The sequence below is a fragment of the Ambystoma mexicanum genome, chromosome 7p (assembly GCF_040938575.1).
Source record: "Ambystoma mexicanum isolate Mex_15411 chromosome 7p, UKY_AmexF1_1, whole genome shotgun sequence".
NCBI classification, from domain to species: Eukaryota; Metazoa; Chordata; class Amphibia; order Caudata; family Ambystomatidae; genus Ambystoma; species Ambystoma mexicanum.
In genome coordinates, this window is record NC_090939.1 from 71,387,387 (window position 1) to 71,459,475 (window position 72,089).

Genomic DNA, 72,089 nt, shown 5'->3' on the forward strand with positions numbered 1-72,089 from the left:
GTAGGTACATCAGGCCCTCTGTATTAAGAGACTTGGGCACAGAAGGCCCTGATGTCGGTAATGGAACTGTGTCTTCGTGCCGAAGAAGCCCAAGAGTGTGCTTGAGTGAACCGCCTTGTCCCGTGCTGAAAACGCAGGGAAGGGAGGTCAACGGCCTGAACATCCTGACTTATCATTTTGTGAACACTTCTTTCTTTTTCATGAATATTTTCCCACACTATTTGTAAATTAGCGGTAAGGATTGGCAATAGATTTTTTTTTAGTATAGGCCATTTTATTTTGACAAGACTTCACTAGGACTGCGTTATTATTATTTGATGGTTGTAGCTTACTCCCATCTTTAGATTTAGGTTTAGATAGGCGTTTTTCACACCTTTGATAAAGTCCAATAAACACCCTTGAACTGTGGTCACTTGTGTCTGTCTTACTTTGATACCATGCCTTCCTTACATTAGCTTGGGGCATAATTATAGCAAATGGTTGAAACTCTGGGGATATTTCAAGGCATTTAGAATAGATTCTAATGTTAAGGGCACCCCATTTATTTATTTATTTAGTGATTTATATAGCGCACCCAACCGAGAGGCTTTTGGCGCTGCAATCTAAAACATTAGATTATGTTTTATGTCTTATACTCTTTTTTTTTATTATTATTAAGTGCATTTGGCTACACAATAAGCTTTTGCACTAGATAGTCAAAAAGAGAAAATGTTCAAATAGACATCAACACTAATATTACAACAAATAAGATCAGTGCAATTCCCCAATACCTCATATAAAATGTTCTTAAAAGACATAATCACACAGTCGAAAAAATGATAAAACAGTTACAATAGTCCTAATAAAAATACTCCCAATATTGAGGAGAGTGGAAAGTTGATACTGCCTGCCTAGCAGCCCATAAAGTCCTAGATAATCACTGTGTTAAAATGCTTCAAAGTCCCTACCGAAAAATAAAAAGAAGCTATCGTACTTATAAGAGACTCTGCCATATAAGTAGTCGGATCGTATATTTTCTATCAAGGTAACAATCTTTCCATATCCCTTATCAAATTGTTCTTCTAGATGGGGCCAAGTTGTCAGAATATGCCTTGCTGTTTCAATCTCACTGCAACAAAGTATAACTATGATTGTTCTTTCATAACACGCTTAATACCATCGAGTGGTTTCTATGCACGGGATCAGGCGTTGTCTTGCTTCCAAGATAATTGCGTTAACTCTGAGCTATCCTTCCTCCCCAAAAACAAAAACGGCAAAGCCTAGGTTCTTGTGGTATGCCCTTCCAAGAACCAGCATAATCCATCACAGGCAATATATTAAATCTTAAATATATAATAAAATGTCTAAGGTCAGTGCTACAGGGCTTATTGAGGTAGCTGCAGGGACGGGTGGGAAGGAAATTCTGCCGGGGAAATGATGCATACTTCTTCTTTGAGGTTAGCTTACTGATTGATTGCAAACGATCCCACACCACAGTGTTGGTCTTCAACCCACAATTGAAATTGAATGCCTCTGCCTCCGGTGGGATGATCAAATCAATGGCCTCAAAGTGTTCGATTGCAGTAGCCTGTAACTCTCTGTATGCAAGCTTCCTGGGTCTGCATTGTTCATTGTGGGCTATTAGATCCAACAGATTCAAAGCTTTATTTTCAGCCCAGGTGATTTTAATAAATAATTTAAATCGTGCAGTCTTCCAGAAGCAGATAAGAGAGGGAAGCACTAGCTCAAGTCTCGAAGCCTCCACTGGGACCCCTAGAAGAGATCTGAACAACTTACCCTTCAATTTATTGAGCCACAGGACATACTGCTCAGAAAAAGCCTCCGGGGGTTATACACTTGTGGTAAATCTCCAAGAGTCCTTCGACCGAAAATCCCCCCTTCCTGGCAAAAATAATGTTTTATTACCTGCCACTTCCTGATAGTTTTGGGGGGCCCCTCCCCATAGAAAGAGACTGACAGGTAATTCCTAACAGGCATTCCTAGGTGTGTGTGTAGCTCTTAACAATTTTAAGTTGTCCCCACAATATGCCAGGTAAAATGATTTTTCTGAGAAACTTTACTGCCAACAACCATAATGTTCACTTTGCTCTGGTTGATCTTGAGATTATTGGCTGCAGCATATACACAAAGAGCATCAATAGAGTTTTGCAGGTCCAGAGGCGTTTGATCTGAAAGCATGGTGTTGTCGGCATTTGAGAGCCATGCAATGCTCTCGCTGCCGGGTTTAGGAAGAGAATTATGACATTTAATAAACATGTTGTCCATATACGCTATGTAGGGATTGTAAAGAGAAGGACACAACACGCACCCTTGCTTAAATCCAGAGTTAGTAGCGAAAGACTTCGATATTTCACCTTCTTTCGATAGTCAGATGGTGACTGAGTTGTTGGAATATAGTTGTCTAAGAAACGACAAGAGTGACGGGTCGATCCCCCAGCACATCAGATTCTCCCATAGCCTCGGTCGTGACACGCAGTCGAATGCCGCTGAATAATCAATGCAGCACAAGTAGAGATGTTAATCCTCATCGCTATGGGTGTCCGATATAAAATACTGTAAGGTCCAAATACTATGTATTGTGCTAAGGGCCTTTCTGAATGCTGTTTGCTGGTATTTAAGTCATTTCACGCCTTCCATCCTCTTTTTAGTTGTTTTGACAGAACAGAGGAAAGTATTTTGCTACTAGAATCAAGCATATCCAATAGGAGATAGTTGCTAGGCTCAGCATGTAACTCCTTTTCAAACACAAGAATTGATATTGATTCATGCCAATTCGTGGCTATTTCCCCTTTTTCTACAATGTGTTTAACAGATCATACAGTAAATGCGCCCAATTCTTTGGGTTTGCCTTGATTACTACATTTCTAAACCAGTCAGGGTCAGGGGCTCTAGAGACTTTAAGTTTACTGGTCACTACGGCTGCCTTTTCTAAGTCAAAACAAAGGTACTCCTCCCCAACCTCTGGGCATTTTTGTAATGTTCTGTAAGGTCTAAAGGTTCCACAAAGTATAGATTTTTTATGTGATTGCCACAGGTTTCTTCTGTAATACAGTTAAATTCCTTCAGGATTTCATTAGTCATAAAATTGCACTAAAGGGGCCAACATTTATTTGAATGTGTTTTCAAAACGCCCGAATATCCTCCGGTTGGCATTACTCAGATTGTGTTTATACCCCTGTAACCAATTCTTATAATTGGTATGCAGCGCTGCTATTCATTTTACGTTGTCACACAAAGATATTATTCTCAATATTTGTCATATAGCAGATCGCAACTTTTCTTTCTCCCGGTGGATAAAACAATCGAATACGACCAAATGAGTTTTACCATTGTCCACGATGTTCGATAGTCGCAGAGAGCGGGGCCACAAAGTGTCTAACATGATTCTAATGTCCCATTGGCACTTAATCCGCAATTCATGTGGAGAGTATCCGCATTCGGTCAGAAGAGAGTTTTCTGGTTTTAATGACTTGCTTTGGGGATCATGCAATGCTTTCTTTCACTCTAAAGCTAGGGTCAACAGGGACGTCATTTAGTGGACGCCAGGGGTCGCAGTTAGGTCACACTTGGTACCTCTCTGGTCTCCCCTGCTACCCCTAAAAAAGTTTTTTACATTTTCTTTATTTTTAATTCAAGGTCCTGGGCTGTGGCCAGCGCCATGTGGTGCTTTACTTCTAAAGTGGCTGGCTTTCTTGTTCAGGCCTCTTTAAAAAATAATAATAATACAGGGGTTCCACAAGTTTAACACTTTCAGCAGTGACCCTGAATAAGAAAGAATAGGAATTCCAAAGAATTTGTCTTTCTAGAATTCTATACAATAATTGCTAGACTCATAAAAGGTTTATTTCAGGCACACTTCAGGAGGTGAGTCACTGATTTAGTCTGCTCTTAAACACCTCAACTCTGCCTTTCATCCTTCTTATGTCGATAAATGAGTACCAACACAGGTTGGCTGATATTTGTTGTACATTTGTTCTATATAAAGCGCTTAAGTGTAAGTGCTATGTAATAACACATCAGTATCATTTGGCCATGGACGTCTGCTTGCATTCACAGTAATTTGTTAATATGGGCCTATACACACTGATCTTAACGATACATATGGCGATCCATTCTTGTATGAAATGTATAGCCCATTATAGTGATATCATAACCATATTTTTAGTAGTGTAATTAGGAACAATGCTATGTGATGCCACTTCCTGTTTTGTCACGGGGTAAAAGGTCGTGTTCCATCGCTTTCTGTGATATCACTTTGGGGTGGGGTCAAATGGCATCACTTCCTGTTATGTCATCAGAGGTCAAGGGTCATGTGATGTCACTTCTGCTACCCCTAGCATTTGGGTGGAATTATGTCCCTGGGGCTCAAGTTGCTTCCTTGAGATTTTGTAGTGGACGAGGTGAATTATAATACTAGGAGCAATCACCTATACTGGTCTTTTAATAACACAAATACATTAATTCGGCACTTGAAAGAAAAGAGGTTGTAAAGACGTTTGTCTGACAGAGTTGAATTTCAATCATGACTATTTCTCAAGACATATGGCAAGGCTTGCGTGTCAATTTGCAGGGGCACGTTCTTCATTGTTTACTTTTAAGGGAGATGTCCCCCCTTTTAACCTAAAAATAGCCAAATGTAAGAAGCTGTTTAGGCAAGATTCAAGACATATTTTTAAGACAGTGTTGGTACTTATCAAAGACAGATTGGCAGGTTGTTAAAAGGAAACGTAATCTAAGGTACAAGAACTTGCTTAAAAATGATAAACTGAACAGAATGCACCAACAATGGTGATCGAGGTTGTTGATATTTGCCCAAAAAAGTGCTAGGAAGTTCTGGTCTATTTTTAATAACCAGTTTACCAGTAGGGACTTCTAAATCTGATTGTGGAAAAGACTTGGGAGACATTTATTGGATTAGCTTTTGGGTAGGGCAGTTTGTTCTGAACTGTTATGTGACATTGGCCAATTGTTGCACGTTTGCCTTGATTAAGATAAAGTTTGTGATAAAGTTGCTTAAATCATCAAGAGGTCCTGTTCCAGATGATCTTGTGAATGTCCTATTGAAAAAAGATCCTCCATAGAGGTGCAAGAATTTGTTATAACTATTTGATAATATAATGGGCTTTAACACCCTGCTGACATCTTGGACATCTACTGACCACCATTTTTGAAATGGGCCATTGATTGCCTTTCTGGATACTCCGAGTGACATGTTCGCAAAGCTACTTTTGAAGGAGTTAAAGTATAAGGGAATTCTTCCTCCAGCCCAAACTGCCTTTAGAAAAGGTATGTCTACCTATTCATGGCTTATGTTTGAATATCCTAGTAAGAAAAGCCACCTCTGCTGGACAGCCTTCCTTGTTCTTCGGCTGCATTGATTACACAGCCAAATTTGCTAGGGTCGACAGGGCCATGTTCTAGATTAAATCAACAAAATGGTGGATTGATCAGGGCTTGTTAAAGCTTTCAATATTCCTGCTTTCACTCAGGATCCTTTTGGACTCGAGTAGAGCCCTGTAATCCTCTGAGTTCTATTCCTGCACCCCTCCTTTTTTTGGTTATACTTAGCAGATTTGGTAGACTTGCCTGATCTGGCATGGCACTGGCTTTCAGCATATCCAATGTTTGGCCTTTGTGGATGACATTGTTGTAATGGACATTATCCCAGTAGGGCTGCAAAGAGGTTTGGATGCCCTTTATATGTTTTCACACAGACTTAGATTTAGAAATTGACATTAAAAAAGCCAAAATAATATACTTTTGGCCAGTTAGGGAAACAATGAACTGGAAAATCAAATTGATATCCTTGAATTAGTATTAGTTCACCTTTATGGGGATTTGTTTTCAAGTGTCTAAATCCAAAAAGAAAAGTCTACACACAGATACACAGAAAGCTACAGTCTTGATGTCTTGCCTTGGGAGCTTCAATAGGAGGTTCAGGTGTTTTTCCTTGTCATCGTTAATTGAGACCTTCAAATTAAATGTTATCCCAGTGATCTTGTAAGCACTTGAGGTTATCACACCGACTTCAGACACTAGTTGGTTAGGGTGGAAGGCAAATTGTGTCAAAGTCCTAGTTCTGGGTAGCGAGGGTCTTAGTACAACTACTACATTGTCAGTTGGGCTTAACCGTGCTGGTGACCCTTAGTAAACTTAATACTCCTACGTCCCGTCCCCTTTCCTCCATACTTATGGGACATCCCTCCGTCCTGTGGGACGGGACCAGAGCGCTTTGTAAAAGCATCCAAAAATAGAAAAAATAAATAAAAATGTTTTAGTCCTTCTTCTCTTTCTATGCAGGGCCCGGCACGCGGCCGTAACCCCACCCATCTCGGCTCCGCATCGCCCATCAGTCCTTTTCTCCGCTCGATTGGGACTGGACGCGCTTGCATCCTCAGAAGATCTTCCTTTTTCCTCCTCTCTGGCTCTCGCTAGTGATCGTTTATTAGTCTGTCTGTCGTTCAAACTAGACTTTCCAGATTGTTCATCATGTCACCGACGCTTCGCGAGGGCGGACCCCCATCCTCTTTGTTTAGAGTGTTTGGGTCCGGATCACCGTTGGGACTCCTGTTTTTATTGTGACTCCCTTTCAGTCCGGTCACTTCAACCTCATTTGGAGTGGTGGGAGGAGGTGTTTTGATGTACTCCTCCTTTGCATTTTCAGGCGTTTATCGACGAAAAGAAGAAACGCCTGGTAAGTGTTTTACTTTTCAGAGCACCCCGGCCGGGAGATACCTTTCCGGGCTCTTCCCGTGCCGGGAGGAGTGTTGCTCGCTTTGTCACTTGAGATTGCCCCTAGGTGCCTTCTGGGCCTAATAATTGTACTGGAGTTTTCTCTGAGGGTCTCCATAAGGTGCCTATGGATACAGGAGCACACTCCGCGGCCCCTCCTGTAGGGGCTACCTGTAGACCGTGTTCTACTGAATCGTGGGATACCAGAGCTCGCTCCGAGGCCTCGTTATCGGCTTCTCTCAAAAGTACCGGGGTGTGCCCCGAGGCCTCGGCTGGGCTCGGTGTTACCGAACGGATGTTTGAGGCCCACACTAGTAAGGCTGTTACCGGACCTAGGTCCGAGGTCCCTCGTGCAGAGGCTAAAGAGACCAACATTTCTGAGAGGCCTGCCAAGGCCTTATCGGTGAAGGTTGTTCCTCATCGTTCCCGCTTTTATGGCGACGCCTGAACTGTTGAGGGGGCAGGGAGTGAAAGTTCTTCCCTTACGGGCAGTGCCGAGGTACGTCCTGTGAAGGCTAGTTTGGCTATTGGTATGTCGCAGAAACATTCCAGGCCTCATAGTACCAGCTCGGCCGAGGTTCCTTATGTAAAGGCTAAGATTAAGACCCCTCATCCACCGATGGGGACTCCTGCCTCACTTCCACACGTGCCACAGTTCCCCTCAGGTGATGGCAAAATGGCGGCCGTTCCCGCCAAGACCACTGCGGCCATTTTGGGTGCTCACCCTACAACTACGCCATCGGCCTCAAGTGTAGGAGTTGGTTTCGCGGGTGAAGACAAAGTTCCTTGTACGCATCCGTTTTGTCCAGTTTATGATTGGAACGCCCGGATGCCTCCCCCGCACAATGTCTTGTTGCCTGTTGGTTCGGCACCTTTGATTTTTGTGGACACTTCGGGGGATGGGCCTATGTGGCAACCGTCCCCGCTGCGACCCTGGAATTATCCTCCTCATGAGAGGCCTTCTCCGGCAGCTCCAAAACCGTCTCCGGAGGATGACTTTTTCGGGAAATTTCAGACACTAATGAGTACCGACCCCTTGAGAGAGTATTTCAAGGGTCTTTTTCGGGAGATATGCCTGCCTGGGCCTCCGCTTCCACCAGTGTTTCCGCCGGCGCCGCCCTTGCCTACGGTGCCTCTACAGACCCTTCCGCCCTTGCCTCCATTGTCCCCCGTGGACAAGACGGTGCCTGACATGGTTCAGCAGGATCCTGACCTGTCAGATGATGCGCAGGGCAAGTAGGACAGCGAAAACCAGCCCCGCTCTATTAGAGCTTTTCACGACCGGGTACTGGACATGTGTCTATTGGATATCCCAATGCACGAGGCACTCGCTCCGCAGGAGGGTGTGCTTTCGGGGGCGTTCACCTTTTTCTCCTTCAGAGCGTACCGGCCTGTTCTTGCAGAAGGACGTTTTGGCCAAGGTGCGCAGGGTCTGGGAAAAGACACACTCTGGACTTTTCGTCAATAAGAAAATTGACCCGCGTTACAGGCTGCATTCTTCAGAAGAGGTGGCCCTGTCATCTTGCCTGCCCCCCTCCTCTACAGTGGTAGCCGCGGCCTCTTTGCAGTCCATGCCTGCAGCGTCCTCTTCTACAACGGCGACTCAGGTTCTGGGGAAAGAGGACAAACTCTTGGACTCCCTTGGGAGGAAGATTTTCGCTAACTCTGCCTTGCAGCTCCGGCAGGCCAACGCGGAACTGGTGTTAGCGGGGGCAAACACGAAGATGTGGAAAGGTCTGTCAGAGTTCGAGGAGTTCATTCCGGTCGAGAAGCTGGAAGACTTTAAGGCGGCTTTATCTGACGCCAGAGTCTTGGCTCAGGATTTGCTTGAGGCTGCGGCTCATCACGTCCACACGTCGGCTCGGGGCCTTATGCTGGGTGTTGACACCTCTCGACAGGCATGGTTTCATGCCACCAGGTTCTCTAAGGAGTTACAGGACAAGGTGTTGGACCAGCCGTTTGACGGTAAGGAGCTTTTTCATTCCACAACGGATGCGGAACTCACCAAAACGATGGACAGCACCCAGACAGCTAAGTCCTTGTCAGTCCTGGTTAAAACCCCTTTCAGGACCCAGAGACCGCTGTCGCAGAGCCGGCCCTCCTCTGGTTGCAGGGGCTTACTAGACCGGAAATCCCACAGAGTGGATACCCCTTCGGGTAATTCCTGCCAGAGGCAGCAACGGACCCGGTTTTTCTCCCACTCCTCAGCCTCCTCCTCAGGTTCAGGTGGTAACACCACTGAAAAGCCTGCCAAATGAGGGTTTTCCTCGCTTGCACAAGACCCCGGTGGGAGGACACATTGCGTCTCATTGGGAGGCATGGCAGACCATCACCGAGAAAAGGTGGGCCTTGTCAGTCGCTCAGGCGGGCTTCCGCTTACCCCTACCCCACCGTTCAACCCTCCTTTCCGGCAGTCGGGATTGCCCTCCCTAAAAGCTGAGGTTCAGAAACTGCAGGACCTCAGATCTGTGGAACCCGTTCCTCTGGGGGAGCGAGGGGAGGGCTTCTACTCCCGGCTGTTTACGGTGCCCAAACCCAACCAGGCTGGCCTGCGCACCATCCTAGACCTTTCCCAGTTCAATCTTTTCCTACCCCAAGAGAAATTCAAGATGATCACGCCCAGCCAGATATGGTCCTCCTTGCAGATGGGCGATTGGCTCAGCGTGGTGGATCTTCATGATGTGTACATGCATATTCTGATTTGGAATCCACACAGGAGGTATCTCTGTTTCTCTTTGGGAGGGGAGCACTTCCAGTTTCGAGTGCTTCCTTTTGGCCTCAGCTCGGCGGCGCGTGTCTTCACGAAGATGATGTCGGTGATTGCGGCCTATCTTTGTCTGCAAGGTATCCATGTGTATCCGTATTTGGATGACTGGCTCTTACACAGCCCTTGCCCGTTGAAAGCCGCTGCAATCTTCAGTCTCCTGTTCCATCTTGGGCTGTCGGTGAACTGGCAGAAATCTTCCATGACGGTCTCGCAGGAACTGATTTTCCTGGGTTTTCGCTGGAACATGATCGACTACAGAGTGTACCTGGCCGGGGACAGAATGGCGGATCTGTTAGCCACGTGTCAGATGTTTGTGCAGTTGGAGAGCATGTCGGCCTGGTGGTTCCAGAGGCTTCCGGGCATCATGGCCTTGAGCATGTTGGCTCTTCCTCTTGCTCGTCTCAAGATGAGGAGGACTCAGATGGCTCTTCGGAGTTCTTGGCGTCAGGCTGTGGATCCAGACTCCAAGCTGATAATGATTCCGGCTTCCATGAGAGTGGACCTGGAGTGGTGGTCGTCTCTCAGCAACCTGTCGGTGGGTGCGGGGTTTCAGGACAGAGCCCCTACAGTGATGGTCACAACGGACTCCTCCCTTCTAGGGTGGGGTGAGATGTTGGATCTTCTTCAGGTCTCGGACCTTCGGTCGCCGTTACTTCATCAAGGCGTGTGAGTGAGCTCCAGGCCTTGTCGATGGAGCATCCTTTCTTGGTCTTTAACAAGGATAAGGTGGTCCTACGGACAAATCCTGCTTTCCTACTGAAGGTGGTATCTGAGTTACATCTGAACCAGTCGATCTCCCTGCCGGTCTTTTTTCCGTACCCTGTCTCGGAGGCAGAAAGGGTTCTGCATTGTCTCGATGTCAGAAGGGCTCTTAAGTTCTATCTGGACAGAACAGCCGAGCTTAGGAGTTCTTCTCAACTGTTTGTTACCTTTGGTAGACCACAAGGTAAGCAGGCGTCAAAGGCGACCATTTCTTGGTGGATCGCCGCCTTCATTACGGAGTCTTACACCGTCCAAGGGCTGAAGCCTCCTAAAGTATTCATGGACACCTGGTGCGGGGCAAGGCAGCTGCAGTTGCCTTTCAGAAATATGTCCCCTGGGAGACCATCGCGAGAGCGGCTACTTGGGCCTCCCCATCTGCTTTTTGTAAGCATTATTGTCTAGACATGAGCTCAAGAGCTGATGCTCAGTTTGGTCAGGCTGTGCTGAAGAACCTGTTTCAGTAAGGGATATTTCCATCCACCCGTAGTTCCTGTAAGGAGTGCTTGGGAATCTCCCATAAGTATGGAGGAAAGGGGACGGGACGTAGGAGTATAACCAGGCTACTCACCGTAGTGCCCACCTTACTCCTAGTCCATAGTCCCCTTTCCTCCATAAGCCCGCCCGCCGTCCCCTCTAATAAGGTTCCTCTGTTATTGCTAAAAGGTCTTTGACCTGGCAATAGAAAAGGACTGATGGGCAATGCGCGGGGCAGAGCCGAGATGGGCGGGGTTAAGGCTGCGTGCTGGGGCCCGCGCAAGAAAGAGAGGAAGGACAACATTTTGAAAAAATGTTTTGGATGCTTTTTACAAAATGCTCCGGTCCCGTCCCACAGGACGAAGAGATGTCCTTTAAGTATGGAGGAAAGGGGACTATGGACTAGGAGTAAGGTGGTCACTACGGTGAGTAACCTGGTTATTCTGACCAATCTAGCAACACTCTAAGATTCTTGCAACTGTTTCTTAGCAGTCAAAGGTACTTAGTGAGATACAGAACAGCAATCCTTTCTTCCCCTACCCCAATCATGAAAAGGCAACTAGAGGACCCACTGTGTATTTTTCCACTTGTGAAGACTCTTCATCCTGTGTGGAACCTCAATGTAGTATTGTCTATACTGGATTACAACTCGTTCCAACCTATCTCTGCAACAGACATAACATTGATTACCTGGATACTAATGTTCCCGGTACCAGTGATTTCCAACAGAAGGATCAGTGAGTTACATGCTCTAGCCATTTCATAAGCATAAACAATCTTTCACAACGACAAAGTGGGCTTTGGGACCCATCCAGTATTTCTTCACAAAGTACACTCGATTTCTATACTAAAGAGGAAATATGTCTTCCTAATTTCTTCCCAAACCCTTCTTCAGATTGGAGAGAAGCCTAGAATCTTTATATTCTGTCTGGACAGAAGGAAAAGGAGTTGAAAGTCCACAGATAGTTTTTCACATATGGGTATGATCACCCTGGCAATCAATTAGCTAGGAATTCCTTTGTCAGATGGTTTGTTTCCTACATATGGGAAGCACACAAGATTCTGAAGCTTCCAGCTCCAATGGGTCATCACACGCATGAGGTAAGAGTTGAGACAGCCTCAGTGGCTTTACAGAGGCATGTCCTCATGGATGTAAAGCAGCAACCTTCTAGGTCAATTTTAAGGAAGCATTGTTACATGGACACCAGATCTCGGATGAATGCCCAAGTTGGGCAGGCAATCCTCTGTAATCTTATTGGCTATAATAGGTTGAGGACCAACCTCCCGTAGCTTTCATGATGTCATGAAATCTCCCAAAATATGGGGTAATGGTGTAACAAAACAATGCAGCAGTAAGTTACCATTACTCACTGCAGTAACTACAGTACTCCTAGTCCATAGTCCCCTTTCCTCTACATGACCTTGCACTCTCCGCTAACCTTAGCTATACATTAAAGCTGACTAAATCAGATGGAAAATGACTGGCAGAAAAGGGGCGAACGTTTGGGTGCAGCAATGTGTGCTTTCTTACAACCTCTTCTTAGGATAAGAGGGTTTTTATACACAGAAGTGGTTCCGGTCATGTCTCTTTGGGCAGATATCCCAAAGGTATGGCAGAAAGGTGACTATGGATAATGGTCAGTTAAGTTTTCCATCCTTTGGAACTAGGGTGTAGGGTATGCTGTCTAAAGTGCTCCCACATTTTTTTACTTTACATTTTTGGATTTTAATCTTTTTTTTAAGGTTACTAAGCATCTTTTGATGCCTCCTAGTCTTTAAAAGGGGTTTTTTTGTGAAAAAAAGTAATTTTATTTCACACTATTCTGTTTTGTACATATGGTGGTGCTTTGTGCCACCTCTGGGAAAAACTATTTCTACAAAGATGAGAAAGGAGGGAAGCCTATCATTTGGCTCACTTGGTAATCCCTTTGGCATTGACTGGCTCCTGGCTATTAGTTATTTTCTGTTTTTTTGTGATATAAACCAGTGAGGGGCGATGTTGCTAGTTTCTGCCAATCAGGAGGTCAGATGTATGTAGCTACAGCATCTGTTCCCCTGTAAAATAAATGCCTCCTTGCCTACACCCGGCACTTGCGAGCTGGACATGGAGCGTGCAAATGCTACTGGAACAGCTAATGTCTTCCCAGCTCGCTTCCCTTGTTTCTCTCATCCCCGTGACCGCCTGCTCCTTTTCTTTGATCCTCCATGAGTCAGTTGGTTTTGTGTCCTTCGCAAAACTTGCCAGTGAGGAGAAAGTCTGATTCTACGTGCTGCAGCATTCCTCCACATCTCACAAGAGTTCCCCCTTCCCCGAGAACTGTGACACTTGTTTACTTCACTGCAAAGGCATGTTAAGTCCATGTGGGAATTTTTGACTTTTTAAAACAGGTATTTGTGGTATCTTGTATAAATCTGTGATCTTTACAAGGTATGTAACTGTGTAACTAAGCCGTGATCTCCTGTAACGGCATTGCGATGCCCCCCTGCTGCCTGTGCACTTTATAAATGTAAAATAAATAAATAAGTATGCCGTTCCAGGTTCCAAGGGCTAGAAGCTGGAACCTCAAAGGCTGTGCAGTTGAAAAGTGGAGGCAGTTGTGAAGGCTGTGAGGTGTTCATGGGGTCTCCATAGTTAATAAAGTCTTACCTCTATCCTTGTGTCCCGTCACCTTCCTTCTACATTTTAGCGATGAGTGGTCCAGACCTATTCATTCATCCTCTTCGTGTCAGTTCTGATTGATTCTCTGTTGACACAGACAATCGTTATTTTATCTTCTTCGTGTCAGTTGTAGAAGATCATTATTTTATTCAACTTCATGTCCGATGTGAAAAAAAACAGGCTGGGGAAGTGGGACTTCCTTAGTACAGCTGCTGTTATTTAACAGAGGACAGTGTTATCAGACAGTGTTATTCAACATAATTGGATTCTGTAGAGTTGGAGCTGTTCATACAGGAACATACCATTGACTGTACATCCACCGCAGGCGTCCCCGCCCAATCCAGGTACATAATCCATTCCTTGGTCTGACTGGAAGCAGTATTGGTGAAACTATATGGGTGCAGTGGAACATGAGAGCATGGGACAGAGAAGAAAATGTTCTTACTGTTGCATGTGCTGGGTCCTGAAGGCCAAAAGAAGTATAGGGAAATTCCTCCGCTTACAGGCGAGCCAGGTGGCGGAGGCATGAATGTTTATGAGAAAGCTCTTAAACAACTGGGTAATTACTATGCTCCCAAAACAAACATAGCAATCAATAGATTTAACTTTCATACAAGGAAACAGGAAAGCTCTTAGACTGTGGAAGAATATGTGAGCGCCTTTGCGATTTTACAACTAGAATGGGGACTGATGAACTCATTAAGCCCCAGACAATCATCCATACCCACAACTCAGTCACTCAGGAGAGGTTGTGAATGTGTGGGAAACCTACATTGGAGGAGGCAATAGCAATTGCAAAGAAGGTGGAACACACCCAATTGTGTTCTAAAACTAGTAAGGAGAAGAAAAAGGCAGCTGAAGCTGAAGTAGGGATCGAAACTGGTCAACTGAGTGTTGTGCTTAAGAAAAACAAGAACGAAAGCGCTGATGAGGTTCGCAGGAAGGGCGATGACCACAGGAAGGGGAGCAGGTTTACAGGAGAAAGGAAGAGAACAATGATGCAGGCAGAGTATGAGAAGAGAAAGTGTTGTAGGTGTGGAAAACTAGGACACTTTTTGAAAATGTAAGTCATGCCCTGCTATCAATCAGAAGTGCTCAAATGGTGGAATTAAAGGTCATTTTTCTGCTGTGTGCTGGAGGAAAAAGAAAGTATCATGCATTCAGGAGGACGAGGATAGTTCGGATAAAGAGGCGAGATTTGTGGTAGTACGTGAGGCTGCAGAATATTACTCTGTGATGTCCACAAGGCCTCCTAGTGCCTGGGTCCTCAATAACACTCTCTTCATAAATACCTTCTACATGAGCTCTTCGCTCCTCCAACTCCAACTCCCTCAGGGTCAGTCGCTTCTCCAAGCAACAAGTTGATGGTAGATCTTTCTTCGGCTGGGGCCTCCCTCTGGAACAGCCTCTGTGCCTCTCTGAAACCTGAGGAGAACCATCTCCAGTTCTGGAAGCACCTCAAGACCTTCCTCTTTGCATCTGCCTTCTCTCTTCCTCTCCCCTGCTGATTTCCTGTCTGATATACTGCACTGGTCACCTGGCTACCCTCTGATTTCGGGCCCAGATCCCTGCCCTCCCAGTTGCACACTGGCACTGCCTCACGGCAACACTTGCACTTGGGTCTGTATCTGTAACCCTACAGTCCCCTATGTGCACTTTTGGACACCTGCTGTCTGCACTTTCACATGCACCTGCCACCTGCTGGCCGCACTTCTTGTTCTTGTTTTAATCCCATGTACAGCACTGCCCCCTCCCCTCTCCTCTGACATGTTTCCACTCCCAGCTCCCCTGCACTTGCACAATCTCAATGTCTAGTAAGATTGCTGCCTCTGTCCTCCCTCTCTTCCCCCTTCCTTGACTCGTCACGCCTTGAAACACTTGTGTATAGGCGCGTTACCAATGCAATATCATATTGTATCATATCATATGATTTGTCTCAACTGTCGCATAAGAATAGATGGTATTTCTGTCAAGGTGATTGTGGATAGCTGTTAGCCATACTCAATAGTAACGGAGAGTAGATGGAGGAAATCGCAAGAGGCTGGCTTAAAGGGAGGTTTACAGAAGTCAAACATTAAAAACTCGAGAGGTTTTGAATGGTCAAGGGTCCATATGATGGGAATGTTCAAATCGGTGGTGGAGTACAAGGCCAGGATGGCACTAATAAGCATATGTATAGTGAAGGAAGGAGTTGAAGTTTTAAGGTGGCAGGATCAAGCTGCCCTCGGGATCCGGTTGGACCCAAGACAAGAAGACCCTGTCATGTTTGTAAAGGGAAGCAGAACAGAAGAACAACTGTTTACAGAAGGATTCACTAACAAGATTAAGGCTATTCACACAAGATAATAATGTAAAAAGGCGCAGTTCCTAAAAGTCACAAGCTACAACAAATCTGATTTCATTTAAATGGGAATGTAGAAAAGGGAGTTGGAAAGGCTGGTGAAAGAAGAAGCCATTGAACACATTGAATCAGCTGAATGGGTTAGCCCGACTGTAGTGGCGAAGAAGAAAAATGGTAAAGGAATCACTAGATTGTGCATGCATGTGCATGAATATGATTTTAAGGTGGAATATGTTCCAGGAGTATAGAACAAAATTGCGGACTATCTGTCAAGGTACCATTGGAGAGTTGATGCTAACAAGGATGGCCTGGACGAAGAGGTGACTGTGTGTTTGGAGGAGAGGTTTGTTGACCAACATGCGGTTATTGGCAAAGAAGAGTGCAAAGGGGGGCGTTGATGTCAGATAGTGTTTTAAGATAAGTTATCCAGCGAACGCAAGAGGGAGGAGCGGTTATATTTTGGGGGGTGAGAGAGGAGTTGTCTGTGGAAGATGGGTTACCTATTAGAGGACATGTGTTGGTGGCTCCTGAGTGTGGTAGGGAAATGTTGGTTGAGAGAGAAGTGCATCCAGGGATAACGGGTACTAAACGGAAGTTGAGAGCGAAGTATTGGTGGGCAGGAAAAGGTATGATGGTGGAAAGGAAAGTGCGGGAGTGCTGGCAATGTCAGAATTCTGACAAAGGTATGACAGTCCATAAACAGGAATTGTTGCCTATTGCACCTTCAGAAGGTGCGTGGTGTGAGAAACCTGATGGTGTTCTCACACGTAGACCCCGGGGATCCTTTGTTCAGGTGGCCTGGGGAGGGCCACAATGCTTGGATCCCAACTTTGCGGGCGGACAAGCGAGGGAGGATCACCTGGGCAAGGGGCCCTTGGGCCTGCGGAAGGAACACCCTAAAGAAAGCAGACTGCAGCCTGCTGGTCGTGCTTGCTGCAAAGCTTGCTTCCCCTGGGCATGTGAAAGAAAGTCCAGGTGCAGGAGGGGCAGGTGGTGAGACCCTGACTTCCTACCAGATCTCTCCCTAGGGAGCTACCCACCAGCACCACGCTAACCGAGTAAGCCTCACGACGGATGAAGAGAGGAATCCGGTAAGCGTGTGGGTGAATGGAACGGGGAGGGATCTGAGCCCGGCTGAGGGGGATCCAGGGTGAAGAGTGAATCACCCGACTTGAATATTAGTAAAATAACCTTTAGTTGTGTAGGTACATCAGGCCCTCTGTATTAAGAGACTTGGGCACAGAAGGCCCTGATGTCGGTAATGGAACTGTGTCTTCGTGCCGAAGAAGCCCAAGAGTGTGCTTGAGTGAACCGCCTTGTCCCGTGCTGAAAACGCAGGGAAGGGAGGTCAACGGCCTGAACATCCTGACTTATCATTTTGTGAACACCTCTTTCTTTTTCATGAATATTTTCCCACACTATTTGTAAATTAGCGGTAAGGATTGGCAATAGATTTTTTTTAGTATAGGCCATTTTATTTTGACAAGACTTCACTAGGACTGCGTTATTATTATTTGATGGTTGTAGCTTACTCCCATCTTTAGATTTAGGTTTAGATAGGCGTTTTTCACACCTTTGATAAAGTCCAATAAACACCCTTGAATTGGTGTCACTTGTGTCTGTCTTACTTTGATACCATGCCTTCCTTACATTAGCTTGGGGCATAATTATAGCAAATGGTTGAAACTCTGGGGATATTTCAAGGCATTTAGAATAGATTCTAATGTTAAGGGCACCCCATTTATTCATTTATTTAGTGATTTATATAGCGCACCCAACCGAGAGGCATTTGGCGCTGCAATCTAAAACATTAGATTATGTTTTATGTCTTATACTCTTTTTTTATTATTATTAAGTGCATTTGGCTACACAATAAGCTTTTGCACTAGATAGTCAAAAAGAGAAAATGTTCAAATAGACATCAACACTAATATTACAACAAATAAGATCAGTGCAATTCCCCAATACCTCATATAAAATGTTCTTAAAAGACATAATCACACAGTCGAAAAAATGATAAAACAGTTACAATAGTCCTAATAAAAATACTCCCAATATTGAGGAGAGTGGAAAGTTGATACTGCCTGCCTAGCAGCCCATAAAGTCCTAGATAATCACTGTGTTAAAATGCTTCAAAGTTCCTACCGAAAAATAAAAAGAAGCTATCGTACTTATAAGAGACTCTGCCATTTAAGTAGTCGGATCGTATATTTTCTATCAAGGTAACAATCTTTCCATATCCCTTATCAAATTGTTCTTCTAGATGGGGCCAAGTTGTCAGAATATGCCTTGCTGTTTCAATCTCACTGCAACAAAGTATAACTATGATTGTTCTTTCATAACACGCTTAATACCATCGAGTGGTTTCTATGCACGGGATCAGGCGTTGTCTTGCTTCCAAGATAATTGCGTTAACTCTGAGCTATCCTTCCTCCCCAAAAACAAAAAACAAAAACGGCAAAGCCTAGGTTCTTGTGGTATGCCCTTCCAAGAACCAGCATAATCCATCACAGGCAATATATTAAATCTTAAATATATAATAAAATGTCTAAGGTCAGTGCTACAGGGCTTATTGAGGTAGCTGCAGGGACGGGTGGGAAGGAAATTCTGCCGGGGAAATGACGCATACTTCTTCTTTGAGGTTAGCTTACTGATTGATTGCAAACGATCCCACACCACAGTGTTGGTCTTCAACCCACAATTGAAATTGAATGCCTCTGCCTCCGGTGGGATGATCAAATCAATGGCCTCAAAGTGTTCGATTGCAGTAGCCTGTAACTCTCTGTATGCAAGCTTCCTGGGTCTGCATTGTTCATTGTGGGCTATTAGATCCAACAGATTCAAAGCTTTATTTTCAGCCCAGGTGATTTTAATAAATAATTTAAATCGTGCAGTCTTCCAGAAGCAGATAAGAGAGGGAAGCACTAGCTCAAGTCTCGAAGCCTCCACTGGGACCCCTAGAAGAGATCTGAACAACTTACCCTTCAATGTATTGAGCCACAGGACATACTGCTCAGAAAAAGCCTCCAGACAATACAGCACTCCGGGGGTTATACACTTGTGGTAAATCTCCAAGAGTCCTTCGACCGAAAATCCCCCCTTCCTGGCAAAAATAATGTTTTATTACCTGCCACTTCCTGATAGTTTTGGGGGGCCCCTCCCCATAGAAAGAGACTGACAGGTAATTCCTAACAGGCATTCCTAGGTGTGTGTAGCTCTTAACAATTTTAAGTTGTCCCCACAATATGCCAGGTAAAATGATTTTTCTGAGAAACTTTACTGCCAACAACCATAATGTTCACTTTGCTCTGGTTGATCTTGAGATTATTGGCTGCAGCATATACACAAAGAGCATCAATAGAGTTTTGCAGGTCCAGAGGCGTTTGATCTGAAAGCCTGGTGTTGTCGGCATTTGAGAGCCATGCAATGCTCTCGCTGCCGGGTTTAGGAAGAGAATTATGACATTTAATAAACATGTTGTCCATATACGCTATGTAGGGATTGTAAAGAGAAGGACCCAACACGCACCCTTGCTTAAATCCAGAGTTAGTAGCGAAAGACTTCGATATTTCATCTTCTTTCGATAGTCAGATGGTGACTGAGTTGTTGGAATATAGTTGTCTAAGAAACGACAAGAGCGACGGGTCGATTCCCCCAGCACATCAGATTCTCCCATAGCCTCGGTCGTGACATGCAGTCGAATGCCGCTGAATAATCAATGCAGCACAAGTAGAGATGTTAATCCTCATCGCTATGGGTGTCCGATATAAAATACTGTAAGGTCCAAATACTATGTATTGTGCTAAGGGCCTTTCTGAATGCTGTTTGCTGGTATTTAAGTCATTTCACGCCTTCCATCCTCTTTTTAGTTGTTTTGACAGAACAGAGGAAAGTATTTTGCTACTAGAATCAAGCATATCCAATAGGAGATAGTTGCTAGGCTCAGCATGTAACTCCTTTTCAAACACAAGAATTGATATTGATTCATGCCAATTCGTGGCTATTTCCCCTTTTTCTACAATGTGTTTAACAGATCATACAGTAAATGCGCCCAATTCTTTGGGTTTGCCTTGATTACTACATTTCTAAACCAGTCAGGGTCAGGGGCTCTAGAGACTTTAAGTTTACTGGTCACTACGGCTGCCTCTTCTAAGTCAAAACAAAGGTACTCCTCCCCAACCTCTGGGCATTTCTGTAATGTTCTGTAAGGTCTAAAGGTTCCACAAAGTATAGATTTTTTATGTGATTGCCACAGGTTTCTTCTGTAATACAGTTAAATTCCTTCAGGATTTCATTAGTCATAAAATTGCACTAAAGGGGCCAACATTTATTTGAATGTGTTTTCAAAACGGCCGAATATCCTCCGGTTGGCATTACTCAGATTGTGTTTATACCCCTGTAACCAATTCTTATAATTGGTATGCAGCGCTGCTATTCATTTTACGTTGTCACACAAAGATATTATTCTCAATATTTGTCATATAGCAGATCGCAACTTTTCTTTCTCCCGGTGGATAAAACAATCGAATACGACCAAATGAGTTTTACCATTGTCCACGATGTTCGATAGTCGCAGAGAGCGGGGCCACAAAGTGTCTAACATGATTCTAATGTCCCATTGGCACTTAATCCGCAATTCATGTGGAGAGTATCCGCATTCGGTCAGAAGAGAGTTTTCTGGTTTTAATTACTTGTTTTGGGGATCATGCAATGCTTTCTTTCACTCTAAAGCTAGTGTCAACAGGGACGTCATTTAGTGGACGCCAGGGGTCGCAGTTAGGTCACACTTGGTACCTCTCTGGTCTCCCCTGCTACCCCTAAAAAAGTTTTTTACATTTTTTTTATTTTTAATTCAAGGTCCTGGGCTGTGGCCAGCGCCATGTGGTGCTTTACTTCTAAAGTGGCTGGCTTTCTTGTTCAGGCCTCTTTAAAAAATAATAATAATACAGGGGTTCCACAAGTTTAACACTTTCAGCAGTGACCCTGAATAAGAAAGAATAGGAATTCCAAAGAATTTGTCTTTCTAGAATTCTATACAATAATTGCTAGACTCATAAAAGGTTTATTTCAGGCACACTTCAGGAGGTGTGTCACTGATTTAGTCTGCTCTTAAACACCTCAACTCTGCCTTTCATCCTTCTTATGTCGATAAATGAGTACCAACACAGGTTGGCTGATATTTGTTGTACATTTGTTCTATATAAAGCGCTTAAGTGTAAGTGCTATGTAATAACACATCATTATCATTTGGCCATGGACGTCTGCTTGCATTCACAGTAATCTGTTAATATGGGCCTATACACACTGATCTTAACGATACATATGGCGATCCATTCTTGTATGAAATGTATAGCCCATTATAGTGATATCATAACCATATTTTTAGTAGTGTAATTAGGAACAATGCTATGTGATGCCACTTCCTGTTTTGTCACGGGGTAAAAGGTCGTGTTCCATCGCTTTCTGTGATATCACTTTGGGGTGGGGTCAAATGACATCACTTCCTGTTATGTCATCAGAGGTCAAGGGTCATGTGATGTCACTTCTGCTACCCCTAGCATTTGGGTGGAATTATGTCCCTGGGGGTCAAGTTGCTTCCTTGAGATTTTGTTGTGGGCGAGGTGAATTATAATACTATGAGCAATCACCTATACTGGTCTTTTAATAACACAAATACATTAATTCGGCACTTGAAAGAAAAGAGGTTGTAAAGACGTTTGTCTGACAGAGTTGAATTTCAATCATGACTATTTCTCAAGACATATGGCAAGGCTTGCGTGTCAATTTGCAGGGGCACGTTCTTCATTGTTTACTTTTAAGGGAGATGTCCCCCCTTTTAACCTAAAAATAGCCAAATGTAAGAAGCTGTTTAGGCAAGATTCAAGACATATTTTTAAGACAGTGTTGGTACTTATCAAAGACAGATTGGCAGGTTGTTAAAAGGAAACGTAATCTAAGGTACAAGAACTGGCTTAAAAATGATAAACTGAACAGGATGCACCAACAATGGTGATCGAGGTTGTTGATATTTGCCCAAAAAAGTGCTAGGAAGTTCTGGTCTATTTTTAATAACCAGTTTACCAGTAGGGACTTCTAAATCTGATTGTGGAAAAGACTTGGGAGACATTTATTGGATTAGCTTTTGGGTAGGGCAGTCTGTTCTGAACTGTTATGTGACATTGGCCAATTGTTGCACGTTTGCCTTGATTAAGATAAAGTTTGTGATAAAGTTGCTTAAATCATCAAGAGGTCCTGTTCCAGATGATCTTGTGAATGTCGTATTGAAAAAAGATCCTCCATAGAGGTGCAAGAATTTGTAATACCTATTTGATAATATAATGGGCTTTAACACCCTGCTGACATCTTGGACATCTACTGACCACCATTTTTGAAATGGGCCATTGATTGCCTTTCTGGATACTCCGAGTGACGTTTTCGCAAGCTACTTTTGAAGGAGTTAAAGTATAAGGGAATTCTTCCTCCAGCCCAAACTGCCTTTAGAAAAGGTATGTCTACCTATTCATGGCTTATGTTTGAATATCCTAGTAAGAAAAGCCACCTCTGCTGGACAGCCGTCCTTGTTCTTCGGCTGCATTGATTACACAGCCAAATTTGCTAGGGTCAACAGGGCCATGTTCTAGATTAAATCAACAAAATGGTGCATTGATCAGGGCTTGTTAAAGCTTTCAATTTTCCTGCTTTCACTCAGGATCCGTTTGGACTCGAGTAGAGCCCTGTAATCCTCTGAGTTCTATTCCTGCACCCCTCCTTTTTTTGGTTATACTTAGCAGATTTGGTAGACTTGCCTGATCTGGCATGGCACTGGCTTTCAGCATATCCAATGGTTGGCCTTTGTGGATGACATTGTTGTAATGGGCATTATCCCAGTAGGGCTGCAAAGAAGTTTGGATGCCCTTTATATGTTTTTACACAGACTTAGATTTAGAAATTGACATAAAAAAGCCAAAATAATATACTTTTGGGCAGTTAGGGAAACAATGAACTGGAAAATCAAATTGATACCCTTGAATTAGTATTAGTTCACCTTTATGGGGATTTGTTTTCAAGTGTCTAAATCCAAAAAGAAAAGTCTACACACAGATACACAGAAAGCTACAGTCTTGATGTCTTGCCTTGGGAGCTTCAATAGGAGGTTCAGGTGTTTTTCCTTGTCATCGTTAATTGAGACCTTCAAATTAAATGTTATCCCAGTGATCTTGTAAGCACTTGAGGTTATCACACCGACTTCAGACACTAGTTGGTTAGGGTGGAAGGCAAATTGTGTCAAAGTCCTAGTTCTGGGTAGCGAGGGTCTTAGTACAACTACTACATTGTCAGTTGGGCTTAACCGTGCTGGTGACCCTTAGTAAACTTAATACTCCTACGTCCCGTCCCCTTTCCTCCATACTTATCGGACATCCCGCCGTCCTGTGGGACGGGACCGGAGCGCTTTGTAAAAGCATCCAAAAATAGAAAAAATAAATAAAAATGTTTTAGTCCTTCCTCTCTTTCTATGCAGGGCCCGGCACACGGCCGTAACCCCACCCATCTCGGCTCCGCATCGCCCATCAGTCCTTTTCTCCGCTCGATTGGGACTGGACGCGCTTGCATCCTCAGAAGATCTTCCTTTTTCCTCCTCTCTGGCTCTCGCTAGTGATCGTTTATTAGTCTGTCTGTCGTTCAAGCTAGACTTTCCAGATTGTTCATCATGTCACCGACGCTTCGCGAGGGCGGACCCCCATCCTCTTTGTTTAGAGTGTTTGGGTCCGGATCACCGTTGGGACTCCTGTTTTTATTGTGACTCCCTTTCAGTCCGGTCACTTCAACCTCATTTGGAGTGGTGGGAGGAGGTGTTTTGATGTACGCCACCTTTGCATTTTCAGGCGTTTATCGACGAAAAGAAGAAATGCCTGGTAAGTGTTTTACTTTTCAGAGCACCCCGGCCGGGAGATACCTTTCCGGGCTCTTCCCGTGCCGGGAGGAGTGTTGCTCGCACTGTCACTTGAGATTGCCCCTAGGTGCCTTCTGGGCCTAATAATTGTACTGGAGTTTTCTCCGAGGGTCTCCATAAGGTGCCTATGGATACAGGAGCACGCTCCGCGGCCCCTCCTGTAGGTGCTACCTGTAGACCGTGTTCTACTGAATCGTGGGATACCAGAGCTCGCTCTGAGGCCTCGTTATCGGCTTCCCTCAAAAGTACCGGGGTGCGCCCCGAGGCCTCGGCTGGGCTTGGTGTTACCGAACGGATGTTTGAGGCCCACACTAGTAAGGCTGTTACCGGACCTAGGTCCGAGGTCCCTCGTGCAGAGGCTAAAGAGACCAACATTTCTGAGAGGCCTGCCAAGGCCTTATCGGTGAAGGTTGTTCCTCATCGTTCCCGCTTTTACGGCGACGCCTGAACTGTTGAGGGGGCAGGGAGTGAAAGTTCTTCCCTTACGGGCAGTGCCGAGGTCCGTCCTGTGAAGGCTAGTTTGGCTATTGGTATGTCGCAGAAACATTCCAGGCCTCATAGTACCAGCTCGGCCGAGGTTCCTTATGTAAAGGCTAAGATTAAGACCCCTCATCCACCGATGGGGACTCCTGCCTCACTTCCACACGTGCCGCAGTTCCCCTCAGGTGATGGCAAAATGGCGGCCGTTCCCGCCAAGACCACTGCGGCCATCTTGGGTGCTCACCCTACAACTACGCCATCGTCCTCAAGTGTAGGAGTTGGTTTCGCGGGTGAAGACAAAGTTCCTTGTACGCATCCGTTTTGTCCAGTTTATGATTGGAACGCCCGGATGCCTCCCCCGCACAATGTCTTGTTGCCTGTTGGTTCAGCACCTTTGATTTTTGTGGACACTTTGGGGGATGGGCCTATGTGGCAACCGTCCCCGCTGCGACCCTGGAATTATCCTCCTCATGAGAGGCCTTCTCCGGCGGCTCCAAAACCGTCTCCGGAGGATGACTTTTTCGGGAAATTTCAGACACTAATGAGTACCGACCCCTTGAGAGAGTATTTCAAGGGTCTTTTTCGGGAGATATGCCTGTCTGTGCCTCCGCTTCCACCAGTGTTTACGCCGGCGCCGCCCTTGCCTACGGTGCCTCTACAGACCCTTCCGCCCTTGCCCTCATTGTCCCCCGTGGACAAGACGGTGCCTGACATGGTTCAGCAGGATCCTGACCTGTCGGATGATGCGCAGGGCAAGTAGGACAGCGAAAACCAGCCCCGCTCTATTAGAGCTTTTCACGACCGGGTACTGGACATGTGTCTATTGGATATCCCAATGCCCGAGGCACCCGCTCCGCAGCAGGGTGTGCTTTCGGGGGCGTTCACCTTTTTCTCCTTCAGAGCGTACCGGCCTGTTCTTGCAGAAGGACGTTTTGGCCAAGGTGCGCAGGGTCTGGGAAAAGCCACACTCTGGACTTTTCGTCAATAAGAAAATTGACCCGCGTTACAGGCTGCATTCTTCAGAAGAGGTGGCCCTGTCATCTTGCCTGCCCCCCTCCTCTACAGTGGTGGCCGCGGCCTCTTTGCAGTCCATGCCTGCAGCGTCCTCTTCTACAACGGCGACTCAGGTTCTGGGGAAAGAGGACAAACTCTTGGACTCCCTTGGGAGGAAGATTTTCGCTAACTCTGCCTTGCAGCTCCGGCAGGCCAACGCAGAACTGGTGTTAGCGGGGGCAAACATGAAGATGTGGAAAGGTCTGTCAGAGTTCGAGGAGTTCATTCCGGTCGAGAAGCTGGAAGACTTTAAGGCGGGTTTATCTGACGCCAGAGTCTTGGCTCAGGATTTGCTTGAGGCTGCGGCTCATCACGTCCACACGTCGGCTCGGGGTCTTATGCTGGGTGTTGACACCTCTCGACAGGCATGGTTTCATGCCACCAGGTTCTCTAAGGAGGTACAGGACAAGGTGTTGGACCAGCCGTTTGACGGTAAGGAGCTTTTTCATTCCACAACGGATGCGGAACTCACCAAAACGAAGGACAGCACCCAGACAGCTAAGTCCTTGTCAGTCCTGGTTAAAACCCCTTTCAGGACCCAGAGACCGCTGTCGCAGAGCCGGCCCTCCTCTGGTTGCAGGGGCTTACTAGACCGGAAATCCCGCAGAGTGGATACCCCTCCGGGTAATTCCTGCCGGAGGCAGCAACGGACCCGGTTTTTCTCCCGCTCCTCAGCCTCCTCCACAGGTTCAGCTGGTAACACCACTGAAAAGCCTGCCAAATGAGGGTTTTCCTCGCTTGCACAAGACCCCGGTAGGAGGACACATTGCGTCTCATTGGGAGGCATGGCAGACCATCACCGAGACAAGGTGGGCCTTGTCAGTCGCTCAGGCGAGCTTCCGCTTACCCCTACCTCACCGTTCAACCCTCCTTTCCGGCAGTCAGGATTGCCCTCCCTAAAAGCCGAGGTTCAGAAACTGCAGGACCTCAGATCTGTGGAACCCGTTCCTCTGGGGGAGCGAGGGGAGGGCTTCTACTCCCGGCTGTTTACGGTGCCCAAACCCAACCAGGCTGGCCTGCGCACCATCCTAGACCTTTCCCAGTTCAATCTTTTCCTACACCCGGCCAGATATGGTCTTCGCTGCAGATGGGCGAATGGCTCAGCGTGGTGGATCTTCAGGATGCCTACATGCATATCTTGATCTGAGGTCCACACAGGAGATATCTCTGTTTCTCTGTGGGAGAGGAGCATTTCCAGTTTCGAGTACTCCTTTTTGGCCTAAGTTGGGCACTGCGTGTTTTTACGAAGATGATGTCGGTGATCGCGGCCTATCTTCGTCTGCAGGGTATCCATGAATATCCGTATTTGGATGACTGGCTCTTGCGCAGCCCTTGTCCGCTGAAAGCTGCCTCCAATCTTCAGTCTCTCGTTTAGCTCCTGTTCCACCTCGGGCTGTTGGTGAACTGGTGGAAATATTCCATGACGATCTCTCAGGACTTGATCTTCCTGGGTTTTCGCTGGAACACGATCGACTGCAGAGTGTACATGACCGGGGACAGAATGGCGGATCTGTTGGCCACGTGTCAGATGTTAGCACAGTCGGAGAGCATGTCGGCCTGGTGGTTCCAGAGGCTTCTGGGCCTCATTGACTCGTGCGTTTTGGTGCTTCCTCTTGCTCGCCTCAAGATGAGGCGGACTGAGATGGCTCTTCGGAGTTCTTGGCTTCAGTCTGTGGATCCGGACTCCGAGTTGAAAACGATTCCGGCTTCCATGAGAGTGGACCTGGACTGGTGGTCGTCTCTCAGCAACCTGTCGGTGGGGGCGGGGTTTCAGGACCCAGTCCCGACGTTAACGGTCACGACGGACTCCTCCCTTCTAGGGTGGGGTACGACGTTGGATCTTCTTCAGGTCTCGGATCTTTGGTCACCTCAGGACAAGCTCCTCCACATAAATCATCTGGAGCTCCTGGCGATCTTCCTAGCGCTCAAGGCGTTCAGACCGATCATAGCCAACACGGTGGTCCGAGTTTGCACGGACAATGCGGTGTCGATGTTTTACATCAACAAGCAAGGGGTCACCAAGTCTCCCCTGCTCGTGGAACTGTCCATCTAGATTTGGGAGTGGGCGGTTCAGCATGGTGTTTGGCTACTTGCAGTACACATTCCGGGTCAGCTGAATGTCACGGCAGATGCCCTCAGTCGGCGGACGATAGTCAGCTACGAGTGGCAACTGAAGGCGGAGGTCCTCTCATGGATTTTCCTATGCTGGGGCACTCTGGAAGTGGACCTCTTCGCTACGGCGGCAAATAAGAAGCTTCCTCTGTATGCCTCCAGAAACAGACTGGGAGCCTCCTCTCTGGGGGATGCTCTCAAAATTCCATGGCACAACATGAGGGCATATGCCTTCCCGCCTCTGCCTCTAGTTCATCGGACGATTTGCAAATTGAAGAACTCGGTGAACTGTTCTCTTCTGCTCATTGCCCCGTGGTGGCCGGCCAGGTTTTGGTTCTCAGAACTTCAACACCTGTCAGTGTATCTGCCGATCAGGTTACTGGTGACCCCCGATCTTCTTCACCAGGGGGAACAACAACTGTGGCACCCCTCCCCACAATCACTCAGCTTGGCGGCGTGGTGCCTGAGTTCAAGTCTTTAGAACATCTTGGCCTGTCCTCGGTTAACATGCGCATTATCCAGGCAGCCAGAAAACCTTCGACTAGGTCCCAGTACAAAATCAAATGGCTTAGGTTCTGTCATTGGTGTTTAGACAAGCAGATGGACCCAAGGCGGGCTACAGTTGACACGGTACTGTCCTTTGTATCCCACCTAGCAGAGTCGGGAGTTCATGTGCTGTCATGTAGAACTTATCTTTCGTCAGTTTTTCGCCTACCTATCTACAGACCAATGTTCTTACTCTCTGTCTAATCCAGTGGTTAAGAGACATTTTGCAGGCTTGACGCGCCTTTATCCTCCGAATCGCAGTCCGCACCCGCCGTGGGATCTCAATGTGGTCCTGACGGCGTTGTGCCATAAGCCTTTCGAACCAATGGCCACAGTGGACCTCAAGCACCTCTCATGGAAGGTGTCCTTTTTGGTGGCCATCACTTCGGCAAGGCGCATGAGTGAACTCCAAGCTTTGTCGGTGGAACATCGCTTCTTGGTTTTTCACAAGGATAAGGTGGTCCTACGGACAAACCCCGCTTTCTTGCCGAAGGTGGTCTCTGAGTTCCTTCTAAACCAGTCTATTTCCTTGCCGGTCTTTTTCCCGAACCCCGCCTCAGAGGCAGAAAGGGTTCTACACTGTCTGGATGTCAGAAGGGCTCTTAAGTTCTATCTTGACAGAACTTTCGAACTCAGGAGCTCTTCTCAACTGTTCGTCACTTTTGGTAATCCACAAGATAAGCAGGCCTCTAAGGCGCCCATCTCCCGATGGATCGCGGCCTACATTACGGAGTCTTACACCGTTCAAGGGCTGAAGCCTCATGAAGGTATTCATGCACACCTGGTGCGGGGCAAGGCAGCCGCGGTTGCCTTTCAGAAATATGTCCCCTGGGAGACCATTGCAAAGGCAGCTACTTGGGCCTCCCAATCGGCTTTTTGTAAACATTATTGTCTACACCTGAGTTCAAGAGCTGAAGCTGTGCTGAAGAACCTGTATCAGTAAGTTTTTTTTTCCATCCACCCATAGTTCCTGTAAGGAGTGCTTGGGAATATCCCATAAGTATGGAGGAAAGGGGACAGGACGTAGGAGTATAACCAGGTTACTCACCGTAGTGACCACCTTACTACTAGTCCATAGTCCCTTTTCCTCCATACACCCGCCGGCCGTCCCCTCAAATAAGGTTCCTCTGTTATTGCTAAAAGGTCTTTGACCTGGGGATAGAAAAGGACTGATGGGCGATGCGCGGGGCAGAGCCGAGATGGGCGGGGTTACGGCTGCGTGCCGGGCCCCGCGTAGAAAGAGGAAGGACTAAAAAAATGTTTTTTTATGTTTTTGGATGCTTTTACAAAGCGCTCCGGTCCTGTCCCACAGGGAGGAGGGATGTCCCATAAGTATGGAGGAAAGGGGACTATGGGCTAGGAGTAAGGTGGTCACTACGGTGAGTAACCTGGTTAAAAGTTCACACTTTACTTAAGCATAAGAACTGGACCTGACAACACCTTAATGGCTATTTTATGGCAAGAAATGACATCGGGCCACTGTAAAGCGTAGGGTGATTTTAAACAAAGAAAGTTGTATTATTGACTTATTTGCTCCAAATAGGGACTGGGCAGCTTTCAAGTACAATATCTTAAAGGTGGTAAAAAGGAAATTGTTTATTCTTGACTGGTATTGTCATTATTAATTTTATCTAGTGAATTTGTAAAATGTTCCCTGAGCTACTCCAATCTCAACTTTACATAGGATTGTTTCCGAATAATCTGAAGAGAAGATTATTCATGCAAATGGATGGATGGATGGATGGATGGAATGGAATGGATAGATGTGATGGATGGCATGGGATGGATGGAATGGACGGACGTATAGAATGGACGGATGGAATAAATGGATGGGATGGAATGGATGGATGGATGGATGGAATGAGATGGATTTATGGATGGAATGAGAGAATGGATGGATGGAATGAGTGAATGGATGGATGAAATGGATGGAATGGATAGATGGGATGGATGGCATGGAATGGATGGATGGAATGAATGAATGAATGAATGAATGAATGGATGGAATGGATAGATGTGATGGATGGCATGGATGGATATATGGATGGAATGAATGAATAGATGGATGGAATGGATGGATGGAGGGGATTGAATGGATGAATGGAGGGGATTGAATGGATGAATGTAGAATGGATGGAATGGAAGGAATGGACAGAATGGATGGATGGATGGAATGGACAGATGGAATGGATGGAGTGGGTGGTTGGAATGGATGGAATGGAAGTGATGGCGGTGATGGAGGTGATGGAAGGGCATTGGAAGGCATTGGATGGATGGAACGAATGGATGGAACGAACAAATGGATGGAACGAACAAAGGGATGGATGGAATGAATGGATGGAGGGATGGATGGATGGATGGATGGATGGATGGATGGATGGATGGATGGATGGATGGAATGGATGGAATGAATGGATGGATGCATTGATGGAATGGATGGATGGAGTGAATGGATGAAGAAATGGATGGATGCATTGATGCAATAGATGGATGGATTGATAGAATGGAACGAATGGATGGAATGACCCTACCCTCTAGTCCCCGTTTGTGCGCACTGTACATGTGTCTCTGGGTACCCTGCTCTGCCGTTCCCCATGCTGTTGATGTATATCCCTATGTTCCCCTGCTATCGTTGTAAGCCCAGTCCCATGTCACTGTGTGTACATATGTCATTGTGTTCCCTGCAATCATGTTCCTGTGATGTTGCTATGTATCCCAATGTATTACCCAACACTCTCGCTGCCGTGTGGGCCCAACGTGCCCGTATTTCTTTCTGTACCCTGCTTTCTTATTCCCCATGCTGTTGTTATATATCCGTATTCCCCCCTCCTCTCGCTGTAAGCCCAGCCCCTGTCACTGTGTGTCTGTGTGTTGCTGTGTTCCCTGCCCTCCTGGTCTCGGGTGCTTTAAAGATGAACCATCATATCATATCACTACGCCTACTCTCTACTATACACCATCACACAACTAGAACACAGCTATACCCCTAATAAATTTGGCTTAGCTGTTCACATACGAACGCTACCCCATGAACACCTCATCACCCATATAAAACGCAGCTATCCCATGTCATTCCGGGGTAGTTGCTCACATAAGCGTTTTCAGGCCTAACGCAGACAACCCCAGTCTGGGTGTGCATCCACCAGACTGCGCACATCCAACTGATATCTTCAACAACACACCTAACGTTAGGATGCAGCTACCATCCGGCAATTGCATCAGATGCACACACAACTGGTGAACCCACGCACCCTATGACACTATCTCTCCCTACTGACCAGATCTGCAGTTCCTGAGGGCGTTCAACTGACCAGCGCTTTGAGATGATACCAATGATATATAGAGCGCTATATAAATTCCAAATAACATAACAAATGAGATTCAATAGATTGGACACGATGGAAGTGTAAAGTAATGAAGGGGAATACCCAGATATAAATGAAGTTGTAGCGTGTGTACAAATCTGGGTCAGATAGACACTTTGAAACATCTTATAATTTACTATGATGCTGTACATCTTTTAAGACAGAGCCTCTCATCAAGATTTATAATTAAGGACTCTCACTTAAATAATGAAGAATTCTGGCAATGAGGGTGACGCACTAATTTCTTAGATTTTAGCAGTGTTTTTGGGAAGGAATTGTGAAGTTATTTTTATGAATTTGTGTATTTTAGTGATAGAGTTGATATTTGATACTATGTATTGTCATGTATATACATTAAAAATTTCTTCCTTTTATATTTTGACTTACTGTGAAAGGTTGCCTGTCAACCAAACCACGATAAAGATAAAGTCAGAGTATTATATAAAACATTTAACATAGCTACATAAAGCTTAATTTCACTCTAAGATTTCGACCATCATCAACTTCAAACTAGTCCTGTGGCAATGTTTATGACAACATTACATGTAGAAATTAATTCTAAGGGTGTTTGTGAGTTTGAAGATGGTGACCACCACAATGCTTTAAAAAGTCCTTTATTAATGTTTACTAGAATTTTCCACATATAATTAGGCATCTAACATGGTGTGCTCAAAATGATGGTTGCCACTTACATGCGGTAAACATACCGCATTAATGTTGTATCACCAAATGTGAACAAATAGGTATGTCAATTTGTATTATTCGAATAAAGACTTTCATTAACATTTTAATTGAAATTTAATAAGTAGAATGTTTCAATTAGACCAATTGACTGCATGATTTTACAATTTACAGGGAAGCTATTCATTACCAACAATGGATACATAAGTACTTCAACACAAAGTCAAGAATGATTAGCGGTCCGATTACCAAACTTAGAGCACTACAAGTAAGCCACTGAAATGTTATTGCTCTAACAACATTTGTATTATTTACATAGTTAAGAGAAGGCGTACCTTCTGAATTAAATCTTATTTTATTCATACTCCTTTCAAGTTCTTCTACTTAGCGATTATGAACCATCATTGGGACACTAAGAAAAGCAAGTCTACTAAATCAATATCTAAATATATGGCTTTTCAAATAGACCGGTACTTGAAGTTGTATTTTGTGGGGGAATTGTAGATTTAGTCAATATATATGAACTACAAATATAAATAGGCGACTGATTAATTGCACTGCTTAGGCACATAGATCAATAAGAATTGTCATTGCAGCTACTCCCTAATATATTGAATGATTTGTCCATCACAGGATCAAATAGGTTATTTGTAGTTTCTTTACATAATATGTCTTCAAATATGTTTTCGAGGGTTTGTGGATATTACAAAAATTCCTGAAAAAGACATACTATTGTTTTATTTGATTTTGTCTTTTCTTTTCTTAATCACCAAATGTAATGTAAATGGTCTTGTTTACTAAAGGTTATGGGAGGCAAGTACAGAGAGAGTTTTAGAGAAAGTATTGCTTAAAATATGGCGACCACAGACACCAATTTTGCATTCTTTAGTGTGTTGGTTAGCAGGTTGACAGATGCCGCAAATCTCACTCTAACATGCTCAGGTGCTATTTTCAGTGGACTACTGGGACATTTGGCCATCAGGGGCATCACCGTTCAGAGGGAGTGCAATGTGTTTGCCAAGCGTTTGTCAGCCGGTTGGTGTAGGGTTCAGAATCCCTGTTCGTTTCTCCAAGAGATCTACCCAGCTGTATTCCACAAGGCCCAAACTCCTCTCACACGGGGCACACAGCCATGAGCCTAAAATAAATGAATGATATATGGTGTTATTGTACTGTCATGGACATTATGCTGCGAATTGGAAAAACTAGAACACAGTATTTGAGAATGGTTATACCTTATTCATATGAACCCAATTAAGAAACAGGCCATGAAAAAGCACAAACTAAAGGAACTTAGTGTGAAACACATGCTGGCTGTCTGAAGTAATTTAGATACATAACCAAGCCATTAGATTGATATCCTAGGTAGGTTTCTTAAATAGGATTTTCATTAAAATACATACCATTGTGTACAACTTAAATAAAACATGATTTTGTATCAATTTGTAAGAACATCCTTTGAGGCATATGTTGCATTGTATAAAGAGGATCTTGTAAACTGTGTAATACATATAACTCTGCCAAGTGTGGTGTTAGGACACTTGTCTTTTACCATTTCATGTTGTTATAATGACAAACAAAACCAAAACGATAACCACAGCACATTGTTGGGAAATAACTGAACACTCATGGCAAAACGTTCAGTAGCACAAATATTACACGCAAAACTAACCAACAGTGTAATCTTCCGCAGCCTCGCAGTACAGGTAGAACATCTGAACTTAGAGCATTACAAGTAAGCCAATGAAATGTTATTACTGTAACAACATTTGTGTTATTTAGGTTAAGTGCGTGTCACTGCAGTATTGGGGTCACACAGTACTCCCCCATTCATGCTAAATCTTATCAAATGTGTTGGGGCAACACCTGGATCTGTATATCTGTTCCTCCAGTGCCATGAAGTTGTCCTTATCTAACATCCACTTGGACAATCTTGGAACCTTTCTCTCCCCCCACTGCCTAGCGATATTCCTTTTGGCCACTGTCAGAGTGCTAGAAATAAGTAGGTTTTCGTAATGCAGCTTTGCTTTTTGTTTATGTTACAGATTTAAAATACCCTAACATATTTCAAGAATGTGGTTATCCAAGTACGTAACCTGACATTAGGATTAAGGACAGAGTTTCTCCACTCTAAAAATTAGTCTGCAACATAGAGTAATATATGGCAATAGAGCAGAGAAAATGTCTGATAATATTGGACTTATTTTTCTTAAAAGGACATGTTCTTTTACGAACAATGAAATAGGAGTAAGCACTGCGTCTTTCCTAGCCTCTATCCCCAAGATACCACATGAATTCAGAACTTGCACACATGATGCTTGTCCAATGATTTCAAACATGGAATTGGTGAAATGTAGCCTGAATAAATTCATCCAATGGCAGTTTATCACCTCTTGCTACCATTGTCATTGCCTAGAGATATATACTCAAGCATTTACCTAACCACCATGATTGCCCTGATTGTGTTAGACCTCCATCTTGGCATGCATCCTTACCTTCTAAAAGGCCTGGCATGCTTACCTCTGTGGCCACATATAGCACCCCTAACAACTGCGTCAAAGTCAGTTTCACTAGGAGCATTGAACGTTACATGCACCGAATGCTGCATGCTTTGCCCATAATGTGAAAATGTCTTTCACCTCCCTTGCCGTACCTTTAGTCCGATCCTCCAGATTGAAATTCCGGCAACACTGTGCACAAGCGGAAACATTCAGGTAAAATAGGCATGGAAACCGGCCACCAACCCAACTATCAGGCTTATTTTCCAAGTCCCCGGAGCATAAAAGCAAGGTGTAAATAAGCAGTTTACACCTCGTTTTATGCTCTGCAGATTTTTTTTATGTTTTGCATGCGGGGCAAGGGTACGGAACGCGGGTACCAGTTCTGCCTACTCTTTTGACTCCACCTGCAAAACCACCTGGTTTCATGCCAGCATGATATTCTCATGGTATCCACCTGTTCATTGCACCTAGTAAAACCATGTGGAGTCCATAGGAAGTCATTGTAAATGCTATCTGCCATGTATAAATGGGAGTCAGTGTTTACACTTTTTGCAGAAGGGAATGTAAAAAGAAGACAAGTCACAGGGATTTAGCCTGTTGTTACACTTCATTTGAACACTACATCTTTCAAATGTGCAAAATAATTTAATGGGGGGGACCCAAGTAAGGGCTAACGGTGGTAGCCCCCTCCGTACAATTATATGTTTAGGGATTTCTTTTAATGGTGTTAGGCAGGCTCTTCTCGATTTTGCCCATTATAGATTCTGTTGCATCGGTGTCCCTACATTTTATCTCCACCCAAAATATCGCCATACATATGGTCGTTTGTCTCGCCATAGGTGCTATTTTTGGGGGGGATAATTTGTGGGTAGCGGGGTCTGTGGGGGTGTCCCCCGCAAATTTAAAAATAATGGAGGGGTTGCAGGGGTTTCCCCCACAGGGTCCATGGCTCAATATCGGCACAAAAATATGGCGATAATTTTGCATCGCAATATTTTTGCGGGGATATTAACACAAGGAACCTTTGCATCAGAATCCAAATAATCACCAGCGAATGGGCCTTCTTCTCTGGAGGTCAGCTCATTCTCTTTCATATAGTCATCTTGTTATCAGCGGTACACTGAACAGACCCTTCTGGTTCCTGAAGGAACCACATGCAACAGAAGAGATTGCTACCTAATCAGTGCTTCCAGTGATGCCACCGCTCCTGCCCGTGCTCACCTGGCCCCTTGCACTGCTTCCTAGGGACCATCATCCCAGTAAAGCCCATTGGCCCTTGTGTTCCACCATTGCCCCTCGTCTCTCCCTGGTTACCCCCAAGGGCCACCAGTGCAACCTGTGTACCTATGACCCCTAGAGGGTTTTGAACATTAAGTGCTTCTTTGTCTTACCTGCTTTTTGACCCCGCCCACTTTGCAACTCCTACAAATGCTGCTTTGGGCTGGTTTGTGCTCCATCTGTGCTTCTTTCGTGTCCCATCAGCCCTCCTCATGCCCACCATCCATCTTTGAACAATGTCCTTACCCATCAACTCCCCACTACACTAGAGGCCGGTTGGAGGTGCCATTTATTATCATCATTTGACATTTGTTTAGCGCTTTTCACCATATGTATGGTCACAGCGTGCTGTAGGTTGAACTCCCTGGGGTGGACCAAAGTCCAAGGTACAGGAAAATCAAGGAGGGGCTTGCATGCATGTGTGCATTATAGCCACTATGAAGATAAGCATGGCTGGCCAAGTCCCTGATAGCCACCCACATCTAGATGGCATGTTGATGGATGGATGGAGGGAGGGAGGTAGTCTAGCGAGTTAGTATGGAGGCGCATATGAGAAGATTATGTGCGTAGCTACAGTTTTAATCTTTAACCGTGAAAGGTAGCTGCATGCTTATGGCAGTGGCGTTGTGCAAAGTGTCTTTCTAGTAGTCTGTGGATGCAAATGCGTGCGGTATGGTGGCTGTGCACTCGGCTTAACCTCCGTAAGCATGAAGTGCAACAGGTTTCAATACATTGGCTGTACTCTAATGAATGGCTTATTGCACGGGACACATTGCAGAATTAAGCTTGATTTAATGCACTGACTACCTTCTACCTTAACCTTGATACATATCGCTGGCTACCTTCTGTGTTCACCTAGATTCAGTGCTGTTGGAGATATTTATGCTGTAACCGTCAATGCAGGGAATTCTCCCCCCCCCCCCAATCTAAAGCGCCACACCAACATTCTGTTTTGGTTTAATTTAGTCCTGTCTGTGATTCATATAGTACCACATAGATCCCTATCTCTTTAGTAACAGGTAAATCAAGTACCAGGCCGACGCATAGAAGGAATATATATGTATTAATGAATAGGAAAATGAATATTTGTACAAAATCACAAATCACACCACCTCACTCCGTGCTTTTCTTTCCTATCAATCTCTTTTTACACAATGTGAATACACTAGTTGGTTCAGGATAATACAGATCAGAATGTTTAACCCCACAACATGTGCAGTCAAAACACTTTGCGTGAGGTTCACTTTTAATAACATGTAGCATCTTGAAGCATGACTGGATCATACACTTAGCACGACCCTTTACATGAAGTTTAATTTAAATAACATGCAACATTTTACTATTTGCAAGAACAATTTCACACATGCAGCGACCTGTATTTTTATCTCCCTGGGCGCTTAGCAATGTTTTACAGTATTGTTTAACTTACTCTCATGTAAAAGGAATCTTGACTGGAAACCTTTCTTCCTTCGCCACTATGGAATATTCCTTCTCTCAGGAGCCACTTTCTCACTTTCAGTAGAAGGTGTGCTTTTAAATCAGTGTCTCCACTCTAACTTTGGGAAGACACTTTCTGCCCCCGCACAAAAACCCAGATATTCAGTTTACATTCAGCACACCTCTTCTTTAAGGCAGAGTCTGAAAAATGGTGAACAGTTGGGAATTTCTTTTTTTATGCATCCCTCCCTTTATGGAATTTTGGAATTGGCAAAAAGAAATGGGAGCACCCAAGCACTTTAACAGACTATATTTATCCACACTGGAAACCATGTTGTTGAGCTTGAATTTCAACAAACTCACCAAGTGTTAGTTGGCTATAGGGGAATTAATACATTATTATTTGGTAGGAAAATGCTAGGGGTCTAGTTTGTCTGCCCACCCAATCAATAATGGGAAGATATTAAATCAAACAGATCCTCACAAGACTTGGTTTAGCTGGACAAGTTTACTTACATAAAATATATTTGGGTTTCTGTGCTCAGGAATGTCCCCAAGGCTTCTGGATATTCAAGGGAAACATCAGGACTTGGTTAGAGGACTCTCCAGGATCAGTCAAGAATGGCCTCCAGCATTAATCCCTTTATTTGCTTCTCATTGTATAGATCCCAGCCAGATTTTAGTCCTTCCCAGTCCTCTGCCAGAAATTTTGTCAGCAGTTCCAGCCCAGGTGATTTCAGGCAGTCTTCCTGGATGCCATTGTGCGACACTTTTTAAACCCATAATTACACCCCAAATTATTAAAGGTAGAATGTGCGGGTTTATTGGCTCTTGATCTGGATTGGACAACTGCTGTCCCTTTTAGTTATTAGGCATCATCCCTTTGAATGATAACCCCATCCGTATGAAATAGCATTTTTCCCACTTTTGTAATACCTTTAAAAAAAGTACAACCTGCCGAATATTTTAAATTTATAGTTAAGAATAGCAATATATATATTGTGAGAAATCAAAGGGTGTCCCGCTAGTTCTCAGGGACTTGTCATCCAGGTGGCCAGGACACAGCCATCCCTTTGGATCCAGTTCCTGGGGATGGACTAGTGCGGGAGGATCACCTGGGTGAAGGGTTTTCAGGAAGTGGGGCTGGGGCAATCGATGGTGGGACACATTATTCCTCTGTTTTCCCTCCACATGACCCATCCTGTTTTTTTAGGATTCTCCAGTGTCCCAAATCCGTGCCCCCCTTTCCACACAGACACTGGGACCAGGAAGATGGCGACTGAGAGTGACAACGCTAACTCTTACACATCCCATTGAACATATCCCGCTAATCGGGTCAGGCAAAGTCATGTACTTGACTCTAAGTGCATACATCTGATACCAATTAGCTCCCCTGAAACAGATAAAAGGCGGAACATAGAGCCACACTCTGAGCTAGGTGGAACATGAATAAAAGCAGAACTTCCAGGGCAAAGGCAAACCTACTGGAGCAGAGCAACGTATCAAGGGATGAGAGCCACGGGTGGAGGACCACAGGAGTTTCCTGCAGGAAGTCATTGCCTCCAAAAGGCAGTGAAAGACACATGCAGAAGGTGAAATCCCAAATAAGAAGGCAGCATTGTGTTCAGCAATATTCTCGAATGAATGGCAGAGTTGGGGAGGCGAGGCCAGGCCTGTGATACTAACCTTGATTTGTAAACTGGAAGATAGTAAAGACAAGAAAGAAAGGCACACAGCAGGTGAGCTGGCAAGCGACATGAGAGACCGGTGTCTGCTAAAGAGAGATTGAAGTGGCAACATTCTATCGCGCAATGGAAGGCTGCACAAGTGTTGGTGACACGCGAAGAAAGGTAGACCTGCAAATGTACCTTGAAGTAATGATAGCTGTAAAGTCAGTGATACTGAGTAACAGAGTGGTCCAGCGAAAGGAAGTAGCCCACTCGAAAGTCTCAGTGCAAGGTGATAAGTTTGTAGCAATCAAGTGAATGAACTATATAAGCAAGGTGATCAAACCCTGAGAAAAGGAGACAGTAAAAAGGTGAACGTTGAACATGGGTGCATAATACAGTGAACTACCCAGACCAGGAAGCACTGGGGCAAATAGCATACGAGTGTGAGTTGAAAGCTGGAAAGTCAAAGTGGTCCTGCAGAGGTCTGTAGAGAATCAGGAAACAGTCCGAGCCCGACTAAGGGAGACTGGAAGTGTAACAAGTTAGGGGAAGGGAACCCCTAAAGGAGGTGAATTAAACTTGGGGAAGGGAACACCTACATGTGTTTTGTTTTGCTTTAAAAGGTCGGAGCCCGACAGAGGGGGACCGGCGTGAACATTTTGGTGAACTGTGTTTTGGAAAGTAAAGCTTAAACGTGGAAGGCCAGACCCGTCTCGATCCACGTTTTGAACTGTCTTTGTGTTAAGTACCTGAGCCAGAGTGTGTCACCTTGCCTACAGAGACTGCTTTACTCCGTGCTTTCCAATGTGGGGAGGAGGGCTGACTCAGCCACCTTTTATTTTTTATATTTGAACACTAACTTTCCTTTGCACAATATTCTCCTTTTCCCACTTTTTGTACAAGATATTGGACAGGCATTCGGTTTTGTTACTGTAGACCATTTTGATTTTACAGACTCAACTAGGACTGTTTTATTTATAATTTGATGGTCGTGACTACTCCCATCCTAGCTATCAGGCAAAGTAGGAGTTTCTCCAACCCCATTGAAACTTCAATAAAGTTTTTCAAATTGTACCCTTTGTGTCAGTGTCACAATATATACCTGAAACGGTTTGCCCATGGTGGACCTAATGAAACATGTCTCATCGCATGATCTTGCAGGTTCGAACGAGAGTTTTTGGTGATTTATTCAAAAATGATAAAAGGTAGTGCCACAATATGTTACATACGATTAAATAATTCACTAAGCTACTGTATCTCAAAATCTCTGCTTAGTGACATTTTCTGGGGAGCTAGAAACACCTATTGGTTTGTAACTCATGTTCCCAAAGTCTAATTATTATGAGAAAAGAATCATCAGACAGACCTCTTTAAAAGCTTTACAGTGATATCTGTCCCATTATTGTGTGAATTATGAAGCCTGAGCAATGAACAAAGTGTGATCTTCTATGTAACCCTATGGCTTTGTATTAATTACATGGATATTATTATTGCAATCAACAGTGCATTTAGTTTCTCCACTTAGATGGTTGTCCATCTGTGCATTTTTTGTTGGCCCAGGCTGGTATAAATCAATTAATCGTTCTGTCGAAGTCAAATGCCTGCAGAAGTGATCTTATCACTATGGCCAGATGAATACAACTCTAACCGTGACGCATAAAGCACCTTCTGGTGTCTGTCAAATGTCATTAGCTCCAAAAGATGGACCACAAATTTGAGTTTTCAATCCATGTATTTTAGAAAGGTCAACCCATTAAGGGCTGCCTTTATTTACCCAATCGCTGGCACCTACCTACCATAAAGTCCTTCTTGGTCACTGCTGTAGCTTGGAAGATAGGGGCAGGGTCACTGTTTGCGTTTTCTGAACAGAAAATGAAGCAGATTCTCCTGCACAGAAACTGGTGATTTTAAAAGTTACAATTTCTGTTACACGAGGCCTTTTAATATCTCGCATCATGCTTTCAATGTTCACCTTTATATCCTAACATATATTCACATGACTCTGGCAGTGGAGGTTCGTTTTCCCATGTTCCCATTGTTCTAACCTGCAGCATGCACATATTTCTCCATGGCATCTTTCTTTTGGGAAAAGTGTACTTTGGGGCCTGTGAGAGACTCATGGTTTCAAAGTATGACAGACACAAGGGCTACATGTTTTTAAAGCCTTTATTTGAATATGTGGATGGGGTTGGAAAACTCATATCTAGCCCTACATCTAAGATGGGAGTAGGCTCGACCATCAAATCAAAGAAAACGCACTTCTAGTCAGTCTTTTGTCAAATAAAAGTGGCCTATACTAAAATAAAACTAATGGCTGCCCTTACTCTAAGATAATAAATGTGAAGATGGAAATGTAAATGCACAAAAGGAAAAATCAGTGTTCAAATTATACGTCAGTGTGGCTGAGCAAAGTCGCTTCCCACGTTTAACCTCATGGGGTAAGGAGGCCCACTTAGGCTCCGTGACACACTCTGGCTCCAGACACTCAAGATGCAGTTCGGACCGTAGATCGGGGCCGACCTGGCCTTCCAGGTCAAAGTTACTTGGTTTCAGTTCAATTCACCGTACAACACAGGTCTCCCTCGGCCAGCCTCGGACCTCTCCATGTGTGATCCCTTCCCCAAGTACAAATGCAGTCTAAAATAAGCACAGGTCTCCCTCAGTTGGGCTTGGACCTTTCAACCAGAATGCCGGGGTCGGAGGGAGGCTCCCTTCCCCAAGCTTTATTCACATTCCAGGTCTCCCTACATTGGGCTCGGTCCTTTGCCTAATGTCGAAGACTTTCGATTGTGCAAGGATTTTTCACAGACCTCTGCAGAACCACTTCGCCTTTCAACTTTGTTACACTTTGCTCTTCTACCCCAATTACCCCAATGACTCTTGGGTCTTGTAGTTTCATACACAAAAGTTCAACCAAATCCTTTTTCATCTAGGTTTCCCTCTGCCGGGCTCGAACCTATTAATCAAACGTATTTCAAAGAGACAGTTTTAAAGTTTGACATTACTTTGCTTTCTTGGCTGTTTTCTCGCACTGCAAGTCCCAGAATGCAGGTCCTCTTTCATTAAACGTATGCCTCCTTCTCCTGTTCCAGCCACACACACGCTTAGCGGGTTCCTCTCTTCCTCTGGTCATGAGACTCACCCAGATAGGGTGGCGCTGGTGGGCAACTCCCTGGGATTTCTGGGTTGAGGTCAGGGTCTCATCACCTGCCCCTCAAGCACCTGGGCTTCCCTTCACATGCCCAGGGGAAATGAGTATTGCAGTGGACACAGAGAGTAGGCAGCAGTCTGCCTTCTTTTTCCCTCGGGAGACATAGTTTCTCAGCTGCACTGCAGCCCCACACAGGTACTGGGTCAGCGCCTCGCCCCTCTGTTCTTCCCTGGACACTCTCCACAGCTTCCTCTGCTCTTTCCTTCTTCTGGGCTCTCCAGGTCTTCTCTGCAGTTCCAGGTCGCTCAAAATGCTGTTTTTGACTGCTGCCTCTATACTCCCAGCTAGAGTTAAGTGAAGTCAGGTGTGTCTGGCTGTGCTGGTTTGCTCAGAAGACAACATGTAATCTGATAATGTTGCTAATATGTTGTCAGATCTTGAGTAGGTCAAACACTTTCGAAACAAGACACAGAGCCTCCAATGATATTCGGCATTCAGAGACGTTAGACCCAGTTCATGATGTAGCCAAGGGCCAGGTACACATTGAGGAAGGTGTAACACACCTCTCCAATATTTTGCCTCTAATTTATGCAAGACTACAGATTGCACTATATTTTTGGTTTCTAGGCCATACAAAATTGTAGGTAGAACTTTTTGTCGCCAATAAATAATGGGCAGCCTATTCGTAAATGTACCGAATTTATGTAGTATTATCCTTGTCTGCGAGATTGCAGTCATGATTTTATGATCCAAGGTCTTTAAATGCGAGTCAATTATAGGCATATCATCAAACAAAATACCGAAATAAAGATAAGTAGGTACCACTTGCACTGTCATTTCCTTGATTCTCCAATCAAATAATGCTCTTTTGGTAAGCCTGGGAGCATAGATGACTATTTGTGTTTTATTAAAGTTGATTATCAACTCATTATCACCAGACTAACACCAGGTCGTCTGCATACCACAAGGCTTAAATAATTGTGCCATTCATCTTTGGCGAATCAGAATCAACCTGATAAAAAGCCTGTGGTACATCATGGATGAAAAAATGAAAGAGGGCAGAAGCAAGGATACATCCCTGCTTCAGCCCCCTTGATGTCGAAATCGCCGCAGATAAGGGGGCCAGTATAGACAATCGCACCATTACAGTGGTTGCCGAATGTAGAGCGTGAATAATATCACACAGGGTCTCAGGACAATTAGCTGTCTGTAATTTTTCCATCAATTTGACGCGGGAGACTGAGTCAAATGCTAAATGTAAATCAACAAATGCGAAGTAAATTGGTTGTTTTAACGATTGGGCCTGGGATTTTAAGGCATTGAGAGTCAATAGTTTGACTGTTGTTCCTAAACCTGCAACAAAGCCTGTTTGGCAGGGATCTCGTTGATTGCACACCTGCATCCATCCTGAGAAATCTCTTTGGACCAATCGAGAAAAAAAAACTTTCCCAGTGCATCCAGCAATGCTATCGGACGATAGCTTGCCGGCGACCCCCTATAAACTTTCTTAAAGATCGGTACTAGCAAGGATGACGTCCATGATGTTGGAATAGTTTTTTAAAGACAGATTTGTTGAAATACATTATTCAGTATAATGGCCCAACTGGATGAATTCTGCTTGAGCATATAATTATTTAAGCCATCCGGCCCAGCGGCACGAGAAGAGGATGATTTCTTTATGAAGTCTTCTATTATTTCTGAAGAACATTCTAAGTTCCACTTCGCTGTAGCTGAGTTTGTATATATGAACTTCTCATATTTAGCATCTGCATATAATAGCGAGAAGTGCTCAAGCCATTGTGCTTCAGTCACACCGCACAACTGTAGACTTGCTTGAGGTTGATTAGACACTTTATTAACCAAGGCCCACACTTGAGCAGAGTTTTTATTATTAGCTGAATGCAAGAAAGCTTCACTGTCCAGCTGATAAAGTTTTGCCCTTCTGGCCCGGGACCAGTTTCGATATGGACATCTAAGCCTCCTACGCGTAAGATCACGTTCGCCTGGGGGCAATCTGAGAGTTGCTCTTAGTTCTTTCCTATATACTCTTTTCGCCTGTTGGACAATCGGATCACTTTGGTGCTTGTGATTAGGCACATAAGGAAGTTTTCCCAGATTAAGGATCCAAAAGAAGGTAAGATGTCTGCATAAAAGTCATGCTTAGAATGATCTAATCCTTGTGTTGTCAAATTCAGGGCATCCAGAGAAGCATTCAACCATTTGAAGCGTGTTTTCGCAGTATTCACACATAAGACCTGGTTAGACCAGTGTTGTTTAGTCATGTTGTGATCAGAGTCTCTTTGCCAGATAAAGGTCAGCATATGATGGTCACTAGCCGATTGTGTCAGAATTTCAAATTTAACAGCCTGTGGAAGAGAGTATCTGAGACGAATAATAGTCAATGATAGAATTTGAAATTCCTCTCTCCCATGTCGACTTTGGAGGGATGTCACTCAAAATTGATCCGTTGGCCATGTGTAAGTTATGGTTTGTGACAAAGTTAAGCCATCTCGTTCTCGCAAGCCTTTGAGAAGCCTTTTTTGGACGCAGGCAATCGAGATTTAAAACTCCTAATACCAGTGTTGCGGTAATAGACCGATCACAAGAAACTACTTCCAGAAGAGTGGACAAGTCTTTGTAAAAAGTGTCATCTGCCAGACCCAGCGGGTTACGATATAAATTAATCAAGGCTAAAGTTTGGGCAGTAGAGGTTATTTTAACTAACTGAATGAAATTGTTATGTGACACCCAATTACTAATAGTTAGCCCTTTACTGGTCTTTACTGCCACCAACAAGCCAGATGTAGGTCTCAGCCTGGATGCTGTTAAAGCTGGTAGCAAGACAACATCGTGATTGTCCCACATGGGGGTCTTCACGAGCCACGTCTCCTGGAGAGCCACTATATCGTAATCATTGATGTCATGAGGCGAGGACCATTGTAAGTGAGAGTGACCTCTGGTATTCCAGCAGACTAACGATTGTTTGATTTGAGGACTTTCCGTTAATGGTTATGCTTGTGTGGAATGAATTATTTCTTGTGGAGGAATTACAATAGGGCCACAATAGGCACATGCACACACTGGAGGACCTTGTGGGTGTAATTTCGGTATCTGGTGCTGTTCACAATTTTGTGAATCTGCTGTTAGGCATTCCAGATCCTGAGCATTCAAGAAAGCCATTTTAAACAATTCAATTTTTTCCTTCCAGATTATGTTCAATACTAATCCGGACTTAATCCACAAACGCACAATTGCTAAATTTTGATCACACACAAATTCAACTTGGTCAATATCACTCAAGGCGATATCTTGCAGATTATTGACATCCCCAAAAATATTTAGTATGCTTGACCGCATAAATCATATTTTTCAAACGGAGCATCCTTACATTTAGGAATAAGAGAATGACAATTTGTAAACGTATTCCTGGATGCTTGTTTTTCTGCTCGTAAAGTCTCATTTTTACTTATAAGCTTTATTGGTTGCTTTGCCGGCCTCATTTCAGGCACCGGGCAGGATTTGTTCCAATGATTGTAAACCTCGGAGGGAGATTTCTACTTTTCCACCATTGCTTTAGTATTTGTATTAACCAGGGTGGAGTTATTGATAGTATCATTTATGGACAAGTTCGAGGGATTAGGAGGCAGAACTACGGCCACACGTTCTTTTAAGTAAGCATCAACTGCAGCCTTTATTGAGGCCATGCGATCTCGTACACCATGTTCACCTCATAAATCAATTGCATTAATGGGGCTTGGAGCAGTTTGAGAAGGTCTAACACAACTCAAACCTGTCGATGACACTGCGGGCACCATTGTTATAATTAAATCAACAATCTCTGCGAGAGGGGCATGATCAACTGGAGTACAAGCAGGACTAGTGTTCATATTCACCACTTGCATACCAGTTGACACAGTGGTCAAGTTCTGGGAATTCACTAAATGCGAGGTCAACGGGACTTGCAGGGGAAGGAGAGCGCTGTAGGAGGCACTATGGGTTGTTGGTTCATTTGCCCCTGTCGCACTACTCAAAGTCGCTTTCTTGTCACTGGCCTGGACTGGGGATCGTATGATTTTGGACCAAGTGCTTTTGATAAGCTTTGAGACTCAGTAATGGAGCGTCCTGCTTTCCCAATGGGACAAGTCTTTTTAGGACTCCTATCAAGACTGATCCAAGAGTCATTCACATTTATGACATTTGCTACAGAGGACGTATCCAAGCAGATGATGTTAGCAAAAGCTGGTAATACTGGTTTAATACTATACTTGCCCCTTAATAATTTTTTCCCACCTGGAGGATTGCTAGACCCATCAGAAACATCTGCAACGTCTTAAATTGTCGAGGTCACATTTGTTGCTGATAGTTTAGCTATCCAATCAACAATTTGCTGAATCTGACCAGCTTGATTAGACATTTTTAAATCAAGAGATTCAAATAACTTAAATAAGCTGGCTACTGTGGTGTTTACGGCAGCCAATGTAATTTCTATCAAGGTAAGATTTTCTAAGGCATTCACTGAGTTATTAATCGGTAAACATCGCCGTGGTGTGGGCAATAGAAAAGAATCATGAATGGATTGAATTGTTGAACCCATCAATCCTTCTATTGCATCTTCACAAGTGAGATCCTCATGAGATATACTCATGTTCCCTTCACTTGCATGGATCAAGATATTGGACACATCAGCCAAATCAGGGGCATTAGTAGAACGTTCAACTACAGTGGGTAAATGGTTTGCAATTGGTAAATTATTTCTGACATCAGGATAAATGGATTCTGATTGAGCATTAGCCAAAATAGTTGTGTCAGAAACAAGGGGCGGCCGAGTGTCACTATTAGCATTTGTTCGTGAATGAACAAATCCCATTTTGTAATGCCATATCTGAAGGTGTTTGCACAGACGGTGTTTCGTCCGCCATGCATTCTTTGCGTTTTGCGCAGAAAGTGCGAATGTCTTTATTCACCAAAGGAGTTCTGAGAATCGGGGTGAGGGTAATGGATTTTTTTGAAATGCGAGAGAGTTTCCTTTGTTTTGGTGTAGCTATCGGGATGTTGGACGCGACACCAATGGTATCTGGCATGTTTGTTTTCAAAGTATATGGGCAATAAAGCATAAATAGCTGTAACTGTAGTAACCTTGCTAATCAAATAACAATGCACTTACTGTCAATCCTACAATCTAATCACTTTGACACTCTAGGAAACACCAGTGGGATTTCTAGCATTAAAGTGGAGTCCAACAAACAGACAATTGGAAATACCCTCACAGCCTCCGCCCACGGCGCCGCAGCAAAGCGGCACTTCCCAGGACTTACTCCGGTGCGCGCGTGAGTCCACTTTTATAATCACACCCCCTGGCATGGGTTAAACAGCCTAAACAAAGAAGAAAATGGCATTATAGATGTTCAAATGGTGTAGTAGAAGGACATGTATAAAGTCCTTAACGTCCTTAATGCCGGTCTTCACCTTGTGGGAGACAGAGTCCTTGCACTGCAGTGAAATCCGTGAACAGGAGCAGTCCAAACAGGCAGAGTTCAGCGGTCAAAGCGGGACTTCCCTGGACTTACTCCGGTGCGCCTGGTCTGGTATATTACTGTCAGGAAAAGAAGGATAGTGTTCTGCAAAGGTTGAGGGAGAGCAGGGTGATGAATATCGGGAAAGAGGAAGAGAATACCATGTCTCACCCTTGGGCATCCTCTTTCTACTCCCCAATGATCACCTACTTAGGAGATCCTCCCGCACTTGTCCACCCCAAGGGTCTGGATCCAAAGTGGATGGCCATGCCCTGTACACCTGAGGTGAGGATCCAAGATAAGAAAATGTGAGGATGTCCTCAGATTTCTCAGAGGCCTCAGTCACTTGTATGCAAAAGTAGGCCTTTAGTTTAGGGCTTTGTCAACAGCATGCAGGGCCCATTAATTTTATTTCTCTAGAAAACACATTTTGATGTGGCAGTTGAGAATGAAATGCTGCCCTTTCATTTTGGTAGTCATCTCTCTGTGTTTTCAATGCTCTGCATTATTATGCCCTTTTTGTCCAGGGGCTGTATTTAGCCCCACATTGGATATCCGTGAACATGGAATGTGATACAGGCTGGAAGGGCTTCGAGCAATTTTTGTTTGATCTCACTTACTCTTCCTGTAGTATTACGAAGAGATGTATCAATTTGGTGAATATTGACCAGTGCCTTTTTACCTGCGCAATGTTTTCAGGTCACATTTCTTGGCGTATAAAGAACTGAAATACGGCTTATTAGAAGTTGTAACTGCATTTAATTTGCAGATGTTGGGTGTTTGACTCCCAGTGAGAAACTGATGTCTACTATCGAGAAGAAAACCACTTGTATATGATTTAAAGCTAAACACGGTACAACTTCATTAGTAAGTGTATGTTCTAACTGGTTACAAATATCCATATGACTAACAGAAGAAAACGATGTGTGCCAATAGATGCCCCTGACGACTGGTATATGCACTTGGTGTGTTGTTTTAGCAAGAGAGTTGTGAGGGAAATTAAACTCCATGAGAATACATATGTAAAGAACATGCATTAGGTAAGTTGGTGAACTATTTGTGGCACTACGTTTGTTGAAGGCTCACAAGGTTCCTCCTTGAAGGCGTCAAGTAGATGGGCGCGGGACAAAGGGGAAGCAACACGGAAATTCTCACGGCACAGCAGAGGGACAGGCACACACAAAGGGCTGAACGAGGCCAGCAAAATTGATTTTCTTTTTTTAAAGCGCAGCATGATGTTATGATTTTCTGATGTCCTTATCTCAGCGCCCATGGTGGAAATGGATCGGCAAGGGTAACAAGCGCAGGAGACAAGGTCCTCTCTCGAATTACGATCCACTATGGCACAGTGGGCGATGCACATGACTTTGTAGGTGACCCGGCAGCTGATAGTCAGCCTGTGGAGCACCCTGAGGGTAGGAGAGATGTGTTCTCTTGGGCTGAGGGCATGGAGAAGCGTGACAGTAGAGTTTTGGACATGCTGGAGCTTTCTGAGCTGAATGGCAGGGGCGCCTAGATGGAGGGAGTTGCCATAGTCTAGGTGTGAGAGGGTGATGGTCACAATTGCTGAGATTCTGTGTGGGTAGGAGGGGTAGGGGAAAATGTGTCTGAGAATGTGGAGGTGAAAGTGGCATGATCTGGAGAAGGCGATGATCTGGTGGGAGAGAGTTGGGTCAGAACTCAATGTGCATCCAAGGTTCTTTACCGAAGGGGATGCTACAGGAGGGGCTCAGGGAGGGTGGGCAAGGAGTGTGTTGGGGGAGGAGTGCTGTCTTGCCGTAAATCAGTATTTTGGTTCTACCAGGGTTGAGGAGGTAGTTGGCCGTTATTCAGTGGTCGCGTTCGGTGAGGCAGGAGGCGTGGTCTAGGAGGGGGCTTTGCAGATTTTAAAAATGATCTGTGTTTTGCAAGCGTAGTTGTAACAGGTATGGTTGTGAGAGCTGATTATGGTGGGGGGGCTTTGGTAAAGGTTGAAAAGAAGGGACATAGGGAGGCTCTTTTTGGGACTACGCAGGAAACGCGGCGGGCGGAGAGGTGGTAGAATGATGATTTTTGACCGGTTGGTGATGAAAGAGGAGATCCATCTAAGAGTAGTGTCTCGGCTACCAAGGGAGTGGAGTCTGTCTGTGAGGGTGGAGTGGTCGATTGTGTCAAATGCCGCTGAGAGGTCAAGGAGGATAAAAGCCACACATCCGTCGATCTGCTGTTCTTTTCGAACCGAGTAGGCCATAGGATTCGGTGAAGAGGGAAAGCTGGGAGTATGCTATCCGGTCTAAGAGTTCTGAAATGAAGTGGTAGTTTGATGGGAAGAGTGGGACAAGGGAAGGTATTTTGAGTAATGGCTTGACATGAGAGGTTTTGGAGGCTGCTGGGAAGATACCTACCGATGCTTCTTGCACCCGTGTAAGAGAGAATTTTCTTGAGGAGGAAGGGATGGGAAAAGATCTCCAGGGGAAGCTGTGGGGCGGCTAGTGGAAAGTAACTTCAGGAATTCTGGATGAGAAATGGGGGAATTCTGGATGAGAAATTGAGATATCTGCTCGAACCCCAAGTGCCCATTATATACTTACGCATCAAGCTTTATTTCGACTTTCGTCATAAAAGCAATAAAAACATACAATACATCAATCAATAACATTCGTAATGTAAAAACATATTTCATCAAATCATTCATTTTCATCAGTCCCTAAGAACATGATATATAACTAAGTACCTTATTAATATTATTCCCACTATCCCCCTGGAAAGGGGCAGTTGGCCAATCAGGATGCTTGGAATGCGGGCTGTATTGTATGGTACAAGCCTGCGTTTTGAGCAGCCTATGTAGCCAGCGTCCCCTTCCCCGCTCTTCATTCCCTCTCATTCCCTCTCTCTTCTTAGCACTTGTGTAGTTTCCTATGTGGGTGCTAAGAGTGTGAAAAAAGACACGTACCTTTGCTGCTTGGTGTGCTGTCCTTGAAGTCCGTTTTCAACGTTGATGACGTGTGTCATCAACATTGAAAACGGACTTCAGAGACAGCACTGCGCAGCCCCGGGTCATGCAGCAATGGTACTTTTTTTTTTTTTTAAAGACACCCTTCACACTGTGTAGCGAACTATACATGTGTAATGGCGATATGCCACTCGGCGGCAGGCCGCCTCTTTGCTTGACTTCCTGCACAACGGATTTATCAGTATTCCACAGCTAAAGCATGTCCAATCGAAATTTGAAGAAGAGACTGCGACCTACAAGATTAGTGATCACATCCAAGTAGCTCTGATATCCATAATCAACCTTCACATTCAAGTAATCGAGACCCTGTGTGCTGGCAGTGTGCTTGCTCAGCATCACCTCCAGATGTCACATTAGGCATTCTTCCTTCAAAATACTCGCAGCACCTGGGCAGATGCTAACAGGTATTTCCTAAAGGTGCACAAAACCAATCACCCTTAAAGTATTTCTTACATGTACAATCCATGGGGAGATTGGAACTGCCTTCCTTTTTTAATAAATCGCTCAATGCCCCTCTCTACAGGAAAGCAGTTCTAGGGTACTCCATAATGTCAGCCAGTATTGACTGGGCTTGAATTGTGGTAATGCAGCGATTGGTGTCCAGCCTAGCTCTATATACTTTGCAAGGTCAGAGGCAGGAAACGGTAGGGCCTACAACTATTTGAGGCATATATTCTCAATTTGGATGATGGTTTTCATATGGCGTACCCCATACAATAAGGACTGCCTGGTATGTGCTTTATGAATCTTCATTGATGGCCCTACAACCTTATTACTAGACTGGCAAATTAATCTCAAGATCGCGCCTGATAATGTCATATACCCCCTGGTCATTTGGCCAGACTGGGGACCTTCCTTTGCGATGCAGAGGTACGGGTAATCAAAGGAAGTTGCTTCTTATTCACTAGGTGCCAGTTTAGAGTGAGATTAAGTTTAATATAGTCCCCTCTTATTTCACAAACATGGCATAACCTTCACCTTTTGATAATTAATTTCCACGCCCTTGGCTGTACATATTCCGGAGAAATCCCTTAACTGTGTCCTCAATCCCATGGGCGTCATGGAAATCAGAGCGGCATCGTCTGCAAAAAAGTAAGATGGGAACTGGTGTGCTAATCAGGACAGGCACATCTGCATTAAATGCTAATATTTAAATAGTAAAATCATTCATGAAGAAACAAAATCAGGAAGGGGCCGTAACCACGCCTTATATCTTTCTCAACCAGAAAGATTTAATCTGTAGCCCCAACAGATCCCCAGCTCACGGTATCACATTCTTTTGCCAACAGTAATTACTTTGTGGTACTTTACCAGGAAGTAATGACTTCACATATGCAGCATTCTCTGTATATAATTCCACAATCGCCATAATCGGGCAGAGCTGCGTATCGGGTAACTGTGTCATTCTTCCAACTCTAAAGCTCCAGGACCCTCCGGCTCCCAAACGCATAGTTACAGCCAGACGGATTGGCTTTGCCAATGCTTCGCACCTAGCCTTGCCCCACATGGAGCCATTTATGGGCCCTGACTGAATATCTTTTACCAGCAATGCTGCTAAAGAGAGTATCACTTTTTATAGTTGAGCAGAAAGTACACTATCAGCATCCGATTTTAACAATCAGAATTTCAGTATGGCATTATATTGTTCTGTACCCAAGGAGTTGTTCAATTGTATTATTATAATTTAGTTGCTTGGCTACCATGATATTAAATACAATTGTATTTTATTATATTTCTGCTTTGCTGCTAATGTGTTTTATCCACTTCTATGGACATTTATTTTTAGAATACAGTTGCTGCTGATGATGATGATGATCATGTTGATGGTGGTTGTGCTGGTGATGGTAGAGGTGGTGGGGCTGATGATTGTGGAGGTGGCAATGATGATGATGATGGTGGTTGTGCTGGTGATGGTAGTGGTGGTGGTGATGATGATTGTGGAGGTGGCAATGATGATGATGGTGGTTGTGCTGGTGATGGTAGTGGTGGTGGGGATGATGACTGTGGAGGTGGAAATGATGATGATGATGGTAGTTGTGCTGCTGATGGTAGTGGTGGTGGGGATGATGATTGTGGAGGTGGCAATGATGATGATGATGGTGGTTGTGGTGGCAATGATAGTGATGATGTTGGCGATGACTGTATATTGTGAAGCTGGGAGTTTTAACCGGTCCTATTGGCCCAATCTAATTTAAAACCCATTACATTTCACAAATCTTTCTGAAACTGTCGTTTTGTGAAAGGTAATACGCTACACTTTGTTTTTGTGCACGGGTTTATTATGTTCCTGACTCGACTCGGAAAAGATCTGCGTTCTTCTGAAAATTTGGAAAATAACGGTTGTTTTAAAAGGAATAGTTTGCATATGTGTGACGAAGAGGGAATGGGAGCGGTTTTAGGGGTACCTATAACCACCCTTTGTTGCTGCTTGCAACACCTGGATCACGTGCCTCCAACCCCCATGTGCAACCTGCGGCTCTCCATGGACTACGATTCCCATGATCATTCACCACTGACTGCTGGCTAAGCATGATGGAACTAGTAGTCCGAAATATCAGAAGAGCCAAAGGTTGCAGACCCCTCCATTCCCCCCTGCGTGTAGAAGTAGGTTTACAAACATGCTGCGGTCACAACCATTCGAAAGAGATAGTTCGGAAGAAACATTGAGTAGCCTCCCATCACCTGACCCCACTCCCTTTGGTGCAATGATTAGGTCACTTCTGTGGCCCTTTTGATTGGCGTTAAGCACTGATTCCAACATGGAGACAAGGTGGTCCTTGCATTCAAAAGGCTTTCTTATTGGACGAGGGTGGCCTTGAAAACCCAGAGTCCTTCTAATGTCGGGTGTAAACTAAAGACAGAGAAAGGCTTTAAGAACCGAAGCAGGATCGGGCGGACGGAAGTAAGTGGTTAAACTTAACAGGCCTGTAAAATGGCATATTATGTGTGAGGCTGAGGGTGGAAAGAAGTTATGAGGCAGCAAAGGAAGTCGGCCCGTCCGTTTCTAAGAACTGCATATTTTCACTTTTAACGGGACACGGGTCTGAAGAGAAGATTAAGAGCAAGGAGGGGATGTAAACTGATATTTTGGACAGTGGGCTGATGCTTAGTGAAAAAACACATTGCCTAAGAATTGACTTTCACTTGGGAAATGTCCTACTCCCATGTGTTCGAGAAGTCAGTCTGGAGGAGCATTGTTCGGACAGTCGGAAGGGATCCACAGTCTGTAGTCACCCAATCAGTCAAGTTCCCCTGCCTGGGTCATCCTCACTGGAATCCGGGGAATAAGCAAGTGGCAATTCAAGCGCAGTATTAGCCATTCACACCCAGGGTAGCTGTGCTCTAGCGTAGGGACAGCGAACATTTTAACAATAGCAGTCCCAAGGAAGGCGTACCACCCATAGTGTAGCTACAGGGCACAGATTAGTAGCTGTATGAAAAATGAACACACACAGAACTTGGATCCGCAGTCTCGCAGACTATGAAAGAGCTCAGGCATAGATATAAGGGACAGATCGGAAGCAATTACCATGCTATAGATATCGAATACTGTTTAGAAGCTACCAAGAAGAGGCACATATATTGCGACTTAAACTGAGATTAGAAGAGGGCTGATCAAGTGATATTTCTTTCAGTGAGAAAAGAAACAAATTAGTCTGTGCTGGGCGATGTATATCAATGGTCACTGTTATTTATGAAGCAACACTATAGCCAGTTAAACCATGAGTAAAGTGTATTTGTAGAGTACTGGGAAAACCAATTCACTCTTAGGGGCTGAGGTCTATTCACAAGGACGAGGGGTAAATAGTGCAGAAAATGTGTACTATTTACCAGGACGAAGGGCAAATGGTGCATAATGTCTACTACTTGCAAGGATAATGTGTTGAAGGCTAAATAGTGCAGACATTCTATTTGCCAGGACAAGGGGTAAATAGTGCAAAAATGTGTACTATTTGCGAGGACGAAGGGTGAATAGTACAGATTGTGCACTATTTACAAGGATGAAGGACCAAAGGCTAAATAGTGCAGAATGTGCACTATTTGCAAGGACGAAGGCTAAATAGTGCAGAATTTCTGCTAGCGTCTATTTGCCAGAACGAAGGGTAAATAGTGCAAAATGTGTACTATTTGCAAGGGTAAACAGTGCAACATTTCTACTATTTACAAGGAGGGTGGGATGAAGGGTAAAAAGTGCAGAATGCCTACTATTTGTCAGGACAATGGGACGAAGGGCAAATAGTGCATAATGTCTACTACTTGCAAGGATAATGTGTTGAAGGCTAAATAGTGCAGACATTCTATTTGCCAGGACAAGGGGTAAATAGTGCAAAAATGTGTACTATTTGCGAGGACGAAGGGTGAATAGTACAGATTGTGCACTATTTACAAGGATGAAGGGCCAAAGGCTACATAGTGCAGAATGTGCACTATTTGCAAGGACGAAGGCTAAATAGTGCAGAATTTCTGCTAGCGTCTATTTGCCAGAACGAAGGGTAAATAGTGCAAAATGTTTACTATTTGCAAGGGTAAACAGTGCAACATTTCTACTATTTACAAGGAGGGTGTTAGGATATCAATGTTACATAGATGGAAACAAGTTGCCCAGAGCTATTGCATATTATAATGTTAGTATGTTGCTATGTGTCCGTGCGCTCGGAATGTGGATCCCTAACCTCAGGGGTTCTAGGTTCCGAGTGCGGGAGAGAGACAGAGATAAGTCAAGGCTGTGGACGTTGGTGGAGTCCCTCCCGGGGGTCGTCACCGGATATAAATAAAAGACCTTATTTATAAAACTACTGAATCCCTGGTGATCATTGAACATAACAACTGGCGACGAGGATAAAGGATTTTTCAGACGACCCCCGGTACGATCAGCTAGAAAGGCTACGATCGTAAAAGAAGAGTGAGCGGCCACGCATCGACATACGCTTGGGAGAATTGTTTGGATTACAGGCACCCGAACTGGAATACAGGTACCGGCGATAATTATTTATCACAGAAAATTACAGTATGAAAGACTGGTAGAAAAGAAGTCAACACGCGAAGTGTTTACATTTAAAGCCGAAACACTTGCGTGCGCATTCTAATCCGGATCCGCTATACGCACCTGTAGCGTTCCACAGCAGGACCCAACGACGCACTGAGCCAGCTGAAAATAGGACCCTACGACGTGACGAACGCCGTGATCGACGTCTACACGCAACAAAAGAGAACGCACATACGGAGTGGCAGCCAAAAGTAAACAACGAAGAACAAATCAGCACAGCGGAACGCTTATCGACGCATCGCTAGACGATTAACAGAGAGAGGAAACCAGTTGGACGCCGGGCGAATTTATGCTCACGAACGTTGCAAGACTGGCAGAACGAGCGGACAGCCCCACATACTATAACCTAGCTGGTGAGTTACAAATTTCACAGTATTTACAAGAGTGAAAGAGGGAAAGTTGGCAAAAGATTAAACCAATAGTACCACAGCATAGTAACTACAGTCACCGGCATCATTAAATAATGGCAAATGTTCCAGCTCCGGTGTTTTTCTTATCTTCACCTGGAGAACCCAGAGTACGATGGATAGATTGGAAAGAAGGTTTCCACAAATATGCGTTAGCAGTGTTTGGGCCTAATTATTCCAATGAAAGGAAAGAAGCCTTGTTATTTCATTGTCTTGGGACAGCAGGTCAGGAAGTTCTAAGAAAATTACCAGAACCTATAGATATACCAGACACAGGCCCATATGAGAAGGCATTAGCCAAGCTGGACAAACATTATAAAATAGAGGAAAACATCATTTTAGAGAGGTACACATTTGCCACCAGGGGGCAAAAGAATGGAGAGAACATAGAAGATTTTATTACAGCTCTGAGGGGATTAGCGGTGAAATGTAGATTTAATCACTGTCAGGAAGAACACATACGCGATCAATTAATGATCAAATGCAACAACGACAATATTAGAAAAGAACTATGGAAGGAGAAAGATCCCACATTGGATAGAGCTATAGAGATTGCAAAGATGGTGGAACACACTGATAAATGTATAAAGGTACTCCAAGCAGACAATCATTCAAACATTGAGAAAACCAAGTTGGAGGAAAATGAGGGAGCAGTTCAGAAAGTATCAAAAGTTAATCCGAGGATGAGCTCAAGTTTTCCAAGGAAACAGTTCCAGGCTGGAAAAAAAGGTGAAGATCGACAAGAGAGTAGACCTCCAGTGGGGAAAAGTTGGAATCGTCAAGGGTTAGTCAAAGACAACAAGAATTTTTCCAGAGAGTCTAATTTCTCCAGAGGTTTTAGAGAGACAATGACAAACAGAGATTCCACAACAAGAAGGTGTTTCCGGTGTGGGAGTTTCTCACATGTAGCATCGGACAAGGAGTGTTTTGCAGTGCACATTATATGCAACAATTGTGGCATACGTGGACACATTGCCAGATGTTGTAAAAACTTTAATTCCAATTCAGGTCAAGTCTTTGATGTTAGTGTAAATAATGAGGAAGATGATTATATAGAAGGTGGTAGAGAAGTGGTGTTTATGGTGAACGCCATTGATGGGAAAGTGAAGAGGAAAAAGCCTTATGCCATAGTATTGGTTAATGGGATACAAATATCGATGCTGATGGATAGTGGGGCAGACTACACATTAATAGGAGTGCAGGTATGGAAAGAGAGATTTAATTGCTGTACATTACGAGAAAACAAAATTAAGGCGAATGCATATGGTGACAAACCGATAGAGATAATAGGATATTTTGACGCTAAACTACAGTTTAAAGATAGGAAAGCCACCACTACTATTTATGTTGCCAACAAAGGGGGAGAGTTACTCTCGTGGAGTGATCAAGCTGAGCTAAAAATCAGACTTGAAGCAGGTCATCCCGAACAGGTCTTAACAGTGAGTGGTGAGAGACTGATTGAAAAGGAACAAAAGCTTGGATGCATGAAAGGATTTGTTCATAAGATACGACTAAAAAAGGGGGCGGTTCCTAAGATTGCGAGATTGCGCACCATTCCCCTGGCACTCAAGGAGGGTGTAGAAGATGAATTAAAGAGAATGGAGAATGAAGGGGTTATTGAGAGAATAGATTCTTCAGAATGGGTGAGTCCCATTGTGGTAGTCAGAAAATCCTCTGGATCTTTGAGGATATGTATTGACTTAAGACATCTGAACAGTATGGTGGTGGCAGATAGATTTCCATTACCCAGGATAGATGATCTACTTGTGGGTGTCTCTGGATCCAAAATATTTTCAATTTTAGACCTGAAGTCTGCTTATCACCAGATAGAATTGCATCCAGATTCCAGAGATTTAACAGCATTCATCACTCCCAATGGATTATTTAGATGTGTACGCATGCCGTTTGGCTTGGTGTCAGCTGCGAGTGTATTTCAGAGCATAATGTACAGGTTATTAAGTGGAGAAAAAGGGGTAATGTACTACCAAGATGATGTTTTAGTATGTGGCAGTGATGAGGTGGAACATGATAGACGGTTAAAAAGGGTGCTAGACATATTAGGAGAAGCTGGTCTAACAATAGCATCAGAGAAGTGTACATTCAAAGCAAGTAAAGTGGTTTATTTAGGTCACGAGATTACTGCTGAGGGAGTTAAACCCAAAGAGGATGCTATTGAAGCAATAAGGAAAATGGAAGATCCCAAATCTAAAGCAGAAGTGTTGTCGTTTTTGGGGTTAGTTGAATTCTATGGCAAATTCATCAAGAATTTGTCAGGCATGTCAAGACACATGAGAAGACTTACTCGCAAAGGCGTGATATTTAAATGGAGTGAAGAATGTAAGCTGGAGTTTGAAATGATAAAAAAGTCCATAACCAATGCTCCCATTCTAAAGACATTTGAAGAAGGGAAACCCACAGTACTATTTGTAGATGCTAGTGAGTATGGCATAGGTGCAGTTCTGATGCAAGAAGATTCTGAAGGTCTGCACACTATAGCATTTGCCTCAAGGTCACTTAAAGATCCTGAAATTAGATATTCAGTAGTCGAGAAAGAAGCGCTGGCTTGCATCTGGGGAGTTGAAAAATTCAAAAGGTTTCTGTGGGGAAGGAAATTTAAGATTTGCACTGATCACAAACCACTAGTTAGTATTTTTACAAAAGGTGGGCTGGAAGGAGTATCGAGACGCATTATGAAGTGGGTCACGGCTCTTCAAGGTTTGCAATTTACCATGATTCACATTAGTGGGGAAGTCAATGTAGTGGCAGATGCCTTGTCAAGATTTGTTCACGGAGAAGGCCATAGCAGTATAGACCAATCAGATCAGGAAGAAACATTTGAGATTTTTCAGGTACATGATTCCCTAAAAAAGGACGAGTGGGATAAAGCTAGTAGTGAAGATTTAATGTACCAGAAAATACTAACATTGATTAAAGAAAACAGAATAATGAACTATAAAGGTGACATGGGTGGATTTGCCAGAGTTAAGGGAGATTTATGGATCAATGGCAAATATCTACATAGAGGACATCAAATGATAGTTCCTCAAGGTATGAGGAAACAGGCATTAGAAATAGCCCATGAGGGACATTTAGGTCTAGCTAGGACTAAAGGTATAATAAGATCTGAGTTCTGGTGGCCTGGAATTGATAAAGACATTGAAGAGCAAGTTAAGGAGTGTTCAGAGTGCTTGGAGGGAAACAAGGGTTTAAGCGTACAAAAAGTACCCATGGTTATCAGGGAAAGTCCGCGGGTACCATGGGATGAGATAGCTATAGATCTTTTAGGACCATTTAACATAGGAGGGACCAGAGACAGTTATCTGCTGGTGGTCATAGATTTACTGTCCAAATGGCCAGAAATATGTCTACTTAGAGACATATCCAGCAGCAGTGTTATAAAATTCTTAGAACAATTATTTTGGAGAGAGGGTTTTCCTAGGAAATGTTTGTCGGATAATGGATCCCAATTAGTATCCAAGGAATTTAGAGAATTTTTGGAAAAGAATGGAATTGAACAGGCAAACACCTCTCTCTATCATCCCCAAAGTAATGGTTGCGTTGAACGCTTCAATAGGACACTGATGGAAGCCATAAGGATAGCGGTAGCTACCGGTGGGGATTGGTTTAGGACAGCGATGGAAAGGACATTCCAGTATAGAATAACACCTCATAGCGTCACAGGGCTAACGCCATTTGAGATTTTGAGAGGTAGGAAACCTAATTCACATTTATGTCCTGGATGGATGGGAAAATCCAAGATGGTTGGTGTGGAGGTGGAAAAAGTGAGGAGCAGAATGTATGAAGCGGGAGTTAAATCTAAGGAAAGATATGATCAAAAAAATTGTTGTAAGGAATTTAGGATTAATGAAGGTGAGTGGATCAAAATCAAATTACCTACCAAAGTTCGCAAAGGAGCATCTTTATACTCTGAGCCTAAACAAGTGGTAAAGGATTTAGGCTCATCAGTACTGGTCAGAGGTGGTGGCATTTGGAACAAGGAGAGAGTAGCAATTGTCAAGTTCAGCAATGGAAGGGAGTGATGGACTTGCATATGGTGTCACCAAATCCATTATCTCCTACAGACATAATATTACCAGTACAATGTAAGATATTTTCACTTAGTCAGAGGTTTACCTTATATTAAGTTTATAGCACATATGTTTCAGTTATATGTTTAGACATTGTTTTTCAATCATTAGTTCAAGGAAAGGAAGGAGGTGTTAGGATATCAATGTTACATAGATGGAAACAAGTTGCCCAGAGCTATTGCATATTATAATGTTAGTATGTTGCTATGTGTCCGTGCGCTCGGAATGTGGATCCCTAACCTCAGGGGTTCTAGGTTCCGAGTGCGGGAGAGAGACAGAGATAAGTCAAGGCTGTGGACGTTGGTGGAGTCCCTCCCGGGGGTCGTCACCGGATATAAATAAAAGACCTTATTTATAAAACTACTGAATCCCTGGTGATCATTGAACATAACAGAGGGTGGGATGAAGGGTAAAAAGTGCAGAATGCCTACTATTTGTCAGGACAATGGGACGAAGGATAACATGTGCAGAGGTTCTATTTGCCAGGACAAAGGGTAAATAATGCAAAATGTCTATTGGCCAGGATAAAGGCTAAATAATGCACATTGTCTACTCTTTACTAGAGCACCATCAAGCAGCTCAGAGATCATGGTAGAGGGGAGCTTGTCAGTAGTGTCCATTGTCGTGTTAAATAATGTATTTTTACTAACATTTACAGGGACAAAGGGTAAGCAGTGAATATTCTCTAATATTAACCAGGACACCATGGAAACAGCCCAGAGATGGTCTTAGAAGAGAGATCATCAGCAGTACCCCTAGTCCTGATAAATAGTATCGTTTCTTTTTACAATTTTCCAGGATGAAGGGTCAATCTTGCACATTCTCAAGTATCTGGTGGGGCATTATAAAAGTAGTCAAATCAGAGTCTAAAGTGGTTTTAAAGTTTGATGATGATTGGCAGTTTCGTCGGCTAGGTGAAATGTAGTTCAGAAACACATGCCACCACCCTTTTGTTATAGAGATGTCATCAGGATTGTTTTACTTTGCAGAACAGCATCAGCGCTTTCACCAGGTGTGCCAAAATTCTCATGGAGCATTGCATAAGCTATGTGTAATGTAATTCCATGAAACAGCCTCATCTCAATGCGCAAATGTTGCTGTGGCCACATCTGATGGGCACATCTGATTATTGTAATGTTTTATCTTATTTTATTAATGGAATGGCAGGTGTAACTTAAGATTTCAGAGGCAACAAACAGTATGAAGAGCCATTGTATCCGTTATTTTACACCACAGCAACACTAAGTTTAAAATAAAGTAACTCTTACAAATAATCTTTCACATACATTGATGGTGACACTTGGAGCTGCGTTTACACTACTTTGTGATGAGTTCAAAATCCCCAGTAGAAAACATATACAATATTTATATTTAGAAAAAGGGGTTTGGGCGCTCGTCTGCAAGAACGAACGCCGCCTAATGACCTGTTCTATGGAAAAGTACCCACTCGAGAGTCCGCAGCCACATTTTAGCTCTCTGTACCTTTCACAAAGGAGGAATACCCATTTGCATATCAGTCTTTGTCCCACCCCTTGAGCAGTCCAGCACCGCAATGCTAGGCAATCCTCCTTTGAACAAGAGTACCAACAGCAACGCCAGACACTTATTTCGGCCTGGGCCTCATCAGTGAGGTGGAGCGTTGCCTCTTTGAGCACAGTGAGTAAAGTGTCCACATCTGGATAATCCTAGGTATTTTAGGGTGACCAACCCAAAGTTCCTTAAACATAGAAAAAGAGGTACAGGCGCCACTATGCGAGAACGAACAGGGCTTAATGACCTGTTCTCTGGGAAGGTACCCACTTGAGAGTCGGCAGCCATATTTGAGCTCCCTGTACTGTTCACAAAGGAGGAATACCCATTTGCATATCAGTCTTTGTCCTGCCCACTTGAGCAGTCCATCACCAAAATGCTAGGCAATCCTCCTTTGAACAAGTGTACCAACAGCAACCCCAGACACATGTTTCGGCTTAGTCGGGCCTGATCAGTGATGGGGAGCTGTGCCTCCCTGGGCAAAGTGAGCAAGGGGTCCACGTCTGGATAACCCTAAGTAACTTAGGGTGACCAACCCTAACTTCCTTAAACATAGAAAAAGAGGTACAGGCGCCCCTCTGTAAGAACGAACACAGACTTATGACTTTTTCTGTGGGAAGGTACCGACACGAGAGTCCGCAGCCACATACTCCTACATCCCATCCCCTTTCCTCCATACTTATGGGACATTCCTCCATCCTGTGGGACGGGACCCTGTGGGACGGGACCGGAGCACTTTGTAAAAGCAGCCAAAATGTTGCAAACATGTTAGTCCTTCCTCTCTTTCTACACGGGGTACCGCACGTGGCCGTAACCCCGCCCATCTAGGCTCTGCCCCGCGCTCTGGACTGGACGCACTTGCATCTGCGGAAGATTTTCTTTTTCCTCCTCTCTGGCTCTCGCTAGCAATCGCCTACTAGTCTGTCTGTCGTTTAAACTAGACTTTCCAAATTGTTTCTCGTGTCAGCGACGCTTCTCAAGGGCGGATCCCCATCCTCTTTGTTCAGAGTGTTTGGGTCCCGATCACCGTTGTTTCTATTGTGATTCCTTTTCGGTCCGGGCACTTCAACGTCAGTTAGAGCGCTGGTAGGAGGTTTTCCAGCATACTCTTCCTGTGCATTTTCAATCCTTCATCGACGAAAAGAAGAAACGCCCGGTAAGTTCTTTACTTTTTAGAGCACCCCGGCTGGGAGGCACCTTCCTGGGGTCTTCCCGGTCCGGGAGGGGCGTTGACCTCTCTGTCATCGGGGCTTGCCCCGAGGTGCCTTCTGGGCCTAAAAACTGTACCAGAGTTTTCTCCGAGGGTCTCCGTAAGGGGCTTGTGGATACCAGACTCCACTAAGAGGCCCTTCCTGTGGGAGCTACTTGTAGACCCAGTTCTGCTGAGTCGTGGGGTACCTGCTCCGAGGCCGCCTTATCCTCTTCCCTCGAAAGTACCGGGGTGCGCCCCGAGGCCTCGGCTGGGCTTGGTAAGACTGAACGTATGTTCAAGGCCCGCAGTGGAAAGACTACTACTGGACCTGGGTCCGAAGTCCCTCGTACAGAGGGTAAGGAAACCAACAGTTCTGAGAGGCCTGGGAAGGCCTTATCAGTGAAAGGGTTTTCTCACCGTTCCCGCTCTTGTGGCGACGCCAGAACTGTTGAGGGGGAAAGCAGTGAGCCAAGTTCCTCCTTTACCGGCAGTGCCGAGGTCCTTCCTGTGAAGGCTAATTTGGCTATTGATATGTCGCAGAAACATTCCAGCCTGCACAGTAGCGGCTCGGCCGAGGTTCCTTGTATAAAGGCTAAAATGATTGACTCCTGATCCACCGGCGGGGACCCCTGCCTCACTTCCACACGTGCAGCAGTTCCCCTCAGGTGACGGCAAAATGGCAGCCGTCTTCAAATACGGTGATGCACCCCTTTCGTATTTGCATTGAACTGAGTTCTTTTTCTGTGTCTTTTAGGTGCCGCAATGTTTTCAGCGTGGATGCCGGTTATGAAGAACAAATGCGGTGGGTAAGCGCGGTATGCAGCGCCTCTAGATGTTTCCACGCTAACCTGGAGTGTCTTTTCCCTCTTGCAGATGGATGAGAAGTTCCGGAGACAGAGTTCCCCCAGAGCGGCTGGGATTCAGGTAAGCGTTTGAGGCTCGTACAGTATTTAAAAATAAGCAAAGATTTGAAAAATGCTTACTAATGCCTTTTTTTCCATTCTTTTCCCTTAGGAAGCGGCGTTCCGGGATGGGAATGACACTGCCGGAGATGCCCGCAGAACAGAAGGAGCGATGAATGATGGGCAGAAGCGCCGCAAGGTAAGGCTGTTCCTAACGGTGTTCTTGTTCTTGCAGGAGCTGAGCGCAGAAGAAAGATGCAGGCCTACTGGAGACCGATCCAAACAGGTTAGTGTCATGCTGCAGGTGCAGAAAACGCAAAGCATGTTACTCAGCCTGGGTGTGGCTTAAATAGTCTCTGGGTATCCCAGGTGCCTCTGGGCTGAACCACACCCAAAAGACTAGACAGCACATGCAGTTCTGGGAACCGAAATATGTGGGGGCATCCATCTTGTCCCCCTCAATGCACTACAAGTCCAATCCCCAATGTTATCCTATGGGAGTGAGTGAGTCTGGTGCCACAAGCGCCAAGTCTGACTCCAAGTGGGTCTTTGGAGGGATGGAGAGGCCCTTGAGGGCCATGTAGAGGATTGTGGCCTGGTTCCAGCCTGACATCTTGGAGGGCTGGGGACATGAGGGGCAGGCATCATGACAGTTTCAGGCCCAGTCGAGTAGACTCCAGGGAAGGGTTCGAGGTCGTAAGAGGTCAGAACAGGCTGAGTGACATCCCCGTGGATACCAGGTGAGCATTACAGGAGGGCTTCTACTCCCGACTGTTTACGGTGCCCAAACCCAATCAGGCTGGCCTGCGCACCATCCTAGACCTTTCCCAGTTCAATCTTTTCCTACCCCAAGAGAAATCAAGATGATCTCACCCGGCCAGATACAGTCCTCTTTGCAGATGGGCCATTGGCTGAGCGTGGTGGACTTTCAGGATGCGTACATGCATATACGGATCTGGAATCCACACAGGAGATATCTTTGTTTCTCTGTGGGAGAGGAGCACTTACAGTTTCGAGTGCTTCCTTTTGGCCTCAGCTCGGCGCCGCGTGTCTTTACGAAGATGTCGGCGATCACGGCCTATCTTCGTCTGCAGAGGTATCCATGTGTATCCATATTTGGACGACTGGCTCTTACGCAGCCCTTGCCCGTTGAAAGCTGCCTGCAATCTTCAGTCTTTCCTCCAGCGCCTGTTCAACCTCGGGCTGACGGTGAACTGGCGGAAATCTTCCATGACGGTCTCTCAGGACTAGATTTTCCTGGGTTTTCGCTGGAACACAATTGACTGCAGAGTTTACCTGACCGGGGACAGAATGGCGGATCTGTTGGCCACGTGTCAGATGTTTGCACAGTCGGAGAGCATGTCGGCCTGGTGGTTGCAGAGGCCTCTGGGCCTCATGGCCTTGTGTGTTTTGGCTCTTCCTTTCGCCCGTCTCAGGATGAGGTGGACTCAGATGGCTCTGAGGAGTTCTTGGCGTCAAGCCGTGGATCCGGACTCCAAGTTGATATTGATTCCGTTTTCCATGAGAACGGACCTGGAGTGTTGGTCGTCTCTCAGCAACCTGTCGGTGGGAGCTTGGTTTCAGGACCCAGCTCCGATGGTGACGGTCTCGACGAACTCCTCCTTTCTGGGGTGGGGTGGGACGTTGGATCTTCTTCAGGTCTCGGACCTTTGGTTACCTCAGGACAAGCTCCTCCACATAAATCATCTGGAGCTTCTGGCGATTTTCCTAGCGCTCAAGGCGTTCAGACTGATCACTGCCAACAAGGTGGTCCATATACGCACAGACAATGTGGTGTCAATGTATTACATCAACAAGCAGGGGAGCACCAAGTCTCCTCCTCTCGTGGACCTGTCCATCCAGATTTGTTAGTGGGCAGTTCATCATGGTGTCTGGCTAGTGGCGGTATACATTCCGGGCCAGCTGAACATCACGGCAGAAGCCCTCAGTCGGCGGACGATGGTCAGCTACGAGTGGGAACTGAAGGCGGAGATCCTCTCAGGGATTTTCCTGCGTTGCGGCACCCCGGAGGTGGACCTCTTCGCAACAGCGGCAAACAAGAGGCTTCCGCTGTATGCCTCCAGAAATGGTCTCGTAGCCTCCTCGCTGGGGGATGTGCTTGGAATTCCTTAGCACAACATGAGGGCCTATGCTTTCCTGCCTCTGCCTCTGATTCCTCGGACGATTTGCATGCTGAAGAACACAGTGAACTGCTCTCTTCTGCTTATAGCCTTGTGGTGGCCGGCCAGGCTCTGGTTCTCAGAACTTCAACACCTGTCGGTGTGTGCACCGATCAGGTTGCCAGTGACTCCCGACCTTCTTCACCAGGGGGATCAATAACTGTGGCACCCCTCCTCACAATCGTTCAGTTTGGCGGCATGGTGCCTGAGTTCAGGTCCTTAGAACATCTCAACCTGTCTGCGGATAACATGCGCATTATTGAAGCAGCCAGGAAACCCTCGACTAGGTCTCAGTATAGAAGCAAATGGCTTAGTTTCTGTCATTGGTGCTTAGACAAACAGCTGGACCCAACGGCAGCTACGATTGACACTGTGCTGTCCTTTGTATCCCACCTAGCAGAGTCGGACATTCACGTTCTTTCATGCAGAACTTATCTTTCGGCGATATCCGCCTACCTATCTACGGACCAATGCTCTTGCTCTCTGTCCAATCCAGTGGTTGAGAGACATTTTGCAGGTTTGATGCGCCTTTACCCCCCGGTTTGTGAATCGCACCCGGCGTGGGATCTCAGTGTGGTCCTTACGGTGTTGTGCCATAAACCCTTCGAATCAATGGCCACGGTGGACCTTAAACACCTGTCATGGAAGGTGTCCTTTTTGGTTGCCGTTATGTCAGCAAGGCGTGTGAGTGAGCTCCAGGCTTTGTCGGTGGAGCATCCCTTCTTGGTTCTTCACAAGGATAAGGTGGTCCTACGGACAAACCCTGCTTTCTTGCCAAAGGTGGTGTCATGATGCATACTCCCGGAGAGCCAGTCCAAGACCGTCAGCCCCGGAAGCACTCATCAGGTACCGAAGGGAAGGTCCAGCAACCCCAAATAGGGGCCCTTTGGACACAGTCCTGGCGCCTTTGGCGCCAGGCTCATTTTGGACATCAGTCCTGGCGCTATAGGTGCCAGGCTCATAAAGGGAGTGCTTTTGGTGGACTTACCTGATGCAGACCATGCTGCCAGATCCAGACTTCTTTGAGGCCTGAAAGGAACTACTTTACCTGTGGGACTATTTTGCTACTCGGGCGTGGTCAGGGAAGGATACATACCTGATTGCGGAAGGATACATACCTGGGACTTCTTTGGAGGCTATTTAAGCCACGCCCAGACATGCAGCTCACGCTTCGCGTTGCTCTGCTCCTAGCAGCTGGACGCTCACCGTGTCTGCTCCTGCATCCTGACTCCAGCCACGCCTGCTTAAGTCCTGGAACACCTAAAAGGAAGAAGAGAGGAAGAGAAGGTGAATAAAGGACATTACCTGATATTGCATGGGATCCGGAGCCAACACGCCGACGATCCTAAAGGAAAAGACATTATTTTTGGATTCCTCGCGTTGCTCGTTGCAGCGCTGCGCTCAACTCACCTGTCCACAAGGAATTCCGTACTCCTACGACCATCCGCACGTTCCGCTGCATTCCAGCACCTAGGAAGGAAAAGAGAAGAACAAAAGGTGAGCCAGAGAAAACATTGGGGAAAAACTGATTTGCCAGAAGGCTTACCTGGCGATTGGTGGGGGAGAATCCTTCCTCATCTCGGGTCGGCACGCCTTTTGGCAGTACCGCGCCCTGGCCCCTATGGGGAAAAAAGAACACGCGCATTAGTGGGTGAACATACAGACATTAGAAAAACCACCCCAAGATAAGCTCACCTGAATTATCCACAGTGAATTGTCTTCTCTACGTGGAATCTTCGCTCTGCACCTGCGCTAAAAGACTAAAAGCAGTCCATTGAAAATAAAGGCCAAAAAGAAAGGGAGAACAACCCTTGAACTTGATAAGTCATATACTTACGAAAGCGTCTTATTCATCCAAAAAACCAGTGAAGCAACTGGGCCTGAATGCCCGTCCGTTAACCAGTGAAGTAACTGGATTCCACCGCACCCCTGCACCAGAAGCAGGATGGAGAGCTCGTCATTTCAAATCTTAAGGTGAGAATTAACGGGAAGGTTCAGAGGTGATTTGAAGAGAGAGTAAAAGGGGAAAGGAGGGGTTCAACTCGTCACTCCGCAGGTGATTAAAATCCTTTTCCCCATCTACAGAAAGATCTTCCTACGCATCAGACAGGCGAGGTTTGGGGGTCCGGCCCAGTCGGTGTTCCGAGTCCTGCGCATCACCTTAGAAGAGGCCGGAGCAGCCCAGGCCTGGTCAGCGTCTCCGTGGGAGTCAGGTGAGCGTTACAGAACGCAAAGCCTTCCTACAATTTCCCACCCGGACGCTATGGAGACTTCCGAAACCGATCAGCTGGCCCACCTATTGGGGGAATTATGGGCCGAAGTGCATTCCGCACGTCAGGAGACAAACGCTCTCAGGAGGGAACTAATTCTATCTAAGGAACGAACTGATGACCTTGCCAGGCAGTTGTTGCAAGGTCAAGCTGGACAAACTCCTCTACCAGGTTCGGGGGGTATTCCCACCCCAATGGTTTCAAGCAACCCTGTGCAAATTAATCTACCGGGAAATATGCCATTGGCCCCACCTGAACGTTTTGCGGGGGACCCCAGAAGATTTGCTGTATTCATGGATCAATGCCGATTACACTTCCTTTGCAGACCGGGGGCCTTTCCTAATGACCAAACCAAAGTAGCCTTCGTATTATCATATCTCAGCGGCTGCGCTGCAGATTGGTCGGTTCCACAGGACACTCAAGACGACCCGATACTCCGAGACTTTCAAGGTTTTCAGACACGCATGGAAAGATTATTTGCTCGGCACTCTCAGGGACAGGCCCTTGTCAACGAACTTCTGTCCTTACAACAAGGTAACCAGGATCTATTAGCCTATATCGCAACCTTCAATAGGTTGATAGTGGAGACTGGGTGGCCAGAGGGTAAGAGAATCACGTTATTTCATCGAGGTCTACGTGGGGAACTTAAAGATGTTCTGGCCCAAGTTGTAAATCCACCCCAAGACTGTATGGAATATATAGACTTAGTGGTCCAATTAGACCATAGGCTTCAAAATAGAAAAGCAGATCGGTCCAAGTTTGAGACTCGAGTGTTAGGCAAGACCCACGTTAACCCCAAGAATGCCGATGTTACCGAACCTATGCAAATTGGAGGGGTTAAAGGACAATTATCTCAAAAGGAACGTGAAAGAAGACGACAGATGCAATTGTGTCTTTATTGTGGGGCTTCTGGACACTTTTTACGAGATTGCCCGGTGAAACCACCCAAGAAAACGGTAGGAGCCGCGGATAAGAATCATAAGGAACCAGATTCGGGAAAAGACCACGCCCGACAAGCGTAGAGGTCCACTTGTCGAGCCTGAAAACTGACTCTCAGACCTTGCACTTCATCATGCCAATGATCCTTGTGAATCCGGAACAGCCTGGACATTTGCATGCTATAAAGGCATACATCGACAGTGGAGCTATTGGGAACTATGTGGATCATGAATTGGCTTCTAGGATCAACCTCCCTCTTCATCCAAAAACCACTAAAGAAGTCATCACCACAGTCGATGGATCCAAAATTGCCTCTGGGCCAGTAACACATTCCACTGCAGAGGTAACACTAGTAGGTCAGGATCGGCATCGGGAGGCTGTTGTGTTTGACGTAATCAAGGCCCCGCAGTTTCAAGTAATTCTAGGAATCCCTTGGTTAGAAACACACAATCCTCGAATTGATTGGTGAGCGAAGAGGATAACCTTTCCTGATTGCGCCCAAACCTGTTATCCAAAGATAGGCCTGGCTACAGTAACCCCTGTCACTTTACAGCTACCGCCGGAGTACATCGAGTTTCAAGACGTCTTCCAGAAGGAACAGGCCAACACGCTACCCCCTCACAGGTCATACGATTGCCAAATTGATCTGATGCTGGGTGCGCAACCCCCGTGTAGCAGAATTGATGCTCTTACGGAACCTGAAAATCTTAATTTGCGACAATATTTAGATCAGTACCTAGCCAATGGTTTCATTCGCCCGTCAAAGTCTCCTGCATCCTCGGCCCTGTTCTTCGTGCCAAAAAAAGAAGGCGACCTCAGAACTTGTATCGACTATCGCGCATTGAACCAGATAACTGTTAAAAACCGTTACCCTCTGCCCGTGACCCCCTAACTTCTTGACCAAGTGAAGGAGGCCTGCATATATACCAAGTTAGATCTCCGGGGGGCTTACCATCTGGTGCGAATAAAAGAAGGCGACGAATGGAAGACCGCCTTCCGTACCAAATATGGGCTATTCGAGTACCAAGTAATGCCTTTCGGATTGTGCAACGCCCCTGCTGCCTTCCAAAACTTCATGAACGATGTCCTTCGAGAACTCCTAGATGTTTGTGTCGTCGTATATATCGATGACATTCTGATATACTCCTCTTCGGAATCTGAACATATAAGGCATGTTAAGGCAGTTCTCGAGAAACTGCGCCAACACAAACTATTTGCGAAAATTGAAAAGTGTGTTTTCCATACCACAGAAGTCGAGTTTCTTGGTTTCATCCTGACACCTAAAGGAGTCCGAATGGATTCACGAAAAGTGGATGCCATCCTCCAATGGCCATCGCCTAGCTCTGTGAAAGGCGTACAAAGCATGCTTGGCTTTGCCAACTTTTACCGCAGATTTATCCCGGAATTTTCGCGTATCGTTCAACCCATCACTGCACTCTTGAAGAAAAATAAATGCTTCGAATGGTCTGGGGAAGCCGAACAGGCTTTTCAGGAGCTGAAAGCCAAATTTACCTCTGCACCAGTACTGAAACACCCGCGCCCGGATCTTCCATACATACTTGAGACCGACGCATCCAGTTTAGCCATGGGAGCTGTTCTGTCTCAAAGAGATCCCGAATCTAATCAACTACACCCCGTAGCCTTTTGGTCCAGAAAATTCTCAGCACCTGAAGTTAACTATGCAATCACCGATAAGGAGTTATTGGCCATTAAATCCGCTTTTAAGGCTTGGAGGCACTATCTTCTTGGCGCTAGACATACCATCACGGTGATCACAGACCACCGGAACTTGCAATATTTGAAAACTGCCAAAGCTCAGTCATCACGTCAGCTCCGATGGGCTTTGTTCTTTGCTGAATTCGATTTTGTAATCACCTATCGTCCTGGCAGCAAGAACGGTAAAGCTGATGCCCTTTCCCGAATAGGAATGGGTGAAATAGATACAAGCGCAGAACCAGTACCAATAATTCCCGAACAAAAAATTCTGGGTATGATTACCTTACAAACTCTGGAGGACATTCAAACTAGAGTTAAGCAACTCCTGGACCCTACAGCCTTGCAAGATTGGATTTTAAAGGGATCTAATTTTACTGTTAAGGATGACCTACCTTACTTCTAAGGGCGCCTATTTTTGCCACACAAAGAACTACAAGAACTAGTTATTTCTCGTTATCATGATATCCTGATAGAAGGACACCCAGGGATTGCCAAAACGGAAGAAAAGGTAAAACGACAATTCTGGTGGCCCTCTTGGCGAAAGGACATTAAATCTTTTGTGATGTCATGTGGTATTTGCGCCCAAAACAAAGGAAAAAAGAGGAGACCAGCTGGTCTTCTTCAACTCTTAGACATTCCACCAGCACCTTGGCACACCTTGTCACTGGATTTTATTACGGACCTGCCTCCTTGCTGTGGATATAACTCTATCCTTGTTATAGTGGATTTATTTTCTAAAATGGCCCACTTCTTTCCATTAAAAGGCTTGCCTTCAGCTTCAGTCCTAGCTAAGGAATTTCTGGAAAACATTGTTCGCTTACATGGATTCCCATCCATACTAGTCTCTGACCGAGGAAGCCAATTCATTTCCCATTTTTGGAGAAAGTGCTGTCAGCTGGCGCAGATTGACCTAAGATTGTCGACCAGTCACCATCCTCAGACCGATGGTCAAACTGAGAGAACAAATCAGACCCTTGAACAATATCTACGGTGTATGTTGCATCAATCCGAAAGTAATTGGAAAGATATCCTTTGGATTGCTGAATACGCATACAATAATTCGATACACTCGGGAACTGGACAAAGCCCTTTTTATACCATATATGGACATCATCCTCGGACCTTGATTCACCTCAAAGCCTCGAAATGCCTGCCGTAAACCATCTACATTCTACAATAACTCAAGCCTTCAAGGAAGCAACTGCGCATTTACTGCAAGCCAAGAGAAGGTACAAGCAGAATGCTGATCTACATCGAAGTGAAGCACCTCAATACCAAGTAGGAGACCAAGTATGGTTAGCTACCAGACACTTATCGCTCAAGGGACCTTGAACTTTTAACCCAAGATATGTG